The sequence below is a fragment of the Lissotriton helveticus genome, chromosome 6, assembly GCF_964261635.1.
Source record: "Lissotriton helveticus chromosome 6, aLisHel1.1, whole genome shotgun sequence".
Classification (NCBI taxonomy): Eukaryota; Metazoa; Chordata; class Amphibia; order Caudata; family Salamandridae; genus Lissotriton; species Lissotriton helveticus.
In genome coordinates this window covers 1,565,286,918-1,565,359,006 of record NC_136067.1, presented here as the reverse complement: position 1 = coordinate 1,565,359,006, position 72,089 = coordinate 1,565,286,918, and the positions used below count along the sequence as shown (strand labels likewise).

Genomic DNA, 72,089 nt, shown 5'->3' with positions numbered 1-72,089 from the left:
GCTATATGCCAGAGATCTCCACTCCATCCCTTCATCGCTAGACTCAGCATTTTATCAGGACCGTGGGTCAATGCGGCAAAGTCCATCCTATTCCCGTTCTCATTGGCCACTTCAGATCTTGGGTTTTCTCTAGGTGGGGTCCTTGTGGCATGGTGTGTTGACACCGTCCATTATCTGGGTGTCCGGGTATATCAGAATAAGGCTGACCTATTTGCTGGAAACATTACCAGGTCCACCTCTGCTATTTCCTCACAGATGGATTTCTGGAAAACTCTTTGCTCTCTATCTCTGGCAGAGTAGCCCTTGTGAAGATGGCGATCCTCCCAAGACTTCTTTACTATTTCGCCGCTTTGCCACTCTATATCCCCCCTCCTTCTTCAACAAGTTGGAAACAATGGTCAGTGATTTTCCCTGGGGAATGTTCCGACATAGGTTCTCCATTAGGAAGCTTTGTCTGCCAGCGGGACAGTGCGGACTCACAGTGCCTAATCTCGATCACTATTATCTAGCTGCCCAGTTGCATTGGGTGTCCAGATAGCTAGCTTCATGTCACCTGCCAGATACGCCCACACTGCAACCACCAATGTCACTTCACACCTTACTTTACATGTTTCACCCCTGCAGGAAGCCCAGAAAAAATAATTCCTCATTACCATCCTTGGCATATTAATGTTACAACAGAAGTCTATTTATCATCTGTGGCACCACACCATATGCCCCGGTTATTCCCCTACTATGAACACCAAGAGGAAAGTTGCGTACAACCTCAGTAGAGTTGCAGAGTTGGGAAGCGGTGGACATCCATGACACAGGGGGCCTCCTTAGAGATGGCAACTTAATCCAATAAACGGAACTAAATTCAGAAGAGGTCACTCCTATTGCATTGCGTGCTCATAACCTCACTCTCTACTAGGTGGGGTAACTTAGTGACAGAGCCTCCCACTCATCATTTGATTCATTTATTACACATCGTGGGGGAAGGAGGTTATTTGATAAGTTGGTTTGCATTGTCCCTCCGTCAACACACAGCGATCTCACTGGCCCCCCTAAAACAACATTGGGAGGGGGACCTGGGACGTGCTCTTTCGGAGAAGGAATGGTTGGCTGCACTAGAGGGACCGACACATGGCGCTTGCAACCAGTGCTTTCGGCTGAGTTAATACTTCATTTTCCACCAAGCATTCCTCTCTCCTTCCCAGATAGACCAGTAGTTCCACTGTGCCGACTCGAACTGTTTCAGATGCCACCTGCCAAATGCAGACATGTTGCATATGCTTTTGCATTGCCCTGCCCTGGAAGAATACTGGACTGACATAGCGTCCATTTTGGCCCGCTGCACCGAGCGAGATATCCCTTTTCGATGGGAGGTATACATTCTGCACCTATTCAAGAGGAGTAAGAAAAACAAGGTCACCTCACGATTATTGGACCTGGGCCTAGTTAAAGCAAAATGCCTGATCACTTTGAGATGGAAGGCACCAGTAGCACCTCATGCACTGGCCAGGAGCCACTCACTGCTCAACTGAGCCAGAGCAGAGGGTGTGGCCCTGCAGAGGGAAGACCTGCTAGGACTTCACAAGTTCTCCCTTGCTGGTGGGTGGGGGTTTATTGTATGTGATCTTCTGAAGCTAATCGTACCCACTGAGGATATACAAGAGGTAACGGAAACCTGAGCACCTCCAATGCCTCAAACTGCTGTCGCTACAGCAATGACTCAGGTGGGATGGCGTCCCTTAACCTCTGCTCAGCCAGGCATAACATAGCAATCTAACGTATACTGCAAGGAGATAAGCACCTGATGAACCACTTTGCGGCTTTGGGTCACAGGCGGTTATCCCCTTCCCTTTGTTGAATTATTTTGTCCTCATTATGTTGATTGCTATGCCCACTGTTTAGAGATGCATTACACTACACGCAGATCATCACTGAACTACATACCAATGATTCCAGAATCCATGGTTACTCCCTTATTCAGGTAACCGAACAGTATGGCCCACCACCTAAATTCCTCATGCAGGACGCATTGAATGCATACTATCACCGCTGTATCATTACTAGCCGACATGCTGACGTATTCTTAATAATGTGTATGGCGTTGTTGATCTATTGTTGTAATGCAATGTATTTTTTTTTTACCTTGAAAAATGACAATAAAAAGATTTTTTTTTAAAGAAGAAACCAAGACAGTGAAACCATGTCACCAGAAAGTCAAAAAGAAAGGCACTGCTTTTTTACTTTCTGAAAGAAATTGAAGCTTAATTTCTGACCATCAACAAAAAAAAGAGTGGTTTGTGCACCATTAGTATCAATTTAACACCCGCATTTAGCAATAAGTGACAGGTGACCTTACCAGGTTTGCAAACGGCCTTCCACTATGCTGTATCACTTGTTGCTGCATTTTAGGTAACGTTTGAGCCGTTTGAGCAAGAAACAAGGTTTTTTTTGTTAAAATCTGCACACTATGCAGCAGATGATGGATCATGTGGCAAATGCGAAAGATGTATAATCATGCACAAATCGGTGCAGGCGAACAATTACATAATTCCAGTGGCCCCGCTCATACCTCTGACTAGGTCCAGAAGTGCTCCTCTGTTGTTCCTTCTTTTTTTTGTCTCATTGAGGTTATAGTTTAGTTTCTATGGAAACGATTAGACTAAACCTGAGGTTACCAATCCACAACACAGACTGCCATACCACATAATTACTCTCCATAATACATAATCCCACTCTACATAATTCCTATACACTAAATACAAAATACTTTCTATTCACATAATTTCACTGCACAACATAGCACTATATTCAACTACACACAACATACATCCACTCAACTCCAAAAAACATTAGTAAAAACGTTTACATTTACAACGCCAATAGCTCTAACTTTCACAAATGCAAGACCTATTACATTGCAAATGCTTCTTTAACTAGTAGTCATGTTTGCAGAGTGGTGGAGAACCACCAGCGATCAGGAATTCCACTGTAAAGGATTTACAAGAGATACCAGGAGGGCTTCTTGGCCCCCAAAGTCCCTCAGGAGTAAAGTGGACTTCATCCCCAACCTGTAGTGTGCCAGGAGGCGCATTCGCAGAGTGGTGGAGGAAGGGGGCGTGGCCCCTGAAGACCTCTTTTCAATTCCACTGTGTACGACTTACTGAAGGTAACAGGAGGAATAGTTGGGCCCCAAGGACATTCTTGGGGGCCAACTACCCCTCCTATTACCTTCAGTAGATCCCACACAGCAGGATTGGTAAGTTCTCATAGCAGGCCACGTCCCTTAGCCCACCACTGAACAAATGCTCCCCCTGGTGTGCTTTTGGATGGTGAATGAAGACTCTTCGCTGCTGGGGGTCCTTAGGGGCCAACTAGCCTATCTGTTACTCCCAGTAAGCCCCACACAGTGGGATTTCTGAGAGGTGGACACAGCCATGTTCCCTTTCTCCACCACTCTGCAAACGCACCGCCTGGTCCGCTCTTGGTTCGGGGATGAAGTTCCCTTGCATCCTGAGGGTCCATGGGGGCCAACACAGCTAGACTGCTGCGAGTGATCAGTGGCCTCATCCCCTTTTTACAATACTCTGCAAATGCACCTACTGGTGCACTGCTGCTTGGGGGGTGAAGTCCTATTTAGTCCTGAGGTCCTCAGGACACAAGGAAACCTCATCACCCCACCAGCAATGCGCCAAGAAGTGCATTTGCAGAATGGTGTAAAAAGGGGTGTGGTCTCCTACCACCTCTCAGCAATCCCACTGTGAGGGGCTTACTGGAGGTACTTAGTGGGCTTGTTGGCCCCTAAGGACCCTCACCAATGAAGGGGACTTCATCCCCCAACCCAGAGCACGCCAGGAGGTGCACTTGCAGAGTGGTGCAAGGAGGGGGCAGGCCCACTGGCGAGTCGCCCGTATCTTTTTTAGTTTATTTTATTTTAGTACAGTGGGCTGTGTCGACCATTTTGGGCCGTGGGCACCCCATCCCACTCCTGTGTGCCTGTGCCCACTTTCTGGTGGCTTCAACTGTGTAAAAGCAGCCACTAGAGCACGGCCGCCCTGATTGCGAAGGACTGCCCTCACAGCACCTGTAGTTGAACGCTACTGGTAAAGATCCAATTCTGCATCTCAAGACCTCCGGCACCTCCAAGCCTGGTAACCCAGTATTGCCTGCTGTGCCCGAGTTCTAGGACTTCCAAACCTACGACTCCCCTAGAGTAGAACTACCCCTGAACTCTGCACAACCGTTGTCCCCCTGAAACTCTGTGTTGCTTCCATTGACCATGACAGTAAGTGTGTTGGCTGTACTCTGCTATTCAACCCTGTACTTTTCACTAGAATTACCGCTATGGTTTCTGCTCGAGGAAAGTTATCGGTGTTGCTTAAACCCCGTAAGAATTTGTGTCTTGAACTGCATTTGGTTAAACATCAACATACAAAGCATTTATTAACTGTTAAACCAAGCACACAGTTTCCAAAAATATAGATAGTGATACAAGTTTATTTTCTTGATTGGTTTTGGATTTATTCATGAGAGTATGTCTCATCTGTGTGTGAGAACAAATGCTTAGCACCACCCTACCATAAAAAGAGCATTCAAATTATCTGCTTTTACCTCTAAACACCTATTGGGTATCAGCTGGACTCTCTACACAATGTACTTCATTTTAGTGCACTTTATAGAGAACCAGAGTCCTACAGTGATTGCTCGATGAAATTAAACATTAGCACGGAGTCATTAAAAAAAACAATATTATCTAAGTGCTAAAAATGTCAAACACAAGTGATATCACTTATTTGCAGGCAAATTGTAACTTGCTTCAAATGACAACAATGTTGGTGGTGAAGTTGTGAGATGAGTACATGGGGACCGGACTGGGAACCGAAACCGGCCCTGGCAAACTGCTCGGCTGGGTTCCCTGTGGGAGCTGAGGGAGTTCAGCCGAGCTGTTTGAAAGGGCCGGTTTCGGCTGATTTTGTTACCGGGGGGCCGATATTGCATGCCCCCCCTCGGTAACAAAACGGCCGCCTAGGGGCCCAAAACCGGCCCCACCATGGTGGCCCACCGGGATACGCCCGATGCCCGCTATGGGCAGTCCGACCCTGTCAGTCAGGTTCCAGAACTACGAGAGGTACAGAGCTTACATTGGCTGGCAAAATACCCATCTAGAATGACAGAAAAAATTAGAAAGACTCTCAGGCACATGTATTATTTACTTTACCCTCTATTTGTACACAGTTGATCTTGAGATGCTTATTTAGCACCCGAATACCTGATTTGAGTTTACGGAAACAAAGGTCAGCAGGTTCAGGTTAGGTTTTTTTCATAGGATAGGAGGGACTAGGATGCAGTTGTATTGCCCATTATCTTATACCTGTTCAGTTATTGTGAATTTATATTGCCTAGTTTATGTACTATCTTTCAGCAGTGGAAGCTTTTACAAAGTGCAAGTGGCATTTTAAAGAGCATCTTCAGCTATACAAGCCTATCCCCTGTTCACAAATTACATTAAGGCCTGCTGAAAGATAAACAACACGAGCAAGGATTCGACCATTTGAAAGCTCAACAAAAAGGGTAAGTAGGGCAAATAATAACCACAAACACATGATTTCAGAAGAGATGAATGCCTAAACAGACTCACAGCCTGATCACAAGGGGGTCGGTTAAAATCAACCAAATTAAACCCTGTTCAATCATGGGTTGGAATTACGAGTTATTGGGTATTTAACATATCCGATAATTACTGGATGCATTAAACACCTCAAGATTTATTACATTTCAGCAGGGTAGGTTATGTATGGTACCCTGCATATTTTGTTGCATTAAACACCAAAATCCATGTTATTCCCCACAAATTCATAAATAATGTACCCTATGGAATTGTTATTTATCAGGTGCGCTAAATTGCACCTACACTCATAATAATGGCCAAAGTGTGTATTTGGTCAACAGTCTAATTTCCTCTGTGTTTAAATCTACCCTATGTACATTTACTCGAAAGAGGTATAGTAGCTTACAGTAGTACACATCGAAATCTGCACCCAGTGAAGTTGTCCTGGCGTAACTCTGAAAATATTTATGATTTCAAAAACAAAAAAAACATAAAAGTAACCGTGAGGCAAATATGCCAATTTTACATCCTACATAAATGCATTTTTTATGTTGTAAATTCGACCCATAGTCGGTTTCTCAGTCTAAGTAGTTTGAAGAGTGTACTTTCAATGGCACTGAGTTATGCAGAGACAAACGATTGGGGGCATTTTTCTCTCCTGACCACGAAGCCTACCTGAACTCCACGCACTTTTGCCTTTCACCTTGCTCTCCCCCGCCGCCGCCTTTGCCATCGAGGCCGCCGAGTGGGGGGAGCATTCGGAGAAGCCGAGCCTGTCTGCCTACATCTCCCAGGGTCCTTTGCTGGGACTCCGGGAACGCCGCTTGCAGCGTCACTCAACCGCGCCCGGAGGCGCATAAAGACACCACGCTCATCCCGCGTCGTGGGACGCGGGCGGAGCCTAGGCAGAGGGCGGGCCGTCTGTGGCCGTCCGGTGACGACCAGGGATGGGACGGGTGACTCCCCTTGATTCTGACGCCTGCGACAGGTACTCCTAAACTTGGACTGGTAATTTGTGCCTGACGGGGAAATTGAACTTATTGAAATCAAGTTGTCCAATTTGGACAAGGGGGTGCGGGGCAAATATTATTATAGAGCGTCTTAGATCTATTTAGCCAGCCATAAGCAGGAAGTCAAGATTGCACAGAGGGGGAAAGAAAGACCTAGCCCCAAACTCACTCAAGATGTCCAACGCCCCAAAAACACACTCGGCCACGAGCAGAGTACACCTAGCTGAAACCCCCAAACAATCTATGGCCGAAACAAACATTGCACCTCCTAACAAAATAAAAAAAAACACCGCTATTGACCTGATGCTGAGAAAGGTCTCTGAGGAGATAGAACGCATGGAAAGGAGTCTATCAGCTTCACCTATCTCCATAGTAGTTACTCCAACGCAATCTAGGGATCAAACACTAGCTGACAGCCCCATTTTGACTGAAAATATAGTGTCAGCAAGTAATCCACTAGAGGGCGTTCCCTGCGCATAACATATACCTCTCTTAGAGGCAGATCATTCAGGCCACACTGACCTCACCACCCACGGTAAACCCAAACAACGGGGGAGGACCAAGGGACAACAGAGGAACAACAAATCACTTAGAGGAGTGGGTCGACCTAAAGATAGACAAGAGGTCCCCCTGGTAGACAATATAGCGCACACAAACGTAAATCCTCCATGCTGGATTGAGGAGGTTATAGGAGAACTAAAGAAACATATGGAAACCTTAATTGTCGCCCAGTTGAAACCAATTGTAAGCAGGGTAGACAAAATAGCCAACGAACTTACCAAACATGGCAAGATGATGGACCTGATAAGCAAGAAACCCATTCCAGGTCCGATTCAACCTATGGGTGTGGTAACTGAGAATATAGCGACTAATAATAACTGTGTTAGTAACATCCAACACACGATTGCCCAGGTACACAACATCCCGAAAGTACCCCAAGATCAGGGAAGGGGAGTAAATCAAAAGACGAGCACCAAGAACATAGAGAAAGGCCCCCAGCAGCCACACATACTAAGGGGACAGGAAGACCACCACCTAAGTAATGGCCCTTCTGGCTCAGCTAATATGGACTTTGATCCATTTTACTGCTCAGAAAGCCCCCCCACACATAAACTTACCACCAGAAGCCAGCCCCTACATAATAGTATTCGCAGGGGTTCTGGAACTTAGGGCCTCAGAAAAAGATTCGCTTCCTCAACTACACTCAAAAATGTCAAAGTGGCTGGACACCCATAGACCTCTGAACAACGGGGAAAGGGGGGAGATACTGCATGTAAGAAGAGTTAACTGGTTAGGAGGTAGGAAAAAAGATATAAGAGGGGAGCGCATTGTGGCAAATTTCTGAGATGTCAGACTGGTGGAGTATATATTGAGAAACTCCAACAGAAATCACACCAGCACAATTTGCGCACTCCCCCTGGGGTATTTTTACCCAAGGAGACGGAACAGCATTAATTTGGATTACCCAGTGCGGAACTCTGGAAGGTCACAATGCACCCAAAGGGTCAGAGCCTCGAACTACCCCGACCATTTCTTACCTCCACGAGACTATCCCCAGTGGAGGAACAGATTTGCCCCCCTGCAGTCGCTGGACGAAAATGATTGACTACCCCCTATAGATCACGAGCAAGCAAGCACCGAAGTAGGTGAACAAGCAAGTCCCGTAACAGAGGTTGGAATTGTTCATAATACGAAGGGGTTAGCAATAAGGACAGAGGACCCACCCAAGCGGAGGGAGGAGATTGACAGTGTCTCAGAGACCCATAACAAAGGAGAGAGTAGATTAAATGCCCACAGTTCAACGGGAAGGAAAGCAAACAGGGCAGGGCTAGCCTTCGTGTCATGGAACATAGCAGGCCTGGGGGGTAAGTTTGAAAACAAGGAGTGGAGGGAGTATATAAGGGGCTTCCACATTATAGCCATAGAAGAGACATGGGCCCGAGAACCCGACTCCTTTCAACTGGAGTGGTACAAATGTTTCTTCAGGCCAGCTCAGGAAGTGAGATCGGGGAGGGCAAAGGGTGGGTTAGCGATATATGTGGACCTAGACCTAAACGGCACTTGGTCACAACCCACACGGGAGTCAGATAATATACAAGCAGTGGCATTCCAGGGAAAAGGACACCGTTTTTTAATTCTAAACTTTTATAACTCGGGCCCAACTGAGGGAAACTTCCCTGTATTACAAGAACTAGAGAGCATATTGAAACAGACCTTAGGCAGGGGGGGCCCGAACCAATTGTCTTACTGATGGGTGACTTTAACTGTCACTTGTGCCCAAAATTACTTCTTATGTCCCCTGATTGGTCATCATGCCATGAAGAAAGTGGACCGCACTTCTAACACAATAGAGAAGGTACACTCCTCATGAAGCTACTTGAGAGCTTCACCCTCACTCATACAATGGACTTATTGCCATTGAAAGCAGGGGATACCCTCACTCCCACATTCAAAGGAAGAGGCTGTTCTTCTATTATAGATTTCATAGTAATATCTGCATTTGCTAAAGAGCAGATTAAAGAGGTAAGAACGGTGTGGAGCCCTTTTAGCGACCACAACCCCCTAACCCTCGAAATAGTATATAACGATCTACCTGCAGAACATGACGGGGATGATATCGTAATTCGTCCAACTGATCAGGGGAGGCGCATAAGATGGGCAAAGATTAATCCACAAGATTTCTATAGCACCCTAGTGGAAAGAGGGAAAGAACATATAGAAATTTGTCTTGACCTCGCAATAGAGGGTAGAGAAGTGGTCCTAGCTTTTGAGTCCTCAAGTAAGGTAATCGATGGATTATTAAAAACTAAGCGGCCCATCAAGGAACTACCAACCCCAAGATGGTTTGACTCCAATTGTTCAAGGGCATTGAGAGAACTAAAACAGAGTCTTAAGAAGTCCCTGAGAGAAAAGAAGGAAATCGCCCGTTGCAGACGTAATTACAAAATGCAGGTTAAACAAAGAAAGAGCACACTCCAAAAGGAAGTTTGGGCTGATTTAAGAGAAGCAGGGGAAAACAGGGACTATACCCAATTTTGGAGAATTATAAATAGACCCTGTTATCAAGATTCTAGCTCCCCTGTAATTAGCACCAACATACTCCCCGAACAATGGATTAACCACTTCAAAGGTCTCTATAATCAACAGGAGGAAGAAGTCAGGGATGGAGTGTGGGAGGGCCCCAGAGCAACTGAACTAGAATTCTCTTTATTGGAAGTCTCAAAGGCAATGCAAGGGCTGACGCGTAATAAGGCGCCAGGTCCAGATGGCACCTCCCCAGACCTCTTTATAAGTAACACTGACTTATGGGCACCGATTATGACTAGAGTACTCAATGCTGCAATTAATTCTGGACTCCCACGATCTTGGTCAACAGCACTGATTGTCCCTATATACAAGAAAGGCTGCAGGGAGAATCCCCAATGCTACAGACCAATCTCATTAATTGATGTCTCAGCCAAATTATTAGGCAGGGCAATTTTAAATCGCCTCGCGGAGTGGACGGAAGTACGTAACACCATAGCAGACACCCAGTATGGGTTTAGAGCAGGCAAATCAACTAGTGACCAATGCCTAAATCTATATTTATTAGCTGCAAAATACACTAAATCGGATAAAGGAACAATGTATATGGGATTTATGGACTTGGCAGCTGCATTCGATAATGTAAATAGAACTAAACTCTGGGAACTTATGTTCAGATTGGGAATTGATCCGGATCTAATTAACATCTTAAGGGAACTTCACTGGAACACCACTGCCAAAGTCCGCTATAGCTCGGGAGGGGTGAGTACCGATCCCTTCCCATGCTCTGGCGGGGTGAGGCAGGGGTGTATCCTGGCTTCCTTCCTATTCTCTCTTTACATAAACGACTTGGAGAACTCACTGACGTCATTAGGGATGGATTGCCCAAGAGTAGGATCGCGTCATATACCGGTACTTTTGTACGCGGATGACGCGGTCCTGCTCGCACGAACAGCAGTGAGCCTGCAGCAGCTAATTAGTGGCTTTGTCAGGTTCATGGAGAATTTAGATCTTTCGGTAAACCTGACCAAATCATTTGTCATGGTGGCAGGGAAGAAACCAACCAAGAGATTTGTGTTCAAAATAGGAACACACGCCCTAGACACTGTTAATACCTTTACATATTTGGGTCTCTTGTTTGACGTAAATATCGGGTTTGCACCATTGATGGAGGAAAGGTGCAGGAAACTTGTCTCAGCAAATGGTGCCATTTTAAACTTTGCACGTAGGTTGGGTCGTTGGTCTCCTGAACAAGTAATGACGCTGTACAGAGCGGTCAGTACTACCAAGGCCACATACGGGGCAGAGGTGTGGGGCTTTAGGGATGCACACCAGATACAAGCAGAGGAAGATAAATTCCTAAAGAAATTGTTGAAGCTACCACAGAGCATCCCAGCAGCAATTACACACAAGGAGCTTGGTACCCCGTACATTTCTGACATGATTAAAGTGAGACCAATCCTGACTTGGCTTCCAATCTGGTTAAACCCAAATGCCGAACTGTCGAGACAAATAATTAAAGATTGCCTCCAGAGAGATAGGTGTTTACAAATCCCATGGCTTAAATACATCAAATAAACTCTAGAGTGTATAGGCCAGCAAATATTATTTACTGACCCGGCAATGATTGACATCTCTTGTAAACATCGTATCCACAAGCAGCTACTTGCCAAATATGACTGTAGTAGGAAACAACTTGACTCCACTAAAATATCTGTAGTAGCGCACTCTCTTGTGAGTAATGAAATGGGTATGGAACCATATCTTTTTTTAATGCATAGCCAACATGTGAGGTTTTTAATGTGTCGTTTTAGGCTCAACTTGTTATCTAACATTTTAGCTTATCAATCTGGTTTTACCTTAACAATTGAGCAGAAGGGTGCCTGCGGCTGCAACAATAGGTCTCCGCAGGACACCCTTCATTTTGTATGATTATATACCTTTTATAGAACCCTGCGCCAAAGATTCCTTGTGGATATTTTAAGAGAGTCTAAAATCGTTCATGCTAAATCTGCTTTATTATTCTTGCAAAAAGCAACTGACATGCGTACTCTGTGTTCTATCATGAGTTTTTTAAAAATTGCTGTCAAATTACGAAACACTAGGGGCTGATGTAGGACGAAATGAATTAAATGTTTTTAAAATTTTAAAAATTTCTTTTTATACTGTAAAGTTCAGAAATCCAATGTAATTTGTTAATTGTGGATTTGTACTATGTATTTTTATGATGGTTTTTAACCATCGAAATAGAGATTAACTGAACTGAACTGAACTTATGCAGAGATAACTACAAAGAAGAAGATATACGACTAAACAAAATAACAAAATTAAGTTCCCATCCTCCATTCCTTTGACAATTGGTCCTTACATAATAATATGACAAAAATGAACCACTGAAATAACACTCCTGGAATCTGAAACAAAAGCAATAAGGCTGCGTGAATCTTGCAGCTGGTGACTTATATCTCTCTGCCCTAAATATAGGATAAGTGCAAATCATGGATGAATGACACTGTCACAACACATACACACGACAGTTACACTCAGAAAAGGACATGACTGGAATGTCTGCACAAGTAAATTGATGACTCAAAGCAGGAATGTGAATCAAAGTGACACCTTGTCTTAGAGAGAATTACCTCTTTACGTCCTTCTCGTAGCTCACTGTGAGAAAATCAATAAGGCAGCAACCCGAACTTTCATATCTCACATTGCTGAAATTCAGACGGTTTCTGATGTGTAAATAAAAATGGTACGGTAGGAAATAAATCGGTATTTTACAACACTTGTGAGTGAATTGGTTTTCACTGAAGACGAATACGCATATCTGCAGACGTTTTGTTCAATGTAAAACCACGAAGGAATAGCGAAGCCCGGGGTCTGTGTGCCCTCCCTCCACGCACGTCTTCGATCATCGCAGAGTTGGTGCAGCCCTCGGACAGGACCTGTCATGACAATGTCTGATAAAGCATTGCATCAGATGGACACAGGAAAAGAATCAATATGCAGTCCATCATAACTGCACAGAAGGAGCAAAGAAGGCTCTGCTAGACCAAACTATGTTTAACAATGCATGTTTATTGATCGGAAAAAAAACATATCCTTGGCACTCTTTCGGTCTGTGCTGTAGAACAATGCAGAGGCAATAGGTTCGCCTCAGTCACCTTCTGCAAGCACGGGTTGCACATACTCACACAATACCAGCATTAGGGGTTGTTGGAGACGGCTGTTAATGCAACACTGTAGCCCATTAAAATGCTAAATCGTGTAGGCAGTGGTGCTGGAACGATTTTTAGAGACAGAGTGCCGGTCAATAATATCTCCTCACTAAGGCACAGGTGATATTTGACAGTGTTTCTTTTAAAACACAAAAATGCTGCAAGAAAAACACTTTGAAGGGCCCCTTTTTTGCTCATTCCCCATCTAAGCTCTTTCAAGTTTAATGGTGACGTTGCAGCACCCCCTGTACCCCTCGTTTCAGCGCCTCTGCGTGTTGGAAATGCGCGCAGGAGTGTCCATAATGTGGTGACCACTTAATGACAGAAACTTGTCACCTACTGTATGCAGACACATTTCTTTATACATATTTGATGACTAGGCATTCATTATGCCCTTAAAATTGAGGAGAGGGCGTGATTATTAGGCAGAGTGTCTGAATGGAAAGATTAGTACAATTGGGTGGTGTCTCTCATGCCCATGGTCCCAATGTCCACATCTTTAGAAGGTTGTGCTGGAAAGGCATAAAGAGAGATGATCACCGTGGTTGTCCAAATACATTTATGTTGGCAGGAAATCCACATCTGATTTCCATTATTACCTAAAAGACGTAAGGCTACTTCCTCTTTCCACAAAGAATGCATCTCCTCACTGCTATGGGAGAACAAGCCAGCTCCCAACCAGTGTGAGGCTCTGCTCATCGACTATCACTGCCTCTTTATCCTAGGCAGTCTGAGTCAATCTTAGGAGGTGCAAAGTCCAACACTGCCAACCACCAAGGTGACCTTTACCTCAGACAAAGAAAATACTCTGTAAATCCTGCAACCAATCCAGGAAACCAATGAATACAGAATGCCTGGAATGAGGACATTATTTTGTCTTTCTCTTGGACGGTTATCAACATTTCTTTGACATGTTCTATGATTTTGGATATTGAGGGTTCTGTTTGGTCTTTTCATTTGGACGTTTGTCATTGTTACATGCATTGTCATTGCTTACTTTTCCCCTTTAGAGACTGTAATTAGGCAATCGCTGACATCTGTGTGCCTTGATGCAAACAATCCCACTGTGCCCCTCACTCACCAAATGCAAAGCTGATTTGCATATGGCTGGGCCCGAAGTGAGTTGACATGGTGTGCAAAACAATGATGTACTAAGGTGCGGCCTTGAGTAATTAGCAGTGACTGTAATTCAAGCATTCTGTCCATCATATTTATAAACTTCAGTGTGTCACACTAAGTGGGAAGGACATACCCAAACTCCAAACTTGGGTCCCATGCACACTGTGTCACTAGAGCAAATGCTTATGTGGCTGATGAGCCATAATCAGTAGGAAACTGGTGTTAGGTTGCTTGTGTTCCGGTTCAAGGAGTACCTGCATGGCCTATTTGGTTGGACCGTTACCATTAAAAGATCAAGACTGATTAGCATATGGCCAGTTCCATACTAAGATTGCACAGTGTGGAAAATAAAAATAAACTAGGATGCAGCACTGAATTCTTACCACAGGCTTAGATTAATTCAAGCATTCCATCCATCCCTTTTTGTATACTTTAGTGAGTTATATTTCTAGCTGCTCCCTAGTCTGAGATAGCAGAATTAATATTTATTATTACTTCCCAGTGTTCCCCTTTGGGAAAGCCAGCCTTCCTACATAAAAAATAGCTTTTGGGGGCTAGTATGTCAACTTCATATTTCTACATGTCTTAATTTTACATACCAAGCATTCTGCCTTGAGGGCTGCACTGCCTTCATAGCGGTGAAATATTCATATTTAAAGGGGAGTTTTTCTCCAGTCAAAGAGGTTTCTTTTGACAGGTCTGGGTGCAGTTTTGAAATTGCAGCAGCCAGGCTATGGTGATAGATCTGGAGTCATACAAAACTAGAGATGGTAGTGATGGTTTTGCTATCACACCTCTATTTGGCATGTGCTAATATATTTGTTGAACTAATCCCGTAGAATATTCTTTTTTTCAGTTCAAAAATTTTTTATTGAAAGAAATGCATGGTAAAGGAACAGAATATGAACAAGTACTGTAGGGAAAATAAAAAGGGGGTAAAAAGGGAAGGGGAAATATACGATGACGGATTAATAAAAAGATATAGGAGCAATACAATTGGAAATAAACAATTCATAGTATAAAAACGAATCATGGAAAAGCAAGAATACAAAATACAGTAAATATGCAATAGAATAAAATGCAAATATAACTATGCAGTAAAATGGATTATTTGAACATGAAGAAATGTAAAGGGTGTCAAGGGGGTTTAGGAACTTCCTGCTGAGCAGGTCGAGGACGAAAGGAACGGGTTGTACAACTGTCTAGATACGAGGTGATAGGAAGCCATAACTCAGCACGTTTAGTTGCCATCTGTGGAGGAAAAACAAAAGCAGTATCTAGTCTATGGTTGTGACATACATTATACCACCAAGCTTTAAATGTAATACTCGACGTAGATTTCCAATTAACCGTGATTTGTTGAAAGGCAACTGCGATTAACAGATCAACTATGCGAACATTAAAATTAATGTGGTCCCAACAAGGAGAGAGGCTACCTAGAAAAATATGGGCGTGTGAAAATGGAATAGTAGTTGAAAAAATGACATTGAGTTGAGCCCAAACTTGTAACCAAAAGGCATGAACATTCTCGCAAAGGAACAACATGTGAAACAAGGTAGCATTCGGAGAAGCACATGACCAACATGTGTCTGGTGTGGTGGGAAAACGTTTATGAAGGGTGGAAGGAGTATGAAGTAGACGGTTATAAATAAAAAAAAGGGATTGCGTGAGGGAGGCAGCTCTGGAGGATTTGCGAATCTTCAACCAGATCTTATCCCAAGTGGAGGTGGGCCAGGATAAGGAAAGGTCAGTCTCCCACTGCTCCTCTACTTTGCTTTTGAGTCTAGGGAGAGTATGTGTATGAAGATGTTTGTATAGGAGTGCAGCTTTTGGAAAGGTAAGTAAATTAGAATGAAGGTGAGTGATAGGATCAGGAGTGGATGTAGTAGGACGAGAGTGGGGAAGGTTATTGTATGTGTCCAGAACCGATGCTTTAAGTAGAAGATATTGGGGAAGAGAAGAGAGAGGTAGGTGAAAAGTGAGACGAAGAGTGTGAAAAGGTAGGAAGACGGAGTTGGAAAACAGTTGTGAGATCCAAAGCAGCCCTTAGGTTCTCCAAGATTTCCAAAGAATGGGTCTACCTCGAATCAAAAGATGCTTATTATGCCAAATAGTGGAGGAGAGGAAGTCAGCAATGCATGCAGGAGGCGGGGGTTTGGAGGCTAGGAGGAGTTTGAGGGTGAACTTATGTATAGGAGTGAGAGTTGAGGCAGGTTTGCGTGAAAAGGAGATACATTCGGCAAAAGAGAAAGGTGAGAGAAACAGGCGCTCTACCTTGGTCCACAAAGGGCAGGGAGAATCAGGATCCTGTAACCAGAAAGAGGATTGACGTAACAAAAAAGCCTTGTGATAGGCATAAAAATCCGGAAAATTAACTCCACCTTCAGAAATTGGACGAATGAGCCGAGCCAGAGACATCCTGGGTTTACGCTTACTCCAAAGAAAGGAAGATAGAATTGAATTAATCTTTTTTACGAATTTAGCTGGAATAGCAACGGGAATATTAGATAGGGTATAAAGAATAACAGGGGAAAGCATCATTTTGATTGTATCTAGGCGACCCCACCAGGACAAATAAAGAGGATGCCACCTAGCAGTGAGATCAGATAGTTTCTGGATGCACTTGGTTAAACAAAGGGAAACTGTGTCAGGGATCGAGGGGGTAATATGCAAACCTAAATATTTAATATTAGAAGGACTCCAGGTAAAGTTTGAGGCACTAAAATCATTCTTAAAAGTGAATTTTGTCAAAGGTAAAATTTCGCATTTATCATTATTAAGTTTGTAACCAGAGATTGAGGAATAATGTTGAACTTCCTCTAAAAAAGCGGGAATAGAGACAGTAGGGTTAGAGATGAATAGTAAAATGTCATCTGCATAAGCAGCCAATTTAATGGAAAGATCATTAGCGTGAAAGCCGTGGATATCGGGGTTTTGACGGAGTTTAGATAAAAAAGGTTCTAAGGCCAGGTTGAAGAGAAAGGGCGAAAGAGGACAGCCTTGACGAACACCTCTACCAAGATCAAAATATGGAGAGACTTGGCCGTTAGCAAAAACTGCAGCACGTGGATGAGAGTATAACAGCGAAACTAGGGACATAAATTTATGGCCAAATCCAAACCAATTAAGGGTGTGAAAGAGGTAAGGCCACTCTACCCTGTCGAATGCCTTTTCTGCGTCCAAGGCAATGGCTGCAAGAGGAGATTGAAGATGTGAAGATTTTGTCAAGATGTTGAACAAGAGTCTGGTATTGTCAGTTATATAACGGCCTTTGACAAAACCTGATTGTTCATCTCCTAGGAGATCAGGGAGCAGATGGTCCAATCTGAGTGCTAGTAATTTGGCAAAAATTTTGTAATCTATGTTAACTAGGGAAATGGGTCTATAATTTTTACAATATTGGACATCCTTTCCTGGTTTGGGAATTAAACAAATATGGGCATCGGAAAAGGTGCCAGAAGAAGTGCCTAATTCAGTAAAAGAGTGTATAAGAGAGTGAAGTTTTGGAAGAAGAAGCTTCGAAAAATGAAGATAAAACTCAACTGTGAACCCGTCAGGGCCAGGCGCTTTGTTCAATTTTAAACGATTAAGGGCGTTAAGCAGTTCTTTTTGCGAGGCATCAGATTCTAAGGAGGAGAGGTCGAGAGGGAAAGAAGGAGGGGCTTGAATGGTAGAGAAAAAATGAGCGAGAGTCTGAGGGGAAGAAGGTGTGTCTGAGGTGTATAAGGACTTATAAAAATGTGAAAAAGTAGCAAGAATGTCAGCATCTTTGTGATGTAAATGGGCATCATCATCGTATATCGATTCAATGGTTATTTTATTTTGTTTGACTTTCAAATAGTTAGCAAGAATCTTCCCGGCTTTGTTCCGACCACCATAAAACTTGGCACTAGATTTAAGCAAATATAAAGAAGCATCTTCAGTAGACTTCTCGTTAAACTTAAGTTTGGCAGCAACCAGAGATGTCAGACTATCTGAAGAGTGCGAGGTAAAATAGGCGTGTTCCAATCTCTTAATGTCCTGAAGAAGATTTTTATTAAAGTGACGAGCAGATCTACGTTTTTTAGCAACATAGTTAATAATGAAATCACGGGGTGCTGCCTTAAAGGCATCCCAGAGAGTATGTTTCGAAATAGGTGGGATATCATTAAAAAGGAAAAATTCATCAAAAAAGGCAGAAAAAGAAGTAGAAAAATTAGGGTCCATAAGGAGAGCATTATTGAAACGCCATCTCTTGGGACCCTCAGTCTTGGGTAAAACGTCAAGACTAACCAAGACAGGGGCATGATCCGAAAGTAAACTTGGACCAATTTCTGCCGCCTGTAGAGTTTGAGAAAGAGCGTGTGAAACAAAAATATAATCGAGCCGTGATTGAGAGCGATGGTGGGGGGAGTAAAAAGTAAATTCTTGCAGAGTTGGGTTACATAAACGCCAGGAATCAACAAGCTTATGTTGCGAAATAGCTTGGGTAAACAATTTGTGAGGCCTTGTGGGAATGTAAGTAGCATCGGATTTCCTATCCAAAAAAGGATCAAGAGGGTGATTGCAGTCTCCCGCAAGGATGAAGTTATCATCCATGAATTGAGTGATACAGGGAGAAAGGTCAGCCCAAAAAAGGGGGTCACCCGTCGTGGGACCATAAACATTAAGGAGAGAGATTGGAACACCTCTAAGTGATAGTCTGACATGAGTCCATCTACCATTGGTATCAGAATCTTGAGATATGACCATTAAAGGAAGTGATTTACGACATAAAATAGCAACACCATTGCGTTTCCCATCACCCTGTGAGAAAAAGACATCACCCACCCACCCTCTCTTAAGTTTACCAGATTCTGTGTCCGATAGGTGAGTTTCTTGAAGAAATGCAATGTCAGTATTTAATTTGGCTAGGTGAGATAAAATACGCTGTCGCTTACCAGGTGAGTTAATACCCTTAACATTCCACGAAACCAGATTTAAAGACATAGTTTACGAGTAAAATTCATAAAGTAGCTGAGCAAAGCTTCCATGAAAGAATAAGGAGTAGGAAAAGAAGAAAGTGTAGACCAAAGAATGAGTGATCGAAGGATATGTAGAAAAATAGAAGTAAAATGAGGAAGAAGGAAGAAATGTACAAGAAGAGTGAATTCAGAAATAGGAGAGAGGTTCAAGAATGATGAGGGAAGAGTAAGAGATAAGAATGGAGTTTTGATGGATGGAGAAGTGAGTAAGAAATAAAAATGAGTGAAAGTAGTAAAAGAGTAAATATAACCGGAAGAGAAAAGAACATCATCGTGAAGCAGTACAAGAAGTACTTTAAAAAGGAAGGGGAAGTGAAGAGGGACAGGAAACAAAAAAGGTACAAAAAACATGAAGAAAACATACCTACTGGGGGAAAATACGAGAAGAAGACGAGGGGGGAAGGAGCCAGGTAGGGAAGGCAACACAACTGAGGACAGCCGGGCAAGGAACCGGGGAGACATCATCATGGATCAATGGGTTCCTGTGGAAACAGATATGGGATAAAGCTGAGAAGGCAATACAAAACAAAAAGCAGTGGCAAAAATGACAATGAGGAAACAAACTAATGGTAAACATCATAATATGAAAAAAGGAAGAGAACAAACAAGCAAACATGAAACTTCAAAAAAGGGGGAGACTAGAACAACAAAACGCACGAATAGTGCATAGAGCAACTAACAGAACCAAATAATCAGCCTAAAACAGGAGGCCAACAACAACACAGCAATGAAAGAGCGTAAGTCTCCAACTAGCGTGCAATGTGAACAGTCAGCCAGGAGCAGAAGATGAAGGACCAGAGGTATCCATAGTAGAGGTGCGATGGGCATTGATGAAACTCTGCAATCTTACTGGATCCTCATAGGTGGTGGTTTTGTTATTGTAGGTGACCTTGAAAAGACATGGGTGGTATAAACCATATCGGGCACCCATGGCGCGAAGGACCTCTCTCATGCTGAGGAAAGCTTTCCTACGATTGGCAGTAGCTTTGGCATAATCCTGAGCGAAGAATAGTGGAGAGTCAAGCCAAGTCAGTTTAGAAAGAGCCTTAGCCGCTGCTAGAACTTTCAAAAGGTCGGTGTACTCCAGGAAGTATAGGATAACACCCCTCGGCCTTTGTGACATGGAGAGGGATGTAGGTAAACGGCCCAGACGATGCGCACGTTGGATGTTGAGAGATGTATCCTGTGGTAGATGGAGCAGTTTGGGAAGGAAGGTTTTAAAAAAGGCAATCGGGTCGGACCCTTCAAGATTTTCTGCAAGACCGTAAATACGAAGATTATTACGTCTGCCTCTATTTTCCAACTCCTCCACCTGTTTTTGAAGAGCTCTTACTTGTGAAGACAAGTGTGTAACTTTGGCTTGCGATTCTTGAAAAGATGCAACAGAGTGTTCCACCGAAGAAACTCTCGTTTCAATTTGAGACCAATTGTCCGTGAGAACTTGAAGCTTGGCATTAGTCTCCTCCATGAAAGGGCGAAGTGTTCCAATTTCCTCAAGAAAAGGACGAAAAGAGCGTATTTCCTCCAATAGCAGCTCCATGGATACAGGAGACGGTGACTTAGGCGGAGAAAGAGGTGTTTTTTTTAACCGCTTGACAGTGGTCTTCCCCAATGTTGAAGGAGAGGGTGTTTCCATTAGTTCCTCCGAGCCTGAGGGTGAAAGAGAGTCTTCTAATTGGGAGAGAGCAGAGAAGACTTTCGAGTTCTTAATAAAAGCCACCCTTGTAGATGCTTTGGAGGAAGAGCGAGACATGAATTGTTGTTTTCCCATGAAGAGGAGCAAAGAAGTGAGGATTGAGCGACAATTGGTAATAGCGAAGAAGAATGCTGGAAACAACTCCAGTGATGAGGAGCTATTCAAGAAGAGCAAAAGGCAAAATGGCGGAAACGTGCGGCCAAGTACATCACAGAAAGTGTCCCCAATCTGCGCCAAAAATCCGAAGTTGAAATGGAAGGCAGCAAGACCTTTGAGAAGGGCAAATCACCAAATCATCGTTGGGCTGATAGATAGATATGAAGGAAGCTTCTGCTTCATTAAGGCAAATCCCATTCAAATATGTTCACTGATGGGGATAGTACATAATCTACCATCCCTGCTTGTGGCAAAACGAAAATGTATGCATTAAAGTCATTCCATAGAGCAACCAGAAGAAATTGTAAATATGGGAAGCCAGAGTGGAATGTAGAAGGAGGAATAGTCCCACATTTGAGCATAAAGACAGCAGAGCTCGCAAAATGGCGGCCGCGCTATGTGAGGAATGAAGTTTACCTCATGTGCGAGGCACCGGAGAGAGAAGGCAGCATGTCTGGATCCTGAAGAATGTCACAGGCGATCCGGAAGATAAGCAGCCTACATGTGTGGTCTGGGCAATGAACCACCTCCGTCTCCGTGAGAAAGTCGCTCCGTGACAGGATGCGCAAAATGGCGACTGCGCACACCGGAGCGTCGGTGAAGGCGGAGCGGCGAATATCTTCGTCTCCGTCGCTCTGAAAAGGTCGTCAAGGGCGCCGCTGCATAGCGGAGATGTTCCGACGGCAGTGTGAAGCGTCAGGACAGGAACATCGCGGGAATTAATGTAATATTCCCGGCACCTCGGCGGAGCGTCACTCAGGCGCCGCCATCACCCACGGCACCAAGCCACGCCCCCTCCCATAGAATATTCTTAATGAGGTGCTATACGGTACAAATGCATTATACTACCCTATATGCAAATAACACATTGTGGAGCCACCTCTCTGCTTATATGAGAGACGTGGAATCATGTTTTCTATGTCACACATGGCCATAACACAACCCCTTGCTTCCAATATAGTGCAGAAGAGCCCCAACCCTTCTGGACCTCCCCAAAGTTTGAGGGGACCTCATTCAGCCCACAGCCAATGAACATCTACGAGATGTGAGAGACTCAGGAGCTCCTCTTCACATTGTCCAGCGGGAGGCTCAAGTTTTTGCATTACACAACTGTTGTGGATGGCACAGTAGTGCTTTAGTCCATAGGTAGCATTTAACTTTCCATGTCATGAGTGCACTTTAGGCACTATATAGAATGTCCTTATAGGAAGTTAAATAAGCCAATTAGGGTTTTATCCAATTACCTACATTTTAGGGGTCAGAGCTCATGCACTAGGCCCCGGCTACCAGTGTCCCAGTGCACAGAGTCAAAACATTCAGCAGCATCAGTCCAGAAAAAATGAGGGTGACTAGAACAAGAAGAGATATTTTCTCACAGTGATAGAAAGACAGAAATTGGACCTAGATAGAAGGTAAAACAGGTGAAACAACGTTGGCAGTTCTGAGAGAAGAGATAAGTATAGAACCCTCTAAGTGAAGGAGGTATGCTGGGGTGCAGGCTGTGTTTTCTCACCGGGTATGAGATAGAAACATCACATAATACAATGGATTCTCCTAAGTTATATAATACATTTCATGGGATAAGACAATGAAGGTTCCAGGAGCAGTAGCATAAGTAGCAAATGAATGCTACCAAAAATGCTCGTGAAATATAGGCCTGGGCGGTAAATTCAGTTCAGTTCGCGGAATTTGCGGAATTTGGGTAATTCCGCGTTCTGCGGACAACGCAAAATTGCCCAAAATTCTGCGTTCCGCAACTTCGCGAAATTTTTTTCTTGTTCGCGTTCTCAAATGCATGTTCATGAGATATTTCTCTGCGAGCACGCAAACAGCAATTGCGAACAGTAAAAATACATCGCGAACAAGCAATTCCGTGTGTTCCAGGAATTTCTGCGTGTTCGCTGAGATTTGTTACCGTTTCGCGAAGATTTGCGTAACCCGATTATGCAAATTCCACCCACCCCTAGTGAAATACCAGTATTAGTTTTTCAAGATAATTAGGAGGATGAGGCCTGCTAAACGCTGCTTTCGAACCTGATTTTAAAAAGGACTTGTGTGAACATATTCAGTTGGCAACACCAAGACAGTAGGAGAGGTCTTTTTGCTGATCGGTTTCACCCTGCAGATATCAGAGATTATATCAGCACCTTGTGTTTGAGAACAAATGAGGAAAACCACTTATTTTTGCCAAAGCTTGCTCCTTTCTCATGTATTTAGAGCTTTCTTGTTCTCGTTATTTCATTCATAGTGGTGTTTTGATGAATGTGTACCAATTTCATAATCTGTAGTAATGTAATCATAACAGTACCCGTCTGCAGTACTCCCTTCCCCTAAAGAGCTAATTTTGTTGTCACACTTCATAATAATCATAACAGGAATACCAAACTCACAGACTTCAGGTGCCATTTTGGTATGGAATTTGTTTTTTGTGTCCTCTTCAAGCTGGCTTGCACAAAGTTGCAATCAGCATGCTATCAACCCCATTGACCCATGGTGCACTGATTGCCTATTCTCCTGCAAATACATATCTACAGGTGATTTTCTTGTTGCTTGTTCACCTTCCTCAGCACACTGTCTACAGGCTGATCATACAAGGAATAACAACCATTAAATCAGACCCAAAAATGCGAAGCCCTTGTCCTGGAACTGCACTTTAACCTACCTATCTTAGATGGGCAAGTTCCAGGGTCCTGGAACAACCCATATATAAAAAAGGTCCAGGATCTGAGCCTCGCAGTTATCAGCTTATTTCTTTACTGGACTCCTATGGCATGTTATTTGTCAAACACCTCCCCTCCTTTTTACTTACTAAGGCTGATGGAAATGATCATCTCCCAATCAAACAAACGGGCCTCAGACCTAATTGTTCCACTATAGACAATTTATGTGTTTTAACTAATATTATCTATTGTATTCTAAAATGAAAACAACTAACTTATTTGTCTTTTTTTGTGGCATTTCCTACTGCTGTTGGTAAGGTATTAAAGGCATGGGCTGTGGCAAAAAATGGTCTCAAAGGGGAATAGAAAGGGAGGCATAGACTATGGCAAAAATTGTCACAAAGGGGAATCAACAGTGCTCTCTTACAATTATTATTTGACCTCCATACTGACACTTGGATCTAAGTAAATTTAATCAGAGCCTAATGTCTAAAGTCAAAGATTAAACGGCCTCAAGCAAGGGTGTATATTGGCACCTTTGTAAATTGTATTTTACATTGCGGAGCTAACTCCAATGCTCAATTTTGATAGCAGGGATCCTCCTAAATTTGGCAAGAAGAAAATGTTGCACTTAATGTATGCTGATAATCTCGTTTTAATCTCCAAAACCCAGATTGGCTTCCAAAAATAGCTAAAATGTTTGGGAGAATGTAGTGCTGAGAATGATTTGCGAATATGCCAAAACAAATATAATATCATTTGGAAACCCTAAGTCAGGATTTACCTGACAATTTGAGAAAGCAATGAGGAGATCATGGGGTATGCGTATCTAGGTGTGAGGTTTTGTGCATTTATATTCGGGGAGCTGCTATGGGTCCATCGTTAACAATGCAAACAATGAAAATGTATCCAATCAATTTATATGGGTATTTAATAAATAAGTCATGGAGGTTTTTAACATTGTTTTAATCAGATTTTAAAAATATATTTTAACTTATGGTCTTTGACCCCTTATGCAGTGATTAGACTGGAATTCGCCCTCATTCAGCTTACTATTTCAAATTATATGCATATAGTTAATTATTTGCGTGACTGTCAAAATGCACCACTGCACCTCTTAAAGGGTCTAATTAGAGAAGATTAAGAATTGCACCCAGGAGACCAACTGATTGCAGTGGAAGTGGCATTAATATTCCTAAGAGGACCAGGCAATTGCTTATCTAAAAGAAGAAGTAGTAATATCATATGAAAGTGATCTCCCCATAACAAAGTTGAAGCATTTTCATTATACATGTGAAACTTTCATTCATAAGGAAATCGTATTTAGACTCCAACTTAAATGCATGGCCAAAAATGACTTTTTATGTGTCAGTCTTCTACATATTACGCGATTGCAGTTTGAGAGATCTTGGAACAAGTCTGCGGACAATAATAGACAATGTCGGTTGTGTAAATCGTTTCCAGAAACAGTAGAATATATCCTTTGTCTTGCCCCTCAGTACTTGGCTTAAGGAAAAAAATCTGAAACCAAGCAGGAAGAAGGACACTCAAAGGCGCTGCACAATTCTGTTTTAGCGGGAGTACCAATAAATCTATTGGGGTTTTAACCGAATTTCTCTCACAGGTGGAGCTGCACCTTAAGGACCTGCTTAAATAAACTGCTATAGGTGCTGCGTGCATAATAATATTGCTGGACATTTTAACAATGGTTGATGAATGTCTGCTAATGTCATTTATACTTCTAGGTTCAATTAGGTTGTTGTATTATTTATGATATTATATAATTGTTTAATATAAATTATACAGTAAAATCTAGAATTCCTGCTTCCCACACAACTATATTCTAGGGAATCATCATCCAACACATTAGAAAATAGCTTGCAATGATACATGCTTAATTTCCATGCTACGAGTTAAATCTGATTTGATCCAATTAGTCTATCATCCTTCCCAATTAGTCTATCATCCTGTCAAAGTTCTGTTTGACATCTCTATGGATTGCATCATATATAACAGTCATTACCATGATGTATAAAACTATGATTCTACTGCTACATAAAGTAACATCCTCATAGTTCATAATAGTCCCACTTTCTGTTGTAACTAGATGGTTGCTGTGTGAAGTAAGAGACCAAGGGGCTCATTTATGAGCCCTTGCGTCACTTTTACGGCGCTGGTGCGTCACTTTTCGTGATGCACCAGCAGAGTAAAAAATGTACCTTGTTGCGACTTATTTACAAAGTGACGCATCTAGGTAGATGCGTCACTTTGTAAACCCCTGCGCCATATTATACCTGCCCCAGGTATAATGTATGCAAGGGGAGCGTTTTGACGCAAGAAAGCATCATAGAAGTGACGCAGTGAAATCTATAGGATTTCACGGCGCCATTTCTTGGACGCTAATGCGTCAAAATCTTACGCCTGCCTCATGGCAGGCGTAAGACTGACGCAAGCACTAACAACATGGGACTTGCCCATGTGAAAGTACACATTGCTGGAGTTGCGTCACTCTTGTGACAGACTCCAGCAATGCGTCACTTTTGCGCCTACAGAAACGTCAGAAATACTGACGTATCTGTAACTCCTTGCGACATGATGCGTCATACTGTAAATACGACGCATCGTCAGTGTCACAGGGAGAGCGCAGTGAAAAGTGGCGCATCGCTGTTTTCAGGCAGCGATGCGTCACTTTTCATAAATGAGGCCACAAATTGGAGTAAAAGAATGAACATAAATATTAAAGCAGTGTTACAGTGGTTTAACGTGGGTATGAATAGGAGAAATCATGTGCGATGCTCAGGTCAGGTGTAAGTGTGATCATTAGAGTCGCCAAATGAAACAAAGCTAGATATTAATAAGAGGTAAGCATGTGTATGTTTATAAAATAGAGTGAAACAAGTGAGAGACAGAATAATAATGAGTGAGTGACAGTGTTAATGATTGTGTAGAGGGTAGAGAGAAAGAAAAGAAAACAGGAGAAGAAAGGAAAATATTGGGGCAGTGAGAGAGAAGACAGAGAGACATAGAGAGAGAGAGAGAGAGAGAGAGAGAGAGAGAGAGAGAGAGAGAGAGATAGAGAGATAGAGAGAGAGAGAGAGAGAGAGAGTGAATGAAAGAGACAACAAGAACATTTATTTGTAGATTTAGTATCCCACTAACAACCTCCTGCCTATCTACGAGCTCTGTAACGATGCCAAGACATCCTGTTTCCCTGTAACTGAGTTTAAAGGAGTTTGTTGCTAGTAACTGTAATTTATGCAGGCATTCTACAAACCAATTAATTGATTGCAGTTATTATAAGCTCATTGGCTGCTGGTCAAATATTACAACACCCACAACTGACGGGCAGGCATCCTGTGGCACAGTAGCTGATGGACAGGCAGAATAACGGATAGGTAGGCATTATCTGCTTCAGCAACTGTAGGGCAGGCAACTTTCAGTCCTATGACTACAAATCATGCATTATGTTGCCATCTATCTGGTGACCAGGCATTTTGTAGGCTGTAACTTATTAACGGATATTATGTGGCTAGTAACAAGAAGGGCATTCCTTCCATGAACTGAGCATTCTGTTCAGAGGATCTTATCTAATGAATAGCCTCACAAAGACTAACTGCATTATTTGTTGTGTGTGTTATTTCACTTTGAATCAAGAAATAAGCACTCCTTTTTCCATAAAAGCCAATGTCTGGCTGTACATACATTAGTGGGGTTGCTGAGGGTTTTTTGCATTGTGAGACTGTGAACACAATGCATCAACCTCCTCCAGAGCAGCCATGGACTGCTTGACCCATGCTATCACTGAGTGTCAAGTGCTGCAGGGGTAGTACATGTCCTAGTTCATCATGACTCACAAAAAGCCTGGCCACTGGACATTAGACGTAAAAGGCTTTAAACACCACAATTAGGCAAAGTAACTCCTGGTTGTCCTGTGTCACTCTGAAAGGAGTTCTGAAAAAAAACAGCTGCATTAATTAGAGATTCCCAGATTTATGATAGTGTGACCAGGGACAACTGTGAGAGGTTTGACAAAGACAACTTATGTACATGCTGATTGATTTTAAATGGGGATACAGCCCATTCCTTACGCATAGAATGTCTAATATTTGGGGAGACATTTACTTAAGATGACAAATGTGGTCAATGAGATGGCTTATGGATGTACACTGTAGCGAGTGCACTAAGGCCACGGACATACATAGGAAATGACGAGGAGAGGGCTGAATTTCTACTTGAAGGATGCCCCTGAATATTGTCCTATGTGTTGGCTATTCAGTGGTTGCCTGGGGACTTTGGGTCACTGCAACTGTAGAGAGAAACATGTACAGAGTGTCAAACATACAGAATAGCATGACCCCTATACTTTTATTCTGGTGTGCTGAGTTCTTGTAGTAGCATCATAAATGATTGGAATACCAATAAATCCCACTCCACCATTTCATCCTTGATGTACTCCAATTGTATATGCAGCAGAGGAAAATGAAGTCAGACAAGGGGAAATATGCTGCTGACCTCAAAAGTCTAATGAAATCCTTTGAAAAGAACATTAAACCCAAAAGAGAGACCATGTTTAGTCCTGTTGATTCCCCCACATCTATTGACCCAGAGTGATTTCATTCTCAAACTGGGAGACTTCCTCCTGCCTGTTGATCTCTAGGTGTAAGGAGAATTATGAAGAGGTTTATTTGTCGGGGATGCTCCATCCCTTCCACAGTCTGCAGCAGGGGCAAAGCTGCGCAGGTTCAAAAGCACCCACCCAGACAGAAGGAGCGCTTCATGTTCTAGTTCCAAGCGAGTGCATATTCACCTCTGGGTCCTACCCCTGCTTCTGGGTCACTCGGCTCTGGTCCTGACGTGACCCGACTCCTCACATCGGGATCTTCATCGGCACTCCTCTTCTCCTCAAGGTATTCTCAACGGAAAATCCAGGCCTCTCGCTGTTCTCCACATAGCATTCTCAGCTGAGAGTGTTGGCCGCTTCTTGGGCCTTCGCTGGGCTTTCTCGGTATGGGGGCTTCAACCTGTAACAAACAAACAAGAAAGTCCTGCATTGAATAAACGCGGTAACGCGCATGCGCTTCCATGAATCTGCACTTAAAGAGGCTACGTTAAAGTGTACCTACGATAATACTTATCTGAATGATTTCCCTTGGCTGCGATGGGCATCTGCATTTCTTTTGTGATGCATTTCTTGCTATATTATAGCATATATAGTCAGTGTTATGAGCCCCAAATTAAGGAGATAAAGATTATGTTAGCTTGCACCTTTTTTGCATATTTTGGTTACTCATTACTCAGGCCTTTCATTGAGGTGAGTGATTAGGCCACTATTTTCTTTTGGGCTATATTTTCTTTTTGCATTCTTTACCATGGTAAGCACCTGATTCATTACATCTATATTACATAAAGGAATAATGCACACTTAGTAATTTTCTCTATCTGTCTTTTTCACTTTTTTAAATACAGAATTATTTGGTGGTTACTGAAGCATTTCTGTTGGACACAAGTGGAAGAGGGAAATGAACGAGGTAGTTACCATTGAGATATGTAAAGGTAAAGTCTATACCATTGTTCCAAGTTACCCTGAGAGTAGTCTATTTATGAATCTTTCTTTACAGGATCACAGACATTTCCAGTGACGAATCCTTGCTGCCCAGGTTGTGATGAGAGATCTTTGCCATCTTTCTCCTTTCTTTGTTTCCTCTCTTCTCACTGACACTGGTCTTGCTTTGACCCTGATGGGAGGACTATGTGATATCAGGAAGTCGGGACCAACACTTCAGTCTCCTGCCTCTCTCTCCCAGGGAAACTTCAGGTAAGCCATGATATGATCGGGGTTTGGTGGTGGTCATGGACAGAGTTCAATCACCAGGTGTCTTGATTTAGTAGTAATTAAGGAACAACTAAGAACACAGAAAACAATCATAAGATCAAAGACAAATATGACTCCTGAAGACATTGCAGAGACAATTATTTTTAGTAGAGATGGATTTATTCCCTTTCTTCATGTCCTCAAGCACTTGAAGTGATACTGGGATGGCTTGTCCCGGATTATTACTCTTTGTGATGTAAAACAAATACTAGCTTGTGCTGCTTAACTGTTGTGGAATGTTCACCTTATTAAGTCCAGCTATCACAAGGCTGCAGTCATTCAGATATGTATAATCAATGACCGCAGATCATGTTTTAACACTGTAGATACTCTATGTCCCCTTCTGTGTGCAGAGGCACACTTTCATAAATGTATTTTGCCATTAAACCCACTTTATTTTACTACTAACACACTACACATGTAACAATATTTGATAGAAATACATTTACTTTTGGTCAATGTGCTATACAGTAAACCTAAATAGAAAATCATTTGTGTTCTTGATTACTAACATTGTTTTTTACAAATATTATACCAAAAACTCCAGAACAAACCCCAGGCCAACTCCCTGGTATACCAATCCTAAAAATGTATTGCCAGAACACATGGAACAGCCAAAAGAAAAACCAATAACACGAGATATATGACGATAGAGAGGTACCACAACACTTACTAATCACACATAAAAGACAATGTTTCACTATAAAACAACCACAATAATGCTACAAAAAAATTCACTATATCACAATATCTGTATAATGATCACTAATATATATTTTATGTAAATGTACCCTATGTCGATATCCTTAAAATCTGATATAGAACCGGTACTTCTAGATAGACTGTGGGCTCCACCATCGTATACTTAATGGTAGTTCTTCATAGCCTATTTTTACATTAGGATGTGTGGTATTCTTCATCCACAAAAAAATAAGCTCAAATGATAGTTATGCATCAAAGTGTGTATACATTTGATTCAACCAGAACAGTTTATTATGTGAGGTAAGTGATAGGCATCTCACATCACATTAATTGTCAAAATTATTTAAAAGCTGTTTAGAACCTATGCAAGGCCAATGATCAAACTGAACACCTTGGCACCTGGCTTTGTACAGAATAGATAAAGTATAAAAACAATTATTAAATAACTGAATATAAATATTCCCAATTCATTGGAAACCCTTGTCTTTGAGACTCATATAAATACCAAGAGGTTCATTTGAAAGGTTATTTATTCGAGACATTTCTCATTTTCTCTTTATGACTGCAAGCTACATAGACATAGGATTGATGGCTCTCTGCTGTCATTTCCCAAATCTGCTTTGCTGCTGACTTTATCTAGTTTGCTCATAGCAGTAGGGGTTTGGGAGCCTTAAGTATACTGTTGGATATTGTACTTTCTTGGACTTAATATAACAGTGTGATATTAACAATTAGTATTTTTTGAGCATTATCAAGTTCACTATTTTTAGAAAAGTGAATCATTATACACCCTGATAACCTAAAGGAAATGATTTGCTTGTTGTGTTTTGGAGGCTTGAGGTGTGTAAAAAATGGACGAAAGTTCCCCGTGGCATTTCATACTCATAAAAATTGTGATCATAAAATGTCCCTAAAGTCCTGTAAAGATCTCTGAAATCAAATAATTTGTTTCTAATCTTATCACTGTATGGCTGCCAGGTAATGTAATTCCCAGCCTGCAAATTCTAAAGAAAGTTCCCTGAAGAAAGGAAGAGGCAGTGGCTAGATGTTGTCACTACCCTTGTTTTGGGATGTAATGTTTTCTTTAAGACATGAACAATGTACTTTTGATGGAACTGCAGATTCTGAGACAATGAGTTCTTGAGTTAAACCAACAATCTGCTGTTTGACATTTTATATATTTCACTTTTCTTTAGTTTCAAATCTCACTATGAATTTTAAACATTTGTTTCAAAAACATGATATTTTCTTGGTCGTTTTTTATCAATGTGCTTCTAAAGACTGTATGTCACTACATTTTCCATTACATTTGTAGCAAAGTTGCCTTTCCTTCATTGTCACCCAGGAGTATCTGACAATATTTGTGATCGTATTACGACTCTGTGGGCTGTGATACTGCCATTCAATGCTACAGTGCATATGTTGTGCCTTAAAATGGCACTGTATAATTCGTTTTCAACCAACTGGTTTATTTCACTCTCCAATAAAGTCGTTGCAGAAATTACACCAGTGGTGTGAAAGTTAAATGTCATATGCTGGCTGCAGTGTATATTTACACCACCAACACATAAAAGAGATATGTATTGCTCAGGGTGCATAATTTGCTTTGGCTGAGCTACTAATTTGAATTACTAATGTGACACATGGAAGGGAAAAGGGCCTTATCCATGTAGAGAAAACATTTTTTCTATCTTAAGTATGTCACCTCTGAACTGTGTTTTATACAGTCAAAGAGCTGGCTGCTTAATTTATAAATATGATATACTACTTTTTGGGAATAGCATTGCATAGTGACAATTACCCTATAGCTATCTTATTTACTGTATATGTAAAGCAACGTTTTGATGAACCTGTCTTGATATAAATAGAATCATTGTATCATTTCTCCTGTTGAGAAAATACTAGTACATTTTCACTTAATATCAAAAAATAGAATTTATTGTTGAAAGTAGATTTTTGATAAAAAATAACTGAACATAAGTTTGGTTGACAAATAATTAAAATAATGCTACATGTTTATATTTTCCAATAACAGTTGCAACCACTAAATAAAGGAAAATAAACGGTAGAAGTTAAAATAAAACACACATACCAAATTACTCAATAAACAAAAAACATCTCAAAAGCAAACTGAAATTGAATTAAAAATAACACTTTAATATATCGAAAAAAACAAATCCTAACTAAATTTTAGATTAAAAAAACTATACAAATACAACTAACACATTTTCCCTCTCAAAATGTGCAACAAAAGAGAAATGTGCCAAAAACAACACCAACCTGGCCTGCAAAGTAAAATTCAACAATTAAAATAAGGTAAAAAAACAACATCCAAATTGTAAATTAAAAGGTGCACCTACAAGGAAAAAAGTTAATATGTATATAGAAAATTGGGGCATATTTTCAAGAACGTGTAATAACCATCTCAAATGTTACTTAACGCAACTTCCAACATCGCAGTCTATCGCGGGAACATGACGCAGTGTTAACCAAGCATTCTCAACACGGCGGCACCATGCGATAGTCTCCAGATAACGTGTCAACTGACGGCGATAAAATCAACGCCACACCACAAAAATGGGAAACGCAAATGCAAAAAAAGCTGCCATGAGGCCAATCGCGATACTAAAATCCGCTAAAACTAGCTACAGGCCTGTAATTCACACGCGCCATGTGAGAAAAGTCACCATAAAAGTAGAAACAAATCTGACAATCAAATACCAAACAACAGTGAAGCACAATGGATGTTGCCTTAGCAAGTACGGAGGAGAACCAGAACCCCACAAGCCCCCCGGAGGAACTTCCTGGGACCTCGGGGTCAGGGAAGGCCAAGGAGAAGAAGAGAAGGAAGAAGCGCTTCAGTCCGCAGGAAAACAGTATCCTGATAACGGAGGTGGTCAAACACCATCAAAACTATTCATCACCTCCACTGTGTCATTGGCAACCAAAAAAGAACTATAGCAGTCCATCGTGGACAATGGAAGAGGTCAAAAGGCACTGAAATGACTTCAAGCGCAAAAAAACAATCTGAAACTCACCAATAACTGGAAGGCAGCAATGCAGACTGGAGGTGGAAGTCCTGCACCACAGGAGGAGCTTGATGATATGGAGGAAATGGTGTCCACAGTCATCAGTGGGGAAATGGTGACTGGAGTCGGGGGACCGGACACTGCTCAACATGACTGGACACAACAGCAACAGGGTGAGTAGTGACCAGGGATTAGGGGGACAGAGGGAGATGGCCACAATGGCACACATGCACAATTGAGCTGAACACATCTGCGGACAAACCATGCTCCAGACCCCAACTCCCACCAAGAGACCAATGTGCCCAAGTATGCCACATCTCAGCACTGCATAAGCAAAGAAGGCAAAGGCACATCGCAGGAAAGGGATAAGGGGCAGCAAAACAGAGCAGCAGGGGCCACCCCCCGAAATGCGGTACAAAAGGTGGTGGTGATGGACGGAGCATCTGAGCCAATCAAACACTCACACCCAGTCAAAAGATCTGGGTTTGATCCATCACCGTTCTTTAGCCCACTCTGCCACCCCAGTTCAGACATGGCTATATGCAAATCAGTGTGACCCTGTGCCTCATGGGAACAGTCCAGCCTGAACTGCCAAGCCATGTCTTCCCTGGACCGGAAACAAGCTTCCGAGGACTGGTTTCTGGCATTACAGCCGTCTTCAGCCCAGCTTGCTTGAATCCAGTGGCAAAGTGAGCAAGGGACTCACATCTGAGCATACCCTGCCACACTTATGGCGGCCAAAGCGGTACAAAAGGGGGTGGTGATGGACGGAGCATCTGAGCCAATCAAACACTCACACCCAGTCAAAAGATCTGGGTTTGATCCATCACCGTTCTTTAGCCTACTCTGCCACCCCAGTTCAGACATGGCTATATGCAAATCAGTCTGACCCTGTGCCTCATGGGAACAGTCCAGCCCGAACTGCCAAGCCATGTCTTTCCTGGACCGGAAACAAGCTTCCAAGGACCGGTTTCTGGCACTCCAGCCGTCTTCAGACCAGCTTGCTTGAATCCAGTGGCAAAGTGAGCAAGGGTCTCATGTCTGAGCATACCCTGCCACACTTATGGCGGCCAAAGCGGTACAAAAGGGGGTGGTGATGGACCGAGCATCTGAGCCAATCAAACACTCACACCCAGTCAAAAGATCTGGGTTTGATCCATCACCGTTCTTTAGCCCACTCTGCCACCCCAGTTCAGACATAGCTATATGCAAATCAGTCTGACCCTGTGCCTCATGGGAACAGTCCAGCACGAACTGCCAAGCCATGTCTTCCCTGGACCGAAAACAAGCTTCCGAGGACCGGTTTCTGGCATTCCAGCCGTATTCAGCCCAGCTTGCTTGAATCCAGTGGCAAAGTGAGCAAGTGACTCACGTCTGAGCATACCCTGCCACACTTATGGCGGCCAAAGCGGTACACAAGGGGGTGGTGATGGACGGAGCATCTGAGCCAATCAAACACTCACACCCAGTCAAAAGATCTGGGTTTGATCCATCACTGTTCTTTAGCCCACTCTGCCACCCCAGTTCAGACATGGCTATATGCAAATCAGTCTGACCCTGTGCCTCATGGGAACAGTCCAGCCCAAACTGCCAAGCCATGTCTTCCCTGGACCCGAAACAAGCTTCCGAGGACCGGTTTCTGGCATTCCAGCCGTCTTCAGCCCAGATTGCTTGAATCCAGTGGTAAAGTGAGCAAGGGACTCAGGTCTGAGCATACCCTACCACACTTATGGCTGCCAAAGCGGTACAAAAGGGGGTGGTGATGGACGGAGCATCTGAGCCAATCAAACACTCACACCGAGTCAAAAGATCTGAATTTGATCCATCACCGTTCTTTAGCCCACTCTGCCACCCCAGTTCAGACATGGCTATATGCAAATCAGTCTGACCCTGTGCCTCATGGGAACAGTCCAGCCCGAACTGCCAAGCCATGTCTTCCCTGGACCGGAAACAAGCTTCCAAGGACCGGTTTCTGGCACTCCAGCCGTCTTCAGACCAGCTTGCTTGAATCCAGTGGCAAAGTGAGCAAGGGTCTCACGTCTGAGCATACCCTGCCACACTTATGGCGGCCAAAGCGGTACAAAAGGGGGTGGTGATGGACGGAGCATCTGAGCCAATCAAACACTCACACCCAGTCAAAAGATCTGGGTTTGATCCATCACCATTCTTTAGCCCACTCTGCCACCCCAGTTCAGACATGGCTATATGCAAATCAGTCTGACCCTGTGCCTCATGGGAACAGTCCAGCACGAACTGCCAAGCCATGTCTTCCCTGGACTGAAAACAAGCTTCCGAGGACCGGTTTCTGGCATTCCAGCCGTCTTCAGCCCAGCTTGCTTGAATCCAGTGGCAAAGTGAGCAAGGGACTCACGTCTGAGCATACCCTGCCACACTTATGGCGGCAAAAGCGGTACAAAAGGGGGTGGTGATGGACGGAGCATCTGAGCCAATCAAACACTCACACCCTGTCAAAAGATCTGGGTTTGATTCATCACCGTTCTTTAGCCCACTCTGCCACCCCAGTTCAGACATGGCTATATGCAAATCAGTCTGACCCTGTGCCTCATGGGAACAGTCCAGACCAAACTGCCAAGTCATGTCTTCCCTGGACCCGAAACAAGCTTCCGAGGACCGGTTTCTGGCATTCCAGCCGTCTTCAGCCCAGCTTGCTTGAATCCAGTGGCAAAGTGAGCAAGGGACTCATGTCTGAGCATACCCTGCCACACTTATGGCGGCCAAAGCGGTACAAAAGGGGGTGGTGATGGACGGAGCATCTGAGCCAATCAAACACTCACACCCAGTCAAAAGATCTGGGTTTGATCCATCACCGTTCTTTAGCCCACTCTGCCACCCCAGTTCAGACATGGCTATATGCAAATCAGTCTGACCCTGTGCCTCATGGGAACAGTCCAGCCCAAACTGCCAAGCCATGTCTTCCCTGGACCCGAAACAAGCTTCCGAGGACCGGTTTCTGGCAATCCAGCCGTCTTCAACCCAGCTTGCTTGAATCCAGTGGCAAAGTGAGCAAGGGACTCACGTCTGAGCATACCCTGCCACACTTATGGCGGCCAAAGCGGTACAAAAGGGGGTGGTGATGGACGGAGCATCTGAGCCAATCAAACACTCACACCCAGTCAAAAGATCTGGGTTTGATCCATCACCGTTCTTTAGCCCAATCTGCCACCCCAGTTCAGACATGGCTATATGCAAATCAGTCTGACCCTGTGCCTCATGGGAACAGTCCAGCCCGAACTGCCAAGCCATGTCTTCCCTGGACCGGAAACAAGCTTCCAAGGACCGGTTTCTGGCATTCCAGCCGTCTTCAGCCCAGCTTGCTTGAATCCAGTGGCAAAGTAAGCAAGGGTCTCACGTCTGAGCATACCCTGCCACACTTATGGCGGCCAAAGCGGTACAAAAGGGGGTGGTGATGGACGGAGCATCTGAGCCAATCAAACACTCACACCCAGTCAAAAGATCTGGGTTTGATCCATCACCGTTCTTTAGCCCACTCTGCCACCCCAGTTCAGACATGGCTATATGCAAATCAGTCTGACCCTGTGCCTCATGGGAACAGTCCAGCACGAACTGCCAAGCCATGTCTTCCCTGGACTGAAAACAAGCTTCCGAGGACCGGTTTCTGGCATTCCAGCCGTCTTCAGCCCAGCTTGCTTGAATCCAGTGGCAAAGTGAGCAAGGGACTCACGTCTGAGCATACCCTGCCACACTTATGGCGGCAAAAGCGGTACAAAAGGGGGTGGTGATGGACGGAGCATCTGAGCCAATCAAACACTCACACCCTGTCAAAAGATCTGGGTTTGATTCATCACCGTTCTTTAGCCCACTCTGCCACCCCAGTTCAGACATGGCTATATGCAAATCAGTCTGACCCTGTGCCTCATGGGAACAGTCCAGACCAAACTGCCAAGTCATGTCTTCCCTGGACCCGAAACAAGCTTCCGAGGACCGGTTTCTGGCATTCCAGCCGTCTTCAGCCCAGCTTGCTTGAATCCAGTGGCAAAGTGAGCAAGGGACTCATGTCTGAGCATACCCTGCCACACTTATGGCGGCCAAAGCGGTACAAAAGGGGGTGGTGATGGACGGAGCATCTGAGCCAATCAAACACTCACACCCAGTCAAAAGATCTGGGTTTGATCCATCACCGTTCTTTAGCCCACTCTGCCACCCCAGTTCAGACATGGCTATATGCAAATCAGTCTGACCCTGTGCCTCATGGGAACAGTCCAGCCCAAACTGCCAAGCCATGTCTTCCCTGGACCCGAAACAAGCTTCCGAGGACCGGTTTCTGGCAATCCAGCCGTCTTCAACCCAGCTTGCTTGAATCCAGTGGCAAAGTGAGCAAGGGACTCACGTCTGAGCATACCCTGCCACACTTATGGCGGCCAAAGCGGTACAAAAGGGGGTGGTGATGGACGGAGCATCTGAGCCAATCAAACACTCACACCCAGTCAAAAGATCTGGGTTTGATCCATCACCGTTCTTTAGCCCAATCTGCCACCCCAGTTCAGACATGGCTATATGCAAATCAGTCTGACCCTGTGCCTCATGGGAACAGTCCAGCCCGAACTGCCAAGCCATGTCTTCCCTGGACCGGAAACAAGCTTCCAAGGACCGGTTTCTGGCATTCCAGCCGTCTTCAGCCCAGCTTGCTTGAATCCAGTGGCAAAGTAAGCAAGGGTCTCACGTCTGAGCATACCCTGCCACACTTATGGCGGCCAAAGCGGTACAAAAGGGGGTGGTGATGGACGGAGCATCTGAGCCAATCAAACACTCACACCCAGTCAAAAGATCTGGGTTTGATCCATCACCGTTCTTTAGCCCACTCTGCCACCCCAGTTCAGACATGGCTATATGCAAATCAGTCTGACCCTGTGCCTCATGGGAACAGTCCAGCACGAACTGCCAAGCCATGTCTTCCCTGGACTGAAAACAAGCTTCCGAGGACCGGTTTCTGGCATTCCAGCCGTCTTCAGCCCAGCTTGCTTGAATCCAGTGGCAAAGTGAGCAAGGGACTCACGTCTGAGCATACCCTGCCACACTTATGGCGGCAAAAGCGGTACAAAAGGGGGTGGTGATGGACGGAGCATCTGAGCCAATCAAACACTCACACCCTGTCAAAAGATCTGGGTTTGATTCATCACCGTTCTTTAGCCCACTCTGCCACCCCAGTTCAGACATGGCTATATGCAAATCAGTCTGACCCTGTGCCTCATGGGAACAGTCCAGCCCAAACTGCAAAGTCATGTCTTCCCTGGAGTCGAAACAAGCTTCCGAGGACCGGTTTCTGGCATTCCAGCCGTCTTCAGCCCAGCTTGCTTGAATCCAGTGGCAAAGTGAGCAAGGGACTCACGTCTGAGCATACCCTGCCACACTTATGGCGGCCAAAGCGGTACAAAAGGGGGTGGTGATGGACGGAGCATCTGAGCCAATCAAACACTCACACCCAGTCAAAAGATCTGGGTTTGATCCATCACCGTTCTTTAGCCCACTCTGCCACCCCAGTTCAGACATGGCTATATGCAAATCAGTCTGACCCTGTGCCTCATGGGAACAGTCCAGCCCAAACTGCCAAGCCATGTCTTCCCTGGACCCGAAACACGCTTCCGAGGACCGGTTTCTGGCATTCCAGCCGTCTTCAACCCAGCTTGCTTGAATCCAGTGGCAAAGTGAGCAAGGGACTCACGTCTGAGCATACCCTGCCACACTTATGGCGGCCAAAGCGGTACAAAAGGGGGTGGTGATGGACGGAGCATCTGAGCCAATCAAACACTCACACCCAGTCAAAAGATCTGGGTTTGATCCATCACCGTTCTTTAGCCCAATCTGCCACCCCAGTTCAGACATGGCTATATGCAAATCAGTCTGACCCTGTGCCTCATGGGAACAGTCCAGCCCGAACTGCCAAGCCATGTCTTCCCTGGACCGGAAACAAGCTTCCAAGGACCGGTTTCTGGCATTCCAGCCGTATTCAGCCCAGCTTGCTTGAATCCAGTGGCAAAGTGAGCAAGGGACTCACGTCTGAGCATACCCTGCCACACTTATGGCAGCCAAAGCGGTACAAAAGGGGGGTGGTGATAGACGGAGCATCTGAGCCAATCAAACACTCACACCCAGTCAAAAGATCTGGGTTTGATCCATCACCGTTCTTTAGCCCACTCTGCCACCCCAGTTCAGACATGGCTATATGCAAATCAGTCTGACCCTGTGCCTCATGGAAACAGTCCAGCCCGAACTGCCAAGCCATGTCTTCCCTGGACCGGAAACAAGCTTACGAGGACCGGTTTCTGGCTTTCCAGCAGTCTTCAGCCCAGCTTGCTTGAATCCAGTGGCAAAGTGAGCAAAGGACTCAGGTCTGAGCATACCCTACAACACTTATGGCGGCCAAAGCGGTACAAAAGGGGGTGGTGATGGACGGAGCATCTGAGCCAATCAAACACTCACACCCAGTCAAAAGATCTGAATTTGATCCATCACCGTTCTTTAGCCCACTCTGCCACCCCAGTTCAGACATGGCTATATGCAAATCAGTCTGACCCAGTGCCTCATGGGAACAGTCCAGCCCGAACGGCCAAGCCATGTCTCCCTGGACCGGAAACAAGCTTCCGAGGACCTGTTTCTGGCATTCCAGCCGTCTTCAACCCAGCTTGCTTGAATCCAGTGGCAAAGTGAGCAAGGTACTCACGTCTGAGCATACCCTGCCACACTTATGGTGGCCAAAGTGTTACAAAAGGGGGTGGTGATGGACGGAGCATCTGAGCCAATCAAACACTCATACCCAGTCAAAAGATCTGGGTTTGATCCATCACCGTTCTTTAGCCCACTCTGCCACCCCAGTTCAGACATGGCTATATGCAAATCAGTCTGACCCTGTGCCTCATGGGAACAGTCCAGCCCGAACTGCCAAGCCATGCCTTCCCTGGACCGGAAACAAGCTTCCGAGGACCGGTTTCCTGCATTACAGCCGTCTTCAGCCCGGCTTGCTTGAATCCAGTGGCAAAGTGAGCAAGGGGTTCTTGTCTGAGCATACCCTGCCACACTTATGGCTTCCAAAGCCGTACAAAATAGGGTGGTGATGGCCAGGTTTGATCCATCACCGTTCTTTAGCCCACTCTGCCACCCCAGATCAGACATGGCCATATGCAAATCAGTCTGACCCTGTGCCTCATGGGAACAGTCCAGCCCGAACTGCCAAGCCATGCCTTCCCTGGACCGGAAACAAGCTTCCGAGGACCGGTTTCCTGCATTACAGCCGTCTTCAGCCCGGCTTGCTTGAATCCAGTGGCAAAGTGAGCAAGGGACTCACGTCTGAGCATACCCTGCCAACTTATGGCGAACAAAGTAAAACCAAAGGTGGTGATGGACGGAGCGTTGACAATACAAGCACTCACTCCCAGTCAACTGATCTGGGTTTAATCCATCACCGTTCTTTAGCCCACTCTGCTACCCCAGTTCAGACATGGCCATATGCAAATCAGTCTGACCCTGTGCCTCATTGGAACTGCCAAGAGATGCCTTCCCTGGACCGGAAACAAGCTTCCGAGGACCAGTTTCTGGCATTCCAGCCATCTTCAGCCCAGCTAGCTTGAATCCAGTGGCAAAGTGAGCAAGGGACTCACGTCTGAGCATACCCTGCCACACTTATGGTGGCCAAAGCGGTACAAAAGTGGGTGGTGATGGAAGGAGCATCTGAGCCAATCAAACACTCACACCCAGTCAAAAGATCTGGGTTTGATCAATCACCGTTCTTTAGCCCACTCTGCCACCCCAGTTCAGACATGGCTATATGCAAATCAGTCTGACCCTGTGCCTCATGGGAACAGTCCAGCCTGAACTGCCAAGCCATGTCTTCCCTGGACCGGAAACAAGCTTCCAAAGACCGGTTTCTGGTATTCCAGCCGTCTTCAGCCCAGCTTGCTTAAATCCAGTGGCAAAGTGAGCAAGGGACTCACGTCTGAGCATACCCTGCCACACTTATGGTGGCCAAAGCCGTACAAAATGGGGTGGTGATGGCCGGGTTTGATCCATCACCGTTCTTTAGCCCACTCTGCCACCCCAGTTCAGACATGGCCATATGCAAATCAGTCTGGCCCTGTGCCTCATGGGAACAGTCCAGCCCGAACTGCCAAGCCATGCCTTCCCTGGACCGGAAACAAGCTTCCGAGGACCGGTTTCCTGCATTACAGCCGTCTTCATCCCGGCTTGCTTGAATCCAGTGACAAAGTGAGCAAGGGACTCACGTCTGAGCATACCCTGCCAACTTATGGCGAACAAAGTAAAACCAAAGGTGGTGATGGACGGAGCGTTGACAATACAAGCACTCACTCCCAGTCAACTGATCTGGGTTTAATCCATCACCGTTCTTTAGCCCACTCTGCCACCCCAGTTCAGACATGGCCATATGCAAATCAGTCGGACCCTGTGCCTCATGGGAACTGCCAAGCCACGCCTTTCCTGGACCGGAAACAAGCTTCCGAGGACCAGTTTCTGGCATTCCATCCGTCTTCAGCCCAGCTTGCTTGAATCCAGTGGCAAAGTGAGCAAGGGACTCACGTCTGAGAATACCCTGATACACTTATGGCGGCCAAAGCGGTACAAAAGGGGGTGGTGATGGAAGGAGCATCTGAGCCAATCAAACACTCACACCTAGTCTAAAGATCTGGGTTTGATCCATCATCGTTCTTTAGCCCACTCTGCCACCCCAGTTCAGACATGGCTATATGCAAATCAGTCTGACCCTGTGCCTCATAGCAACAGTCCAGCCCGAACTGCCAAGCCATGTCTTCCCTGGACCGGAAACAAGCTTCTAAGGACCGGTTTCTGGCATTCCAGCCGTCTTCAGCCCAGCTTGCTTGAATCCAGTGGCAAAGTGAGCAAGGGACTCACGTCTGAGCATACCCTACCACACTTATGGAGGCCAAAGCGGTACAAAAGGGGGTGGTGATGGACGGAGCATCTGAGCCAATCAAACACTCATACCCAGTCAAAAGATCTGGGTTTGATCCATCACCGTTCTTTAGCCCACTCTGCCACCCCAGTTCAGACATGGCTATAAGCAAATCAGTCTGACCCTGTGCCTCATGGAAACAGTCCAGCCCGAACTGCCAAGCCATGTCTTCCCTGGACCGGAAACAAGCTTCCGAGGACCGGTGTCTGGCTTTCCAGCCGTCTTCAGCCCAGCTTCCTTGAATCCAGTGGCAAAGTGAGCAAGGGACTCAGGTCTGAGCATAACCTGGCAACTTATGGCGAACAAAGTAAAACCAAAGGTGGTGATGGACGGAGCGTTGACAATACAAGCACTCACTCCCAGTCAACTGATCTGGGTTTAATCCATCACCGTTCTTTAGCCCACTCTGCCACCCCAGTTCAGACATGGCCATATGCAAATCAGTCTGACCCTGTGCCTCATGGGAACTGCCAAGCCATGCCTTCCTTGACCGGAAACAAGCTTCCGAGGACCAGTTTCTGGCATTCCAGCCGTCTTCAGCCCAGCTTGCTTGAATCCAGTGGCAAAGTGAGCAAGGGACTCATGTCTGAGCATACCCTGCCACACTTATGGCGGCCAAAGCAGTACAAAAGGGAGTGGTGATGGAAGGAGCATCTGAGCCAATCAAACACTCACACCCAGTCAAAAGATCTGGGTTTGATCCATCACCGTTCTTTAGCCCACTCTGCCACCCCAGTTCAGACATGGCTATATGCAAATCAGTCTGATCCTGTACCTCATGGGAACAGTCCAGCCTCAACTGCCAAGCCATGTCTTCCCTGGACCGGAAACAAGCTTCCGAAGACTGTTTTCTGGCATTCCAGCCGTCTTCAGCCCAGCTTGCTTAAATCCAGTGGCAAAGTGAGCAAGGGACTCCCGTCTGAGCATACCCTGCCACACTTATGGCGGCCAAAGCCGTACAAAATGGGGTGGTGATGGCCGGGTTTGATCCATCACCGTTCTTTAGCCCACTCTGCCACCCCAGTTCAGACATGGCCATATGCAAATCAGTCTGACCCTGTGCCTCATGGGAACAGTCCAGCCCGAACTGCCAAGCCATGCCTTCCCTGGACCGGAAACAAGCTTCCGAGGGCCGGTTTCCTGCATTACAGCCGTCTTCAGCCCGGCTTGCTTGAATCCAGTGGCAAAGTGAGCAAGGGACTCACATCTGAGCATACCCTGCCAACTTATGGCGAACAAAGTAAAACCAAAGGTGGTGATGGACGGAGCGTTGACAATACAAGCACTCACTCCCAGTCAACTGATCTGGGTTTAATCCATCACCGTTCTTTAGCCCACTCTGCCACCCCAGTTCAGACATGGCCATATGCAAATCAGTCTGACCCTGTGCCTCATGGGAACTGCCAAGCCATGCCTTCCCTGGACCAGAAACAAGCTTCCGAGGACCAGTTTCTGGCATTTCAGCCGTCTTCAGCCCAGCTTGCTTGAATCCAGTGGCAAAGTGAGCAAGGGACTCACGTCTGAGCATACCCTGCCACACTTATGGCGGCCAAAGCGGTACAAAAGGGGGTGGTGATGGAAGGAGCATCTGAGCCAATCAAACACTCACACCCAGTCAAAAGATCTGGGTTTCATCCATCACCGTTCTTTAGCCCACTTTGCCACCCCAGTTCAGACATGGCTATATGCAAATCAGTCTGACCCTGTGCCTCATGGGAACAGTCCAGCCTGAACTGCCAAGCCATGTCTTCCCTGGACCGGAAACAAGCTTCCGAAGACCGGTTTCTGGCATTCCATCCGTCTTCAGCCCAGCTGGCTTGAATCCAGTGGCAAAGTGAGCAAGGGACTCACGTCTGAGCATACCCTGCCACACTTATGGCGGCCAAAGAGGTACAAAAGGGGGTGGTGATGGACGGAGCATCTGAGCCAATCAAACACTCACACCCAGTCAAAAGATCTGGGTTTGATCCATCACCGTTCTTTAGCCCACTCTGCCACCCCAGTTCAGACATGGCTATATGCAAATCAGTCTGACCCTGTGCCTCATAGGAACAGTCCAGCCCGAACTGCCAAGCCATGTCTTCCCTGGACCGGAAACAAGCTTCCAAGGACCGGTTTCTGGCATTCCAGCCGTCTTCAGCCCAGCTTGCTTGAATCCAGTGGCAAAGTGAGCAAGGGACTCACGTCTGAGCATACCCTGCCACACTTACGGCGGCCAAAGCGGTACAAAAGGGGGGTGGTGATGGACAGAGCATCTGAGCCAATCAAACACTCACACCCAGTCAATAGATCTGGGTTTGATCCATCACCGTTCTTTAGCCCACTCTGCCACCCCAGTTCAGACATGGCTATATGCAAATCAGTCTGACCCTGTGCCTCATGGGAACAGTCCAGCCCGAACTGCCAAGCCATGTCTTCCCTGGACCGGAAACAAGCTTCCGAGGACCGTTTTCTGGCATTCCAGCCGTCTTCAACCCAGATTGCTTGAATCCAGTGGCAAAGTGAGCAAGGGACTCACGTCTGAGCATACCCTGCCACACTTATGGTGGCCAAAATGTTACAAAAGGGGGTGGTGATGGACGGAGCATCTGAGCCAATCAAACACTCATACCCAGTCAAAACATCTGGGTTTGATCCATCACCGTTCTTTAGTCCACTCTGCCACCCCAGTTCAGACATGGCTATATGCAAATCAGTCTGACCCTGTGCCTCATGGGAACAGTCCAGCCCGAACTGCCAAGCCATGTCTTCCCTGGACCGGAAACAAGCTTCCGGAGACCGGTTTCTGGCATTCCAGCCGTCTTCAGCCCAGCTTGCTTGAATCCAGTGGCAAAGTGAGCAAGGGACTCACGTCTGAGCATACCCTGCCACACTTATTGAGGCCAAAGCGGTACAAAATGGGGTGGTGATGGACGAGTTTGATCCATCACCGTTCTTTAGCCCACTCTGCCACCCCAGTCCAGACATGGCCATATGCAAATCAGTCTGACCCTGTGCCTCATGGGAACAGTCCAGCCCGAACTGCCAAGCCATGCCTTCCCTGGACCGGAAACAAGGTTCCGAGGACCGGTTTCTGGCATTACAGCCGTCTTCAGCCCGGCTTGCTTGAATCCAGTGGCACTTTATCGCGACTTTGGCTGCGATAAAGTGCCATTAACTCGGCAATAGTTCCTTGAGAATATGCCCCATAGTTTTTTATAAATAAATATTTTCTATACTCCTGGATCACAGAGTTAGTGGCACCTCTAAGCGGGTGTGCAGCCTGTGATGATGCCAGGTGTACTGGTATGTCCTCTCCCATGGAGAAATCAAGACCCAGCACTAAATGTGAGACCTGGGAGATGCATGAAGTGGAGGGTGCCATGTCCGCAGGCCCTGAGTTTGGGGCCTACACCAGCAAGTGGTGGGCCATCATTTCTACACGCCGGTGACAGAAGGTGACCTGTGAGGCCTGGGTGCACAGGGGCGGGCATGCACCACTGGGTGGTGGGAGGGGCAGGGGTGCAGCTGCCTGGGTGCACAGGGGCGGGCATGCACTGCTTGGCGGTGGAAGGGTCTAGGGTGCAGCTGCCTGGGTGCGCAGGGGCAGACAGGTGATGATGTCACGTGCAATTGTATGTACTTTGCCATTCAGGTATCTGGGCTCTGTTTCAAATGACAGGTCTGATTCAGCTGAGTGACCTGGTGAACTGCACTACTCACCGGCATGTGGCTGAAGACACACCGCTTGCAGCAGGTGAGCAGTGTGGCCAGGGTGCGAAGTGTCAGCACTCTCTCTCCCTGTCCCTCTCTTCTTTCCTCTGTGTCTCTCTCCCCCCTCTGTCCATCTATCTCCTCTCCCTCTCTGTCCGTTTATCTCTCTCTCCCCCTCTCTGTCCATCTCTCTCTCTCTCTCCCTCTCTGTCCGTCTATCTCTCTTTCCCTCTCTCTGTCCGTCTATCTCTCACTCCCCCTTTCTGTCTGTCTATCTCTCTCTCCCTCTCTGTCTGTCTATCTCTCTCTCCCTCTCTCTGTCCATCTATCTATCTCTCCCTCTCTGTTTGTCTATCTCTCTCTCCTTCACGCTCTCTCTGTCCCTTGATGTGTGCAGGACACACCTTCTCATCATGATTTTTGTCTTGCAGGCTGTGACCTGTGGAATGTCCCGAGAGGTGCCGCCTTGTGTCTTCATTTCTGTTCTGTTTGTTTTAATAAATTGTAATTTTCTGCTTCAAAGGTAAATGTGTGATGCTCATTTTTGTGACGACACATGCATGTCACCAGATGTGATTGTGCGACATCAGGCAGAATGTTTGGTACATGATTCTCTGTAGTCGATGTGGCATGTCTTGACCCGGGGGTGGCCAGGGAGGGGGAGTCTTGGGGTGGTGGCGGTGAGTGTTGTGGCTCTCTTGGGTGTCCGGGCTGCATGATGAGTGGCTCCATGGCATCGTTTGTTCTTCAGGTGTGGCTCTGGGCTGGGCTCCCGTTTGTGGTGCAGGCTGTGGTCCGACTTTACACCAGGTCAGAGCAGGTGTTAGTTTCCTACTGCTAACGCGCCTTATCACATGTTTTGTGATCTTATCACCGATCTGGCTGGTTGTTGAAAATGTTGAGGAGTGGCGGTGTGGCTTTTTGCTCAGGAACGCCTATTCTGCATCTCATTAGAAATAGTTGCAGGGATCATCTGTGGCGATGTTTTTTGCGGGCGCTATCGCAGGTAAGCTGGTGATATGGTTTGTTAGCACCAGCTTGTGAATGGGCGATAAATGTATCGCGACTTTGGCTGTGATAAAGTGCCATTCACTCGGCGATAGTTCCTTGAGAATATGCCCCATAGTTTTTTTATAAATAAATATTTTCTATACTCTAAAACCACAGAAAAATGTCAGAATCTGGAAAATATGTCAGATCCTAAAAAAACTAAGCTGTCATCAAAATATAGAAGATAAGCTTAAGTAAGCAGAGTACCACAAGTGATAAAGCAGACTGAAAATGCATCATTTATTTCAAATAGAAGTTATGGCAGGACTAACACTAAATCTGAAATAGTTGAACGTCTTAGGGAACATAACCATGCACCTAATATTACTAAAATAGAAGTAAAACATATTTTACAGTACCTACAAGAAGTCAGTTTAAAGTTACAAGAGCCAGCAGGAACACTACTCATTTGGCAAACATTATTTGGCATCTAAATATATGAAGTTGCATGCATCAACGCACTTACTAACCATGCATGAAAAACAGGTTTTTACAATAAAACAACCACAATAAAGAAAATATTTATGCTATGAATAAAAATGTACGAACCTTAATTCAAAGTAAAACATGGATGTTGGATAGCACTGTTAAGTTGTGCCCTCAACCATGCAGCCAAATACATACAATACTTGCTCAATATCAAAATCCAAACATTTCATTAGTATAGTCACTGTTACCTAACAAACAGTGCAACTTGTAATGAAACACTAAGATATTTAAAACACCAAACTAGCAACTATCACACACAAATCATAGACTTTAAACAGCAAATGATTTTGACCATACTTAAAACCTATGCATTTATCCATAACCTATAGAGGCATCACCAAAAATCTACCCTGAGCAGAAAACATGCTAGTAGAATTGCACACAAAAAGACATTACACAGGGGGTTCTATTCCCCTCTGACATAGTGTATACTTCGAACAACTACAAATGTGCAGAGTATGATAGGACACATTACATGACATTCCCATAATCATGCCTTGAAAACGGTGCATAGTGTAGCTGTGCAGGTGTACCCCTGGTAATGTTTGTAGTCAGAACAATTCAATAAAAGGGATCACCGACAGCAATATCAATCAATCAATCAAACAATCAGGGGTTTATAATGTGAGCTACTCACCCGTGAGGGTCTCAAGGCACTGGGGGGGGGGGGGGGCGAGGTTACAGCTCCAGGTCATTCGAAGAGCCAGGTCCTGAGTCTCTTCCTGAAGGTGTTCCGAGTGACAGAGCATCTGATGTTGACTGGGAGCTCGTTCCAGGTCTTTGCTGTGAAGTAGGAGAAGGCTCTTCCACCTGTTCTCGTTCTGCATACAGCCGTATGCAGAACGAGAACAGGTGGAAGAGCCTTCTCCTACTTCACCAGGGTGAGGTTGGTGGAGCGGAGGTTCCTCTTGGGGACCTGGAAGGAGACTCTTTTGTTGAGGTATTTGGGTCAGAGGGATTTGTAGGTGTGGGTGAGTAGCTTGAAGGTTACTTGTTCTCGATGAGGAGCCAGTGGAGGTCTCATAGGTGCTGGGTCATTTGTTCGTGTTGTTCCGAAGACGAGTCTGACCGCGGTGTTCTGGATGGTTTGGCGCTTGTGTAGCAGGGTCTTGTTGATTCCGGCATAGAGGGTGTTGCCTTACTCCAGTCTGCTTGTTACGAGTGCGTGGATGATGGTCTTTCTACATTCATGGTGAATCCACTTGAAGGTCTTTCGGAGGATGCGGAGGGAGTTGAAGCAGGTCGAGTTAACGGTGTTGATCTTGCGGGTCATGGTGCGGGAGGAGTATAGGATGATGCTGAGGTTCCGCCCGTGGTCCGTCAGTGTGGGTGGGTTTCCGAGAGCTGGGGGCCACCAGGAACTGTCCCACACCATGGGAGAGAGTCCAAGGACGAGGACCTCTGTTTTCTCCGAGTTCAGATTTAGGCAGCTGTCGCTAATTCAGGCCTTGACATCTTTCAGTGTGGCCCTCGTCGGGTAGCATGGGGATTTCATAGGTGGCTGCGAGGAGGGCGGTGTCGATGCTGTGAATGCTGCGTAATCTGGACTGAGAGGTGTCGAAGATGGTGTTCTATTCGGTAATGGCGGTCAGCTGGGCATTGACAAATCTTTCAGTGACTTTGGCTGCGAAGGGAAGGAGAGAGATGGGCTGTTAGTTTTTCAGGTCCGTTGGGGTCGGCCGAGGGTTTCTTGAGGAGGGGCTTGACTTCTGCCCGCTTCCAGTCATCAGGGAAGATGGCGGATTCGAGGGAAGTATTGATAGTCCGGCCTAGTTCGGGAGCTATGGAGGTGGTGGCACTGTGATAGATGTGCTGTGGGCAGGTGCCCATGGGAGCTCCTGAGTAGGTGTTCTTCATAGTCTTGGTGGTTACTTCAGTGGTGGCAGGTTTCCAGGTGATGATGATCGGCCGATTGTCGGTGGTGGTTAGGGTGGTGGTTTCAGGAGACTGTTCGCTGAAGTTGTCGTGGAGGGCCTTGATTTTCACATGGAAGTAGGAGCTGAGCCTGTTGCAGAGGTCCTGGTATGGAGGGACATCCGTGGCTTCGCTGGGGGGGGGTTGGTGAACTGCTGTATGACGTTGAAGATTAATTTTGCGTTACTTGCGTTGGAGAGGATTTTGCTCTTTCATGGTGTTCCTATAGTTGTTCTGGTCTTTGGTGGTTTTCTTGTTCTGCCAGAGTTTCTTGAGGTGTCTGCAGGAATGCCTGGCTTCTTGGAGGTCGGTGGTGAACCAGGCTGCCTTCAGGGGGCGTTGATGACGGGGTGGCGATCGGGTGCGAGCCTGGCAGCGCAGCTGGAGATCCAGCGTTGTAGTTCTTTTTCTGCAGAGCTAGCGTTGGTCGTGTCAAAGAGGGGTGTCATGGAGGAGGGTGGCGTTGAGGAGTTCCTCTGTGATCTTGCTCCAGTTACTTTGGGGTAGGCGTGGGGTGGGTTTGCGTCTGGTGGTTGTGTTGAAGGTGAAGTGTATGCAGTGGTGGTCTGTCCAAATGGGCTGCATTGTGTGGCTGAATTGGATGTTTGTCCCTTCTGTGAAGATGGGTTCGAGGGTGTGTCCGGCTTTATGAGTGGGTGTGGTGACGAGGTGCTTCAGTCTGAGGTTGTCGAGGAGGGTGGTGGAGTCGGGGTCACTAGGGTTGTTGAGGTGTAAGTTCAGGTCTCCGACGAGGATGTAGTCCATGGAGGCGATGGCATGGGATTTGACAAGGTCGGCAATGGTGGTGGTGAAAGAGGCCCGAAGCCCGGGGGTCTCTAGAAGAGGGTCCTACGTAGCGTGATTCTGGGGCTGGTTTGGATCTGGAAGTGGAAGTGCTCTGTGTTGGAGGAGGAGTCGCTCGTTCTGGAGTTGGAGAGTCGGAGGGAGCTTTTGTGTGCTTCTGGGCGGTGGGAGGCAGTCCTTTCTTTGGATCTTGTAACTGTCGGGGATGGCTGTGGCGATGTCGGGCAGAGGTGGCGTTGGTCCATGGTTCTGTGAAGAAGGCGACGTCTAGTGAGATGGTGTCGAGCAGATCCCAGATTTCCGTGGCATATCTGGGGAGGGGGCACACATTGAGGAGTATGCACATCAGGGCTTCGGTGGTGTGGGCGTACTTTGTCGGTTCAGTGGTCGTGGAGGGGCTGTTGATGCTGAAGGATTGTTGGCAGTGTTGGCAGGAAAACTGGCCATGGGTGGTGTTGATTTCTGGCAGTTGTTGTTTCTTTCGGGGTTGAGTGCGAGGAAGTTGGAGGAGTTGTAGCAGAGGATGGCCAGAGAACCAGGGTCCCTGAAGCTGGCCGTGCTCGGGTAGCAGACAGGCTTGCCTTTGGCGCATCAGCAGTGCGCCAACAGCACGCCCACTGAAAGTGGCTGCCATTAAGTAGGGGAGGGGGGTCGGGAGGCAAAGCTGGGGGTTGGGAAACCAGCAACGGTGGGAGGGCACATGGGCGGCAACAGGCACAAACAGAGGAGAAAACAGCCGAAAAGAAAGGATTAAAGATATAGGGTACAGAAAATGGAGACAGACAGTAGAAAACGGAGGCAGAAAGCAGAAGCCAGAAAACGGAGACAGAAGGCAGAAAAAGGCAGAAAGAGGCACAATGGCACAAATGAGACATAAACCTTAAGGGGGGCACAGAGGCAGCCGCAGACAGCAGCGGCTAGCAGAATAGCAAGGCTCTCCCACTGGACCACCAGAGATGAGGTGCAGGCAGGAGCCTGTGGGTGGAGGAGGGCCACAACACCTCCTAGAGAAGAAGGCACTTGACAGCGGAGTTGTGGAGGGAGAACAGGTCTCTGACCAGGAGGTCAGGGGTCTATCTTGCACTCCCTCGCTGCAGCCGCCATTAAGTAGGGGAGGGGAGGGGAGCAAGAACTGCAGATGAGAGGTCGGAAACTAGCAACGGCAGAAGGGCACAGGGGAAGCAACAGGCACGGACAGAGGAAAAAACAGCCAGAAAGAAAGAATTAAAGACAGAGGGTCCAGAAAATGGAGACAGACGACAGAAAACGGAGGCAGAAGGCAGCAGGCAGAAAACAGAGACAGAAGGAAGAAAAAGGAAGAAGGAGGCACACTGGCACAAATGAGACTGAAAGCCTAAGGGGGGTACAGAGGCAGCCACAGACAGCAGCAGACAGCAGAAGAGCAAGACTCTACCCCTGGACCACCAGGGATAAGGCGCAGGCAGGAGCTTGCGAGTGGAGGAGGGCCTTAACACCTACCAGAGAAGAAGGCACTTGACAGCAGAGCTGCAGTGGGAGAGCAGGTCTCCAACCATAATTTCCAAGGTTTTTGGGTGAATGTTGGTTTAATTACGTCTTCCTAGCATTGTATTCTTGCACTTAGTGTTGATATCAAATCTACCAATTATCAGCAAAGCCATTAAGTCTTGCAACGCTAATTGGTCTTGTCTGTAACATATTATAAACATTGTCAATGCCAATGGGTCTTGCCTGTATCATAGTATACATATAATCACAAGCTACTGTTAAGTTTGGGGGACCTTGGCATTGGGTGAATAAAGTTGGGGCTGTTCTGGATGTACTGGGAATTCCGGCGTGCTTTTGAATATTCATGGGCAATATTCATGGGCAATTCCTTAGCATTTGAAAAAAGTGGAATTATGTCATATTTGATGCGAATGGAGAAAATATAGAAGAGATTTGAAAAGCAAAAGTGGATTAAAATGGATTCTAACGAAAAAATAGTTTTCTTTTGTAAACTGTGTACAAGGCTGTGCGATAGTTTGTTATTGCGAAATTGTGCGCCACTAGTTTTTCAGTATTTTACAAATGGTGCCGGTGGGGCAGAACAAGCAATGAGCCCTAAGCCATATCTTTCCTATGATCATTGTTGAAAACATTTGGACTCTGAACAAAGACCAGGAGTGCATCTGTGGATTAACTGTCATTTTGGACCGTGGCATTAGCCCAACAGTTTAAACCAGCGCCACATGTCTCAAAGATGGCCACAATATTTTAACTCAGAAAACTGCAAGATATAACATTATATTTTTTTATTTTCTTTATTTCTGATGTTTTATTGCACAGTTTCAGGGTCACTTGTTGTGTGGGATTCCACAAACTGAGTTCATGTATAACTTTACTTTACTGAGGTCTGATTTAGGATTTGAAAGACAGTACTCTATTTGACAGAGGGGCGGAGAGCATTACCTCCATCATGCTGATGGACCACGTCCCTTAGATTTAGAGATAATCATCAGCCCAGCGGCCATCTCTGAACATTGAAAGAAATAGACATCATGAAGGTAAGTAACATGGAATTAGTATTTAAAAACTATAGCAGAGGTGTAGGGTACCACTGTGCTGAGAGACATCAGGACACAAAAATGTAAAACAAAGGGTAACAGAGGGACCTTTCTCAAAAAAATGCTAAACTAATTAAAAAAAGAACTAGTGGGCAAAATGTCTGCAGGATCCTCTATGGCCCAGAACCAGAAACAGTGAGGTTCCTGTGAAAATTTACCTTGACCCTCATTTTAGAAACTCTCCTTGCAAGTGGTTAACAACCATCATTAGTCAGAAAATGTAATGAGGCCTTCATTATGTAGCCTATATCAGGTTAAGGCAATGAGGAAATAGCTAGATGGTCTAACGGACCAAGGCTCCTGAAGGGATGTGTCTGATCATACCACTCCAGCGCTGTTTTCCTTGAAATTAAAGGGTATTACAGGTGCCTCTCAGTGTTAAAGGATATTTGAAGCCCCTTGGCACTGCCATGGTGAGAAAGGGAGAGTGTATAATGCCTGGGTGGAGAAGGTGACATGGCTGCTACTGTTCTCTTCTGGGTGGAGAGGTGGTTGGCTTTCATTAGTCTGTCTTGGCTGGAGTGAGTAGGTAGATTCTACTCCTCTCTTCTGAGCTGGAAGAGTAGGGTGACTTCCACAGCTCTCATCTAGGTGGAAAAAGTGTGCAATGACTTACATTACTCTCTGCAGGGAAGGGGACAATAAAAGAGCACCCAATACTCTTTCTTGGGTGGAATTGTATAGCATTTCTTCCATTATGCTCCACTGAGAGAGGGAGAGTAATTTCCACTACTCTGTGCTGGGTGAGAGTAAGTGGAGTCTCTTTGAATGGAGAACAGTAGCCTGGCTACCATTAGTCTCTCCTGGTTGGCCGGTGATTAGAGATTTTCCACTACTATCTTCTGCAAGGGAGAGAGTAATATTGCTTCCAGTACCTGGCTTGCAAGAATGGAGCAGAATCCAATGTTTGTTAAGGTCCTAATTTGGCCCCTTCGATTGAGAGCTTGCAAAGTCCCTCGCTCTTTCACACACACTGGAGTATAGGGCTATCAAAGATTCTTAGCTGGCTCTTTGTGTGTCACTGAATCTGATCAGCATCAAGAGTCAGGTTTCCTGTGTACTTGCCAACAGTATGGAAAGGCATTGCATACTTATCTACCGTCCAGGTCAGAATGTCATATCCCATATTCATGTTCCCAAATTCATGATAGAAGATGGTGCTGTTTCTCTTGGTAAAGTTCATAGTCTTTAATTCTTTCAGCAGTAGCCATGTTTATGGGTAGGTGTCGAGCTGGCACTGGGTACTGTTGCAGAAGGGCATCTTGTGCAGAGCATGCGCCACGCTATTCACAGCAGTGTAGACGCCGTACATCAACCTCTGTGTCAGTGGGCCATGGATCATGGAGGCATTGGCAGGAGTGAGATTGCTGCACTCCATGCATTAATTCTGGAATGCTTGGTACTCATAGTCCAACTCTGCACTGTCATTGCAAGTGCTTGCAGAGTGGTCTGTGGAGGGTTTCTTTGCTTGTACTGGCAGGAGTCCATGGACGTTCCTCACGAAACCCTCCAGTCCTGCTATTGGTTGACTCTTGACTGCAAAGCAAATAATGGTGCCAATATTTTCTATACCCATAACAAAGAACAAATGCCTCCTGTACCATGGATCCTTCTAATTTTGATCAACTACAGAATAATTTCTTTATCAGCAGTAGAACTTTCTTCACTTATTATATTTTATACATTTGATTTAGCAGTACCACTATTTTGAGCCCTTGTTTTTATAACCACCAGAACTCACAAAATGCATGTTGACCATATCATTGTTTTACTATTCATTTTCATTTTTTTTCAAAGAAAACAAAGTTACACAGTCTCAATAGCAAATTTTCATAAAACACAACTCAAAAAGATCTGTGCAATAAATCCATATACAGTGTTGCGAAAGCAAAACAAAAAAAGCATTGACTTTTATTATCTCATTTTTGATCTATTATGCAGTCCTACTAAAATTGTGTGATATTGGGTGTCTGGGATGGTTAAGACCTCTATACAAATTCATTTAGGGTCCAAAGTGAAGAGGTCAGGGAAGGCCTATGAAAAATCTATGCATCCAAGGCTGTTGGATTCCAGTCCTTTTAATGTCTTTGCTTCTTCAATGTAGGGGCTCCCTTGACCTCTGTGTGGGGGGGTGCCAACATGTTTCGACCTTCATGTGTGGGACCAAGAGGATTTTCAGAAGGTCTTCCTCAGGGCTGGGTGTTTTGTGCGTAGGACTCTGTGATGAAATGTGTCGTCATTTTTCTAGAACCTGATTCTCGGTCCTGGATGTATGGAACATATTGGTGAGGCAACGGGCTTCTCTTCTTAGTTTAGGTTTGGGTTACCTTGCAGCGTTCAATGCCGGCAATGTGTCCAGGGTCCTGTACTGCTTCTCCACGTCCTCGCGGATTCTAGCCTCCTGTTCCTGGACTGAATCAATCCCCGTTAACAGATCAAATATTTTCTATACCCAGCATCTGGCGAATTGTGCTGGAGAGTGACCAGCCGCTGCTGGCAACCCAAACCATTTTCAGTTTAGCCATCAGAGCCACGGCCAAGAAGGCTTGAGCCTGATCTTCCAATGAAAAGAGGACAACCACTCTGACATTAGCTTCACAGATCATTCCAAATATCTTCTGAGATTTGTTAACAGAGTCTGCAGAAGCATCACTGGGGAGGTAATCTTCATATGCAATGCAGATCCCAATCTCATTGGCTATCAGAGAGAGAAATGGTAGAGTCCATCCTCGCCATATTCATAGCTGCTGCCCAAGACTGTGAACCAATCCCACCCCAGTCTTTTGAAGAGCCACATCATCCCCCGGGCTTGGACCTCATCACTCTGCACCTTCCTTAGAAATTATGGGAAGACCTCATTGCCACTTAGCATTTCGCAAGAAGCTGCAAAGCTTATCCTTGTACTTGCACACGAGGGGCCCGCAGGCCTGCTCCACCTTTTGCACTGACTTCTCCTGTGGCACCAGCACTGCCGGAGACTCACAAGTCTTCCTTCTAGTCCCAGGTGTGCCCTTCACAAGCTTCTGATCCTGGTCTTAGGCCTGGATGCTATTCACAGTTCTCGAGAAACGCAGGGCACAGCCATCTCTATCCTTCGTTAGCCACAGAGGCAAGGCTGGCTGTGGCAAAACTTCAAGAGACCCTGTCCAGCGTAACAACACTTCTCTCAGAATTTCTGCGGGCTGGGCAGCATCTTCTGGGGTTTTCTTCCCAGAGTCAGATGGCAACCCCTAGAGGATTTGCTTGTAGGCAATTCTGCTTGCGAACATGCTGCACTTCAGCTTCAAAAGCTTGGGAACGCTTCTTAAATAGGCCATGTAAATGGAATTGCTGGTGCCCCAGGGCTGTACCCAGATCCTTGAAGCTTGGCATCCTCTAAAGAGCTTTCTTCAACTCGTGGAGCATTTTCAGCTGCTCCTGCGCACTAATCAGCTGAGAGCGGACCTCTTCATGTGCCTTGCGAAGAACCTTACTTTATTCCCTTAGTTTCGATACTGTATCCTGAAGCATCAGCACGTGGTTCTCTTTCTCCAGCTGTGCATATTTCATGTGGTGGCCCTCCAATGCACGCCGGTTTTCCAGCTTTAGAATGTTATGCTCCACCCGCAAGTCCAGGAGCTGCTTCTTCACTTCTTCATGCTGGTTCTTCAGGATCATGTGCTGAGAGGTGAGGGGGCCGTAGCGGTTCATGGCATCTTGCTTCTCTTTGCTCAGGGCTTCTTGAGCTTCTAATTTATATACTACAAAATCTTCCTTGGTCTTCTTGTGCTCCCCAGGCTCCTTCTGGAAGGACAGCTCTAGCCTGGACCAGTGCTCGTGTACCACTTACCGCTGGGCAGAGAGTGTCTCCTGCTGCTGCTTGCACTTGAGGGACAGGTTCTCTGAGCTCTCAGTTTCTCCTGTAAGTGCAGTTTCCGGTAGAAGACGGACCCCAGGCACATCAAGGCCAGCGAGCAGAAGCATGTCTGCAGAATCCCCTTCTGCCTGCACCATCCACAGGCCCCGGGTCCCATGGACGCAGAGCTTGGTTCCTCCTCACCGTGGTCCGGGCCCTCGGACTCCCGTTATCATCTTGACCGTAGTGTCCGACTAACTTTCTCAAGAGTCATACACAGGCCGATGTGTCAAATTATGACGTTATTGTGAATTCACAGTGCCACACTGTTACGTCAAAGTGCTTTGCGTCCCATCGGCCCCCGTATGACTCTTGAGACTGTTAGTCGGGAATTGCGGTCAAGATGATAACGGGAGTCCGAGGGCCCGGCCCACGCTGAGGAGGAACCAAGCTCTCCGGCCATGGGACCCGAGGCCTGTGAATGGCGCAGGCAGAAGGTGATTCTGCCAACATGCTTCTGCTCGCTGGCCTTGATGTGCCTGGGGTCCGTGTTCTACCGGAACCTGTACTAACAGGAGAAACTGCACTGCTTCGAGAACCTGTCCCTCAAGTTCAAGCAGCAGCAGGAGATGCTCTCTGCCCAGCTGCAAGTGGTACACAAGTACTGGTCCAGGCTGGAGCAGTCCTTCCAGATGGAGCGTGGGGAGCACAAGAAGACCAAGGAAGATTTTGTAATATATAATTTAGAATCTCAAGAAGCCCTGAGCAAAGAGAAGCAAGACGCCATGAACCTCTACGGCGCAATCACCTCTCAGCAGAAGATCCTGAAGAACTAGCATGAAGAAGTGAAGAAGTAGCTGCTGGACTTGCAGGGGCAGCATAATTCTCTAAAGCTGCAAAACCGGCGAGCATCGGAGGGCCACAACACGAAATATGCACAGCTGGAGAAAGAGAACCACGTGCTGATGCTGCAGGATAAGGTATCGAAACTAAGGGAAGGAAGTAATGTTCTTTGCAAGGCACATGAAGAGGTCCGCTCTCAGCTGCTTGGTGCGCAGGAGCAGCTGAATGAGTTCCACCAGCTGAAGGAAGGTCTTCAGACGATGCCAAGCTTGAAGGAGCTGGGCACAGCCAGAGAGCACCAGCAATTCCAGTTACAGGCCCATTATAAGAAGCGTCCCGAGCTTGTGAAGCTGAAGAGCAGCATATTCGCAAGCAGACTGGCCTACAAGCGAATCCTCTGTAGACGCCAACAGTCTCTGGGAAGAAAACCCCAAAGGGTGCTGCCCAGTCCACAGAAACTCTCAGGGAAGTGCTGCCATCCCGGACAGGGTGTCTTGAATTTGTGTCATAGCCAGCCTTGCCTTTGTGGCTAGCGAAGGATAGAGATGGCCGTGCCCTGCCTTTCCCGAGGACTGTGAATAGCATCCAGGCTGGAGACGAGGATCAGAAGCTTGTGGAGGGCACACCTGGGACTAGAAGGAAGTCTCGTGAGTCTCCAGCAGTTCTGGTGCTACATGAGAAGTCAGTGAAGAAGATGGAGCAGGCCTTCGGGCTCCTCAGTGTTCAAGTACAAAGATAAGCTTTGTAGCTTCTTGCGAAATGTTAAATGACTACAAGGTCTTCACATCATTTCAAAGGACGGTGCCGAGTCACGCGGTCCAGGCCCGGGGGATGATGGGGCTCTTCAAAAGACTGGGGTGGGACTGGATCACAGTCTTGGGAAGAAGCAATGAATATGGCAAAGATGGACACTACCATTTCTCCCTTGAAGCCAATGAGATTGGGATCTACATTGCATATGAAGATTACCTCCTCAGTGATGTTTCTGCAGACTCTGTTAGCAAATCTCAGAAGATAATTGGAAAGATCAGGGTAGCTGATGCCAGTGTGCTTGTCCTGTTTTTATCTGAAGATAAGGCTCAAGCCCTCTTGACCATGGCTCTGATGGCTAAACTGAAAATAGTTTGGGTCACCAGCAGCGGCTGGTCACTCTCCAGCACAATTTGCCAGATGCCGGGTATAGAACATATTGGCAACATCATTGGCTTAGCAGTCAAGAGTCAACCAATGGCAGGACTGGAGGACTACTTGAGGAATGTCCTTGGACTCTTGGCAGTACAAGCAAAGCAGCCCTCCACAGACCACTCTGCAAGCACTTGCAATGATGGTGCAGAGGCAGACACTAAGCACGGTAAGCATTCCAGAAATCATGCATGGATTGCAGTAATCTCATACCTGCCAATGCCTCCATGATCCATGACCCAATGACACAGAGGTTGATGTACAGCATCTAATATGCTGTGCATAGCATGGCGCATGCTCTGCACAAGATGCTCTTCTGCAACAGTACCCAGTGCCAGCTCGATGCCTACCCATTTGCATGGTGACTGCTGAAAGAATTAAATACCTTCACCATGAGAAACTGCACCAACTACTATGATGAATTTGGGAACATGAATATTGGATATGACTTTCTGAACTGGACGATGGCGATGCCTTTCCGCACTGTTTGCAAGTACACAGGAAATCTGTCCCTTGATGCTGATCAGATACAGTGGCACACGAAGAGCCAGCTAACAATCTTTGGTAGCCCTGTACTCCAGTGTGTGTGAAATAGCGAGGGACTGTGTAAGCTCTCAATCGAAGGGGCCAAATTAGGAATTTAACAAATATTGGATTTCACTCCCTTCTTGCAAGCCAGGTGCTGGAAGCAATATTACTCTGTCCCTTGCTGAAGATAGTAGAGGAAAATCTTGTATTCCTGGCCAACCAAGAGAGACTAATGGAAGCAAGGCTACTCTTCTCCATTTAAAGAGAATCCACTTACTCTCAGCCAGCAGAGAGCAGTGGAAACTACTCTCCCTCTCTCAGTGGAACATAATGGAAGCAATGCAATCCACTTTCATCGGCGATAGAGTATTGGGTGCTCTTTTATTCTACCCTTTGCGGCAGAGAGTAATGGGAGTCATTGCACAAATTTCCACCAGGAAAAGAGCCATGGAAGTCACCCTACTCTTCCGGCTCAGAAGAGAGGAGTAGAATATTTCTACTTACTCCAGCCAAGACAGACTAATGAAAGCCAACCACCTCTCCACCCAGAAGGGAACAGTAGCAGCCATGTCACCTTCTCCACCCAGCCATTATACACTCTCCCTTTCTCACCACGGCAGTGCCAAGGGGCTTCAAATATTCTTTGACCTTGAGAGGCACCTGTAATACCCTTTAATTTCAAGGGAAGCAGCGTTGGAGTTGTATGATCAGACACATCCCTTCAGAAGCTCTGGCCTGTTAGCACATCTAGCTATTTCCTCATTGCAGTAACCTGATATGGGCTACATAATGAAGACCTAATTACATTTGCTGACTAATGATGCACCATTAGTTGTGAACCACTTGCATGGAGTGAATCTAAAACGAGGTTCAAGGTCACTGTTTCAGGTTCTAGGCCATAGAGGATCCTGCACCCTTTTTGCCCACTAGTTTTTTTAAAATTAGTTTAGCACTTTTTTGATAAAGGTCTCTCTGTTACCCTTTGTTTTACATTTTTGTGTTCTGATGTGTCTCAGAACAGTGGTACACTACACCTCCACTATAGTTTTTGAATACTAATTCTTTTTTACTTACCTTCATGATGGCTATTCCTTCCAATGTTCGGAGATGGCAGCTGGACTGATGAACATCTCTAAATCTGAGGGAGGTGGTCCATCAGCATGTTGTAGGTAAGGCTCTCCGCCACTCTGTAAAATAGAGTACCGTCTTTCAAATGCTAAATCAGCCCTCAGTAAAGAATAATTATACATGAACTCAGTTTGTGGAATCCCACACATCCAGTGACCCTGATACTGGTAATAAAACATCAGAAATAAAATATATATATATATATAATGTTATATTTTGCAGTTTTCTGAGTTAAAATTGTGGCTATCTTTGAGACATGTGAGCTGATTTAGACTATGGGGCTAATGCCAAGGTCCAAAATGACAGTTAATCAACAGATGCACTCCTGGTTTTTGTTTAGAGTCCAAAGGTTTTTAACAATACCCGTAGGAAAGATATGGTGTACGGCTCTTGCTTGCTCTGCCCCATCGGCACCATGGTAAAACACAGAAAAACTAGTGTCGCACAATTTCACGCCACCAAACTATCGCACAGCCTTGTACACAGTTTACACAAGAAACCATTTTTTTTTCATCAGAATCCATTTTAATCCACTTTTAATCCATGTTGCTTTCCAAATCTCTTCTATATTTTCTCCATTCGCATCAAAGGTGACATAATTCCACTTTTTTCAAATGCTAAGGAATTGCCAATCCCGGCCTTATTCAAAAGCATGCCGGAATTCCCGGTACATCCAGGACAGCCACAACTTTATTCACCCAATGCCAAGGTACCCCAAACTTAACTGTTGCTTGTGATTATATTTATACTATGTTGCAGGCATGACCTATTGGCTTTGATAATATGTATAATATGTTGCAGACAAGACCTATTGGCTTTGCAAGACTTAATGGGTTTGCTAATAATTGGTAGATTTGATATACAACACGAAGTTCAAGAATACAAAGCTAGGTGAAGGAATTAACCCAACATTCACCCAAAAACTTCGGAAGTTATGGTTGAAGATTTATATTGCTGTCAGTGTCGCCTTTTTTTCACTTGTTCTGATAACAGACATTACCAAGAGTACACCTGGACAGCTACACTATGCACCGTTTTCAAGGCATGATTTTGGGAATGTCATGTGGTGTGTCGTGTCATACTCTCTCCGTTTGCAGTTATGCGTGGCATACACTGGCAGAGGGGAATAAACCCCCTGTGTAATGTCATTTTGTGTGCAAATTCTAATAGCATGTTTTCTGCTCGGGTAGATTTTTGGTGGTGCCTTTATAAGTTATGGTTAAAGGAATAGGTTTTAAGTATTGTCAAAATCATTGGCTGTTCAAAGTCTATGATTTGTTTGTGTGGTATATTTGTTAGTTTGGTGTTTTAAATGTATTAGTGTTTCATTACAAGTTGCACTGTTTCTTAGGTAAAAGTGACTATACTAATGAAATGTTTGGATTTTGATATTGAGCAAGTATGGTGTGTATTTATTTGGCTGCATGGTTGAGGGCACACCTTAACAGCGCTTCCATCATCCATGTTTTACATTGAATTAAGGTCAGTACATTTTTATTGGTAGCAAATATTTTCTTTATTGTGGTTGTTTTATAGTAAAAAGCTGTTTTTCATGTGTGATTAGTAAGTGTTGATGCATGTAACTTCATATATTTAGATGCTAGTAATGTTTGTCAACTGTTATATGTGTTCTGGCAATTAAATTTTGAGATCTGGTATGCCAGTGATTTGACGTTGTGCTTGCTCAGGAACGTTTGGTATAATATTTTCAAGTATTGTTCCAGCTGGTTCTTGTAAGTTTAAACTGACCTCTTGTAGGTCCTGAAAATTATTTTTTATTTTAGTAATATTAGGTGCATGATTATGTTCCCTAAGACTTTCCGGTATTTCAGATTTAGTGTTTGTCCTGCTATATCTTCTGTTTGAAATAAATGATGCATTTTCAGTGTGCTTTATCACTTGTGGTGCTCTGCTTACTTAAGATTATCTTCTATATTTTAATGACAGCTTCGTTTTTTGACATGTGATATATTTTCCAGATTCTGACAATTTTCTGTGGGTTTTAGAGTATAGAAAATATTTATTTAAAAAAAACTATTTGTTATATACATATTACCTTTGTTACATTTTATGTACACCTTTTACTTACAATTTGGATGTTGTATGTTACCTTATTTTAATTGTAGAACTGTACTTTGCAGGGCAGGTTTGTGTTGTTTTTGGCTCATTTCTCTTTTGTTGCAGATTTTGAGAGGAAAAATGTGTTAGTTGTGTCTGTTTATTTTTTAATCTAAAATTGAGTTAGGGTTTGTTTGTTTTATTTTTTTTTTAAATATGTTAAATTGTTATTTTTAATGGAATTTTAGTTTGCTTTTGAGATGTTTTTTTATTGAGTAATTTGGTATTTGTGTTTTAGTTTTACTTCTACCGTTTATTTCCTTCTTTTAGTGGATGCAACTGTAATTTGAAAATATAAACAAGTATGCATTCGTTAAATTATTTGTCGTCAACTAAACTTAAGTTTTGTTATTTTTTATCAAAAATCTACTTTCAACAATGAATTGTATTGTTGATACTGAGTGAAAATATACTAGTATTTTCTCAACAGCAGAAATGATATAATGATTCCATTTATATCAAGATAGGTTCATCCAAACATTGCTTTACATATACAGTAAAGAAGATAGCTATAGGGTAATTGTCACTATGCAATGCTAATCCCAATATGTAGTATATCACATATTTATATATTAAGTATCCAGCTCTTTGAATGTATAACACACAGTTCAGAGGTGAATTACTTAAGATAGAAAAATAGCTTTTCCTATATGACTAAGGCACTTTTCCCTTCCATGTGTCACTTTAGTGATTCAAATCAGTAGCTCAGCCAAAGCAAATTATGCACCCCGAGCAATAGATTTCTCTTTTATATGTTTGTGGTGTGAATATACACTGCAGCCAGCATATGACATTTAACTCTCACACCACTGGTGTAATTTCTGCAACGATGTACATTGGCTTTATTGGAGAGTGGAATAAACCAGTTGGTTGAAAACTAATTTTTCAGTGCCATTTTAGAGCACAACATATGCACTGTAGCATTGAATGGCAGTATCACAACCCACAGAGTCGTAATGCCAACACAAATATTGTCAGATACTCCTGGGTGACAACAAAGGAAAGTCAACTTTGCTACAAATGTAGTGACATACAGTCTTTGGAAGCACAGTGATACAAAGATTAAGATAATATAATGTTTTTTAAACAAAAGTTTAAAATTCATAGTGAGATTTGAAACTAAAGAAAAGTTAAATATATAACATATCATATTGGTGGTTTAACTCAAGAAACCATTGTCTCAGAAGCTGCAGTTCCATCAAAAGTACATTGTTCATGTCTTAAAGAAAACATTGCATCCCACAACAAGGCTAGTGACAACATCTAGCCACAGCCTCTTCCTTTCTTCAGGGAACTTTCTTTAGAATTTGCAGGCTGGTAACTACATTACCTGGTAGTCACACAGGGATAAGATTAGAAACAAATAATTTGATTTCAGAGATCTTTACAGGACTTTAGGAACATTTTCTGATCACAATTGCCATGAGGATAAGATGCCATAGGGAACTTTTGTCCATTTTCTACACACCTCAGGCCTCCAAAACACAACAAGCAAATCATTTCCTTTAGGTTATCAGGGTGTATAATGATTCACATTTCTAAAACAAGTGACATTAATAATACTCCAGAAAGAATAATTGTTAATAACACACTGTTATATTAATTTTAAGAAAGTACACAACTCAACAGTATACTTAAGGCTCCCAAAACCCTCCTGCTATGAGCAAACTAGATAAAGTCAGCAGCAAAGCAGACTTGGGAAATGAAAGCAGAGAGCCATCAATCCTATGTCTATGTAGCTTGCAGTCATGAAGAGAAAATGAGAAATGCTAACCTTGTCTCGAATAAAAAACATTTCAAATGAGCCTCCTGGTATTTATATGACTCTCAAGGACAAGGGTTTCCATTTGATTGGGAATATTTATATTCAGTTATTTAATAATTGTTTTCCAATGTTATCAATTCTGTACAAAGCCAGAAGCCAAGTTGTTCAGTTTGAACATAGGTTCTAAACTGCTTTTAAATAATTTTGACAATTAATTTGATGTGAGATGCCTATCACTTACCTCACATAATAAACTGCTCTGGTTGAATCAAATGCATACACACTTTTATGCATTACTATAATTTAAGCCTACTTTTTTGTGGATGAAGAAGAACACATAAACCAATGTAAAAATAGTCTGTGAAGATCTACCATTAAGTATACAATAGTTGAGACCAAAGTCCATCTAGAAGTACCGGTTTTATATCAGATGTTAAGGATATCGACATAGGGTACATTTACACAAAATGTATGTTAGTGATCATTACACAGACATTGTAATATAGTGAATTATTTTGTAGCATTATTATGGTTGTTTTATAATGAAAAGTTGTCTTTTATGTGTGATTAGTAAGTGTTGAGGTACCTCTCTATCGTCATATCTAGGCGTTATTTTTTCTCTGGCTGTTCTATGAGTTCTGGCAATTAATTTTTAGGATTGGTGTGCCAGGGAGTGGACCTGGGGCTTGTTCAGGAATGTTTGGTATAATATTTGTAAAAAAACAATGTTAGTAATCAAGAACAAAAATTGTTTTCTATTTAGATTTACTGTACAGCACATTGACTAAAAGCAAATGTATTTCTTGCAAATATTGTTACAAGTATAGTGTGTCAGTAGTAAAAGGAACAAAGCATAAAAGAAAATGAAGATCATTTCAGCTAAGAGCCAAATAAAGTGGATTTAATGGCAAAGTGCATTTATGCTCGTGTGCCTCTGCACCCAGAAAGGGACATAGAGTATCTACAATGTTAAAACATGCGGTCATTGATTATACATATCTGAATGACTGCAGCCAGATTCAAATGATGACGTTATCGTGAATTCACAATGCCACACTGTTGCGTCAAAGCGCTTTGCGTCCCATACGAGTATCAAGTCAACCCTGGATGTCTAAGTATGTCCGCACCCTGAGCAGTGCAGCTTCGTCCTCCCGTGTGTACATCACTGCACATGCTGTGAGCCTTTCCTGGGCACATCTGGCCGTTCTGAGTTCCTTCTGCTGCGCCTTTGATGGGTGCTCCTTGAGCAAGGGCAGGAATGGATGAACGTTATCAAAGACTCCCAGGCGAATATTTCTGCAGGATGCACGTGGCCTTCGACGTAAAGCTCATCAAAATTTCCGTGGAAGTAGGCCTGTTTTCACAGCACTGCACCCTGTGCATCCAGAGGGACCAGAGACCCCTGGGGCAATTGCCGGTTTTAAACTTATTCTGCAGCCAAATGCTCTCACAGATCTGACACCAGAACACCTCCTGGTACTGGAAACATACAAATAACGTAGTCCCGAGCCAGGTGGAATCCAAACAAATAGGAATAAACAACGTTTTAGGGATTTCCTTCATGTACACACAATATAAATCGCTCTCTATGTGAGCAGGTGCTAATGCGTCCCCCTCTTGCTGTGATTCAAAGCGCCTGAAAGCGTCAGGACCTGCGATTCAATTTACATTGGTTTCGCAGAACGGATGCTCCCTGATCCACGCAGGAGATCTGGTGCCTTTAGTTTCGCGTAGGCAAATTATTTAAATGTGGAAACAGATGATCACAGAAAGAGATTGCATCTCTTGTGCGTTTTCCTACTCCCAAGTGTTTAACTCCTTCTGTGTAACTTATGTTCAAGTGCCTCCCCATGTGGTCTCATGAGCCGAGTGGAGTCATGGACAATGCACATCAAATAGTGCCTAATTTGTCAAATAAGTGCCAGGCCCAAACTGTTGATTAGCTGTCCCTGGTGCCGAATACCAAGGATGTATAGTCTTAATTCCCAATCAGGCATCTTCAATCCCTCACCAGGCACCACATGTCTCTCAAACTCAATCCTGCACGTTCTTTTACCTCCTGGCTTTCTTCCTTTGTCATTTGATTCAGTCTTTCATGTCCTCCCTCTTTCACTCTTTTTTGTTTCTCTCCCTCTTCTTCTGGATCCATGCGTGACAAGGAAAAATAAGTACCTCTCCCCCGGTGAGCCCTACCCTCAACAAGGGCTCAAATTAAGCACTGCACAGTAACAGTTATACCATTCGAAGCAAAATGTAACATAAAACGTAGGAAGTGTGTGTTCCATTAAGTTTCATGTGTGATTAAATAGGCAACATTAATTTGGAGCATCTGCTATATCCAGAAAACTGTGTGGGAAACAGTTTTCCAATTACGTTGTTGCGTATTAGACTTTTAAGCCCATGATGCACCAATGTTTTCATGTTCTGTCAGTTTGCACAAGGAAAAATAAATTATGGGGCAGTGACAGGGGGCTCCAACAACATAATTACAGGTTGTTATGGATGGACGCAGTTTCCTCCCCCGGACTTTTCCTTCGATGTATTAATGCATTCTTGGAACTAAGTAGACGAACATGCCTGAAACCAATGATTCGTAGGTATCCGCAATGACCAGGACTGTGGTCGCCACTCAAATTCTGTGTAATGTACAAGAAGCTGTAATCTATAAAATGTAGTTTCTTGTGCAAGCCGAACTCAAAGTCTGATTACAAGTCAAGTGTAGTTAGGCGCAGAGATGCAAGGTGGCCAGAATGATCCATTCTGGCTGGTATCTTGTAAACATGCTGATTACAAGTTAAACTCCACGTAATGGAGAATAACTGCACAGACAATCATTTTTCCAGAAAAGTACGCCGAATTCACAATTCTGTAGAATTTAATTGCACAAAATGACCACTTTCTCTAAGTACGTGTAACATGTTTGCAGGGGGGCTAGAGTGAGGTGGCAGTGGGGAGGGTAGACAAAGGAAAGCGAAGAATTGTGCAAGAGTCAGGAAATTGGCCCATTACCATTTGATCAAAGGGGTAAATGGGATGGTAATATATGTTCTACTCACTCTATTCCCTATTCAATTTCCATCCAGTTGGATGACTTTGTGCTTTTTGCTCTGCACTCAACATAATCTACTCTTAGGGATGTTGCAAATTCATCACATCTGTTCATTATAATTACCTTTTTCTTTCTTAGAACTCTTTGATCTATAGGTTCCATTTCATTCTGTTGACCATCAAAGCTTTCTTATCTTCCTCAAAACTCTAGGCATCACTGACACAAGTGGTTTTCCTCCTACCTCTCTTACCTTTCTTACTTGGTAGTTAGTTACTTAAAGCTAACTACATCCAACTGTTCTACCTTTTGCTATCAGACAAAGGATTATTCGTGGGCCATCATATATTCTCTCTGCACACCACCTCATTGGATAATATCACAGCCTTCTTTGTCTCTTTTACATCAATATGCTGATGACACCCACAACTGTTCCTATTTCTGACCCTTTGTCTCCCCTGCTCCAGTCCTGCATATCTGACTGCATCACTGCTATTCACCTCTGGATGACTATAATGTTCCTTATGTTGAACTCGTTTAAAGCTGAGGTTCTCTATTGTCCTTCTTTTTTTCATCTTTTCTCTTTCCACTTTCCTCCTGACTGCCTAACCTTTGCCTCATGAGTCATAAATATTGGCATTTGGCTCAATCCTCCGTCTTTTTATTATATTACTTCACCAGAACACCTACTGTATTCCTCTATGAAACCAAAATATGTGAAAGATCCACTTCACGTTTCCTCCACAACTAAAAAGTATTGATAAACTAACTGGTGCTCACTGGTAATCTTTCCTCTCACAGGACACTACTATAGCTTTATTCAACCTCCGAAGTTAAGTGCATTATCTCACAATAGCATCACAAAGCTGGCTGTCGTTCTGCAAAAATATGTATCTCCACCAACAATACTGCAATTTAAGGCTATCAATCACATATTCCCAGTTAACTATGGGCATCTACCACCGAGAGTGTAATTTAAAGCTATCCTTCACATATTCCAAGTTTAATTGTCTGACTCCATTTCACTTTACAATCCTACTCACAACCTAAGAGCCATTAACCAAAATCTCCTAGTGTCACCCAAATCTCTACCCCCTGCTTTTTAATTCCTCACATTTTACCCACTTAAGCCACTTTCCGCCACTCTTTCCCAATGGAATTTACGTCCACCTTATATCTTCAGTTTACTGCTAAGGATTAAACTTTGGAAAATGCACATACATTAACCATCGTGTGATTCAGAGACAGTTAGTCGCTTTTGATTTATTTAGCAGAAAGTTCTGTTAGGTGCAAAGAAAAACATTGCTTTGAGGGACCAAGCTTTTCTAAGTGCCCAGGTAAGTGGCAGGAACCTAGATTTTCTCTGATAGTTGCAATGTAGTCATCCAAGATTCCTACCCCAAAAGTTGTGTGTCAGAATAAATTGCACTGAAATATATAATAGTGTAGCTAGAATATCGACTTAAAAAAGAGTGTCAAAGTAATTATACATAGATAGGCCTAGATCAGTGATATTCAAAGTATGGCCCAGAGCTGCCTGCGGCTCTTCTGACCGTCAGATGCGGCCCCCGGGTTAAAGGAGGACCGACCTGCTGTTTACTTCAGAGAGCACTAATATTAAAAAACATGTTAAATAAATGGGGAGGCCTTCAATTACAAGCCAAATGCAGTTGAGGAAAAGAATCGAATACAGTATCCTGCAACATTTAACTACCCACAATGCCCCACTCCCATCCTGCTAGCATCAATGCGGCCCTCGGGCTCACCGCAGACCATATTTTGTGACCCCTCAGAAAATGTTTCTGAGTATCTATGGTCTAGTTATACCCTACTTAACTTCACATCTGTGTATCTTCAAGATACATATATATATATATATATATATATATATATATATATATATATATATATATATATATATATATATATATATATATATATATATATATATATATATATATATATATATATATATATATATATATATATATATATATATATATATATATATATATATATATATCTATATCATAAAGGTACATATGCATGGACTTAAACATAATCCATCAACTATATACACAATATATAGGTAGTCAATATTTTGAATGCAATATTTTTACGTTATGATAAGTAATTACAATTCTGGCTGTATACCTCTATGCTACCCAGTTAGAGGATTGTATATCATATTATTTATTTATTTATTTTCAGCATTTTTAGAGAGCTCTATCACCTAACAGGCCTCCTGGCGCTAACATATAGGTGCACAATACGACCAATGTTCCGGGGAATTGTAAGAATACCAATTAAGCACGAGGGAACTGCCAAGTTTTCAGTCTCCTTCTAAATGGGAGGAGCTCCTCCAGTTGTCTCAGCTCCAATGGAAACTTGCTCCATAATCGGGCAGCAGCGATACTGAAAGCTCTACCTTCAGTTTTTATTTTTTTAATACTTGGCACCCACACCATTCTAGCTGAGGAAGACCGAAGATTTCTCTCAGGCACATACCAAACAAATTTCCTCTGTATTAGTTTCGGTCCAAACCCATGCAAGGCTTTAATTACTATGCAGAGGGATTTAAACTGGACTCTTTGCAGTATCGGGAGCCAATGCAGCTCCGACAGAGCCGCAGAGGAAGAGAAGCATCTCCACCTCCCAAAAGTTAGCTTAGCTGCTGTTGTTTGAATCCTCTGGAGCCTCTCCTTTAGATATCTCGGGGAATCCAGCAACAATGCATTGCAATAGTCCAATCTACTTAAGATGGTACTTTGTAGTACCAATGCTAGAGCATGTGCTGGCAGGAGCTGAAGATTTTTTTTTAAGACTCTAATGATAGCAAAGCAGCTCACCATGGTTTTATTAACCTGTGATTCAAGCGTCAGCTTATTATTAAAGATGTTACCTAGATTACGAACCTTCTCAACGGGCATCAGTGGGCTAGTAGTAGCTAGTGGCCAGAAGTTCAAAGGAAGCACCGGAGAGGCCTTCCCTACTGGACAATAGAGAATCTCAGTTTTATCAGCATTAAATTGCAGTGAGTTCTCCCTCAACCACTGAGCTGTATCTCGTAGACAACCATGGAACACTTCAAGAGATGTAGACTGATCTCCCTCCAAGGAGAGAATAAGTTGAGTGTCAGCATAATTTACGATATTTATATTATGCGCCCTTAAGACAGCGATCAGAGGTCTCATATAGATGTTAAATAAGATTGGGCTGATCGCGGAGCCCTGAGGAACACCATGAGAGATATTAAAAAATTCAGACTGATAGGGAGGACGAGCTACTGCCTGTCTCCTATCCGAAAGGAAGGATTGATATTAGTAATGTGCTGTTTCAGTACTCTAACTGGGCAAATCGTCATGGTCCATATAACCACCTTATAGTATGTGGTTAAAATGTTCCTGCTTTTCCACTACATGATGCCTTTTTCATGTTCTGATGGAAATACATATGTTTCTGCAATAGGTCAACATGTACATTTCCTATCAAAGGAGACTCAATTGTTACATCCCAACACCTTAAAGCATAAGCACAGAAAGGCCAAATGTACAGGAGACTTCCATTTGTGCAAGCAAATTTGCATTTGGAGATTGGAAAAAGTGCACATTGTTCACATGCTAGCACATGCCAGAACTTGTTCAGGCTTAGGTTAAACTGTTCTTATGGGGGTTTATGTAAATTAGGGATTGTGATTTTGCACAAAAACCAGTGATAAAGGAGTTGCCGTTTGATAAAGGAGTGCTTTTCCTATGTACAAAAGGAGATGCTGTGATGATCTGCTTTTTATTACTCAGATGGGTAGCCGGATCTTGCCACATCTACTCTAAGAACTGCCTGCGAACCCCATCCACCCCCACCAGCAGCCCACAACACTGGAGGTTCAAAGACTGCAGTATTACGAGTTGACCACGGTGCCAGCAGTGTGGCTGTGAAAGTCTTGCGGCATTGGTGAGTGGTTTTTTCAAATATATCAATGCCTGTGTGTGCATTCCACTGCTTGTGTGTCGAATGCACACATATGCATGATACATGTGGAAAAATACCACTTACCCATTGCCGGGCTTCGGCCCATATGTGGGCAGTCCTGGCAATGGGTGTATGGTTCGAAATAGACTCACCTGTAGATTGTCGCAAATGGGGTCGTATTCCTAGTGGTGAAGAGTGCTGTGAAAGGGGGACATGAAAAAAGGAATCCTTGTTAGAATCTTCCTGAAAGAACAGGAAAGGAGTGAATAGGCACCCCAAATCCTTCATCAGCCCGCACCTTGAAACAGGTGGTCTGACCGCTGCAGTCAGCTTTTGGAAAAGGCAACTTGTAATATGGAATGCAGTGCTGCTCCCCTGTATCGTCCTATGGACTCGGACTGCCAGCTCTCAACGATCGGACCACCACCACTGGAACAGCATCCCACTGGACTGCCAACCTCATAATAAAGCCCTAGGTATCTGTAGTGTAGTAGATGTGTAGCAGGCACTTGCATGTCTTTCCTGGCCTGACTTTACATGACAGATTACAAATATAGGTCACAATTTGCAAAGTTCATGATTATTCACTATAACATTGGCTTAGCAGTCCTAAACTGAATTAATTGTTTTGCAATTGTGTTAAATTTGAAAAAATTAGGGTGCAGAGTTACTAACTTTTCATGCAATACAGTGCATAAGTTTAAGTTGTTGCACTGCATTGCATGAAAGGGAGAGAGCAGAACAGAGCCCTATCTACCAAGATATGGCAATGTTTTCCTTACTCCCTTCACTTGTTCACCTTGGTCTACAGTCACTAGTGCACACACCCTGCAAAATAGAGCAACGGTGTGTGCATTACATCACGCATAGGTTCTGTACCTATGGGGGCCCTTTGTGTAAAAGAATTTATGCTTTAATGCTTTTTTAGGTTGAGCCTGTCTCTCGAAATGTTGTAGCTCCTTCTGAGGGCATATACCACGCCCATCAAATGGTAATCACTTTCATTGGATCCCTGCAGAGGAGACATCAGATGGCAACGCTTTCAGCCGAGGAGTGAAGTGCTGAAAAAATCATCTACTGCTCTATCCTT

At 44.5% G+C, this 72,089-nt stretch overlaps 2 pseudogenes; one reads left to right on the top strand and one right to left on the bottom strand.

Moving 5' to 3' along the window:
• Positions 1-55,440: 55,440 nt before the first annotated feature.
• On the bottom strand, positions 55,441-56,598 carry LOC144762784 (Golgi integral membrane protein 4-like; annotated as a pseudogene).
• A 283-nt stretch (positions 56,599-56,881) lies between these two features.
• LOC144762783 (Golgi integral membrane protein 4-like) lies at positions 56,882-58,002 on the top strand (annotated as a pseudogene).
• Positions 58,003-72,089: the final 14,087 nt, after the last annotated feature.